Source organism: Theropithecus gelada, chromosome 17 (assembly GCF_003255815.1).
Source record: "Theropithecus gelada isolate Dixy chromosome 17, Tgel_1.0, whole genome shotgun sequence".
NCBI classification, from domain to species: Eukaryota; Metazoa; Chordata; class Mammalia; order Primates; family Cercopithecidae; genus Theropithecus; species Theropithecus gelada.
In genome coordinates, this window is record NC_037685.1 from 50,953,737 (window position 1) to 51,025,622 (window position 71,886).

The 71,886-nt window shown below is 48.5% G+C and overlaps 1 protein-coding gene across 1 annotated transcript; it reads left to right on the plus strand.

Moving 5' to 3' along the window:
- The first annotated feature begins 15,643 nt into the window (after positions 1-15,643).
- SPACA7 (sperm acrosome associated 7) lies at positions 15,644-44,323 on the plus strand. Its single transcript, XM_025364593.1, has 7 exons — positions 15,644-15,780; positions 23,986-24,042; positions 28,965-29,051; positions 29,981-30,088; positions 32,270-32,365; positions 42,519-42,599; positions 44,142-44,323. Exons 1-7 carry the CDS (start codon positions 15,687-15,689, stop codon positions 44,204-44,206), a joined length of 588 nt encoding a protein of 195 aa, XP_025220378.1. The 5' UTR covers positions 15,644-15,686; the 3' UTR covers positions 44,207-44,323.
- The last annotated feature ends 27,563 nt before the right edge of the window (positions 44,324-71,886 follow it).

Sequence of the window (71,886 nt, forward strand, 5' to 3'; positions counted from 1 at the left end):
TTCTGCATATAGATAGCCAGCTATCCTAGGAGCATTTATTGAATGGGGTGTCCTTTCCCTGTTGCTTATTTTTGTCAACTTTGTTGAAGATCAGGTGGCTGTAGGTGTGCAGCTTTATTTCTGGATTATCTGTTCATTCTTTTGGTCCATATGTCTGTTTTTGTAAGTACCATGCTGTTTTGGTTACCATAGCTTTGTAGCATAATTTGAAGTCAGGTAATGTGATGTTTCCAGCTTTGTTTTTTTTTGGTTTTTTTTTTTTGTTTTTTTTTTTTTCCTGCTTAGGATTGCTTTGATGTTTGGGCTCTTTTTTTGGTCCATGTGAATTCTAGAATAGTTTTTTTTTTTTTAATCTAATTCTGTGAAAAATGACATTGCTAGTTTGAAAGGAATAGCATTGAATCTGCACATTGCTTTGGGCATCATGGCCCTTGTAACCATATTGATTCTTCCAAGCCATGAGCATATTTTTCCATTTGTTTGTGTTATCTATAATTTCCTTCAGCAGCATTTTGTAGTTATCTTTGTAGAGATCGTTCACCTCCCTGGTCAGATGTATTCCTCGGTATTTTATTTTATTTTTTGTGGCTATTGTGAATGGGATTATGTTCTTGATTTGCTCTCAGTTCAAATGTTATTGGAAATACTTCTGAATTTTGTATGTTGACTTTGTATTCTGAAATTTTTTACTGAGGTCATGTATGAGTTCCAGAGCCTTTTGACAGAGTCTTTGGGGTTTTCCAGGTATCAAATCGCATTAGTGAGGAGAGATAATTTGACTTCCCCTTTCCCTGTTTGGATGCCTTTTATTTCTTTCTCTTGCCTGATTTCTCTGGTCAGGACTTCCGGGATTCCCAGTTTTAATTCTTAGTCACTCTTAGTTCCAACAATTGTAGCATGGACAACTATGAATTTATGACTGTACTCCACCAAGAATGTCTAGGCATTTAACCATGCTGTCTGCATTCAGTAGCTATCAGGAATAAGAGCTGTTAGACTTGAGCTAACGTATTGGTGGGAATGTGGCTGGGAAACATCTTTAAAGTTTCTTTAACCCTGCTTCCCTGTTTGTCCTGCCAGCTAATGATATTCTTTGAAAGAAAAACTGAATTTAAACTCTGCTAACAGAGGCCTAACTCCATAGCAATGTGTTTTACAAATAGTAGGTCTTGATAAACATTTGTAGCACAGTTTTATATCTAACTCATGATCAACAATTTTCTCCTAGTTTTCCAATTAATAATTCTATGTAAGCAAATATTTTTTTCTTTCACTGTGATGTGATTCCATCATCATACAATGTATTTTGTATTTGATTTTGCCAAAATTATTTCTTAAAGCAACATTGGATTTCATATTTGAATTCAATAAACTAATACAAAATGGAGCCTGAATATATGGAATTGGTCTCAGTGAACACACTTGCCCGGATTTTCCAGGCAAGTCTTGGCCATCTTGGGAAATTCTGCCATCTTGTGCTACTGGTTTCACAGCCAGTAGTGGCCAATATACTGGATTGTATCACATGCAGAAATCTACAATTAATCTGATTTCATGTAACCTGATCCTCTCAGCAAACATACTCCATAAGAAAACAAGGAAAAGGAAGGAAGGAAGGAAGGAAGGAAGGAAGGAAGGAAGGAAGGAAGGAAGGAAGGAAGGAAGGAGGGAAGAAGAGATGGATGGTAGGTATAGAACGCTTTTAGGTTTTCCTACTCAAGCAAATCTTTTGCTTTCCCAGAAGAGACAGCATTCCCCCTTGGCATTTCACTTTTGTCGCCAGCACTTAGAATTTCTAGTAGAGGGACCTCTGGAATGCAGAGCTATTATGGACCATTGAGGTCAAGGTTGATGCATCCAAGAAGGTGCCCTGCATTTTCTTGCTGGTCTTCACAGACTCCTCCTGTGGACCCTCCCTGGGCAGGAAGTGTCATTGGCCACGATCCTGCTGTGACCCTCCATTCAGCATCCAGGTTCTTTCTGCCTTTTAAAGCATCAGCATAATGTCTCTACAATTAATCTGTAAAGCAGCAGAACTTTGTGATTCTGACACAGTTAATCGCTCCCAGTATCTCTATTTAAAGCTTTCTAAAGACAAAAGTAAAGAAGACAATTATACAGATTGCAGAGACCAGAGTAAGATGAGCTTGGAGAGAAAGAGAAACTCAGAGAGCCAACAACAATATAACATAAACAGTTCAGCAAATAACAGTGCAATTTCCCAGCTAATAGAATGGTTTAACACCTGAATACATTCACATGCCTGATTAAGCACTAACAACATACACCCATAAAGGAAGATTATAAGTTGTAATATGCCTTCGCAAGAAGCAGCATATTAACCACTATTTGTATACTTCGCCAATTACATTCCTTTAATTCTTTCGTTTAGAAAACAGTTTACATTATAATAGCCAGCATCACTTCTGTTTTTAAAACAATTGGTTATATGTATATTGCCAAATTATGGGTCTACGGGACATTTTCATAAGAGAAAACAATTGCCAACGTGCCTGGAGAAGGATCTTTAACTGGAGAGTCTGGTGACATACGGATGCATGGCCATTCCTTCTTGCTATGCCAACGCTTCCCAGCGGATTGAACAGCCCATTTTTTCTTCTCAGGTTTTCTGCGAGCAGAGATTTGTCTTGCAGACATGAAACCCAGACAGCGTGGGCCTGTCCAGCTCCCTCCTTGCTCCCTGTGTGCACTGTCCAGGAGCCCAGCTCTCCCAGGCCACTGCACCCACCGGGGTCTACATGCTGGTTTGTCGCCAGCTATTCCATGGCAAAGGCCTCCAACACACCTTCCCTACCCAAATCCCAGCACACTGCTGGTCCCACACAGCTCAGCATCTGGCCTGCACAGGGTCTCCCCGGGACCCAAACGTGTCAGAAACCAAGATGCAATCAGCAACAGCAACAGAGCCTTGGAGACAAAAGCCAAACCAACAAAAAGCACCACCATTCGAACCAGAGCAAGCCAGGCACTCCCTCCTTGTGATGAGCAACAGGAAACTCCAGGTGGAGGCAGGAGGAGCCTGGGTGGTGTTGGGGCTTGGAAGGCCATACCCCAGAGCCTGGCTGGGACCTGCTGAGAGGCCCAAGGAGCTGTCTCCAAATCAGGGCCACCTGGCCTGGGCGCCAGCCCCTCCCAGGTGCTGGGAGGGGCTCTCTCTGGAATTCCTTGTCTGCCTACCAAGGCAGCTTCAATGCAATTGTCTTACATCTCCCTCCTTGGGAATCTCATCAATGGCCAGGGAAGCTCAACCACCTGGGAAGGGAAGGAACAGGGGTTCCCCACACCGTGACTTCTCATCTGTTCTTCCAAGGGCAACTTCAAGGGAGGTTTTGGGGGACTTGATCTGCATAGTGAGGCGACCTTTATTCCTGTGCAGCTCCATCCCCCACCTTCCTGCCTCCACCTCCCGGGGCCATTCGCTTTTCCATGATGATTTATTGCCCCTCAGAAGAACTTCCCACCCTCATCAACCCCCCGCTCCCCTGTGGGAAAGGACACATCAGCCTCTGCACCGTGCAACACATCCGGGAAATCCCTGCGATTTCCGCCCAGGCACAGTCATGAACTGCATGTCCTTTTCTCTGATCGATCCGCCCTTTATCCGCTGATTTTGGACCAAACCTTCAGAGGGCGGGTGAAGGGGAAGTGAGCCCGCAGAGAGGTGGGCACATCCAGGGAGCCACCCCAGGCAGGTGCAGCCTAAGCTTTGGTTCTAAGTGGAGAAGCTGAGCCTGAGAAGTGAGGTCTGGCAGGGCAGGTTGAGTTGGCATGGACTTAGGGAGGGTCCTGCCCCATGGCCACACACCAGCAATGCCGCTACCAGGGAAGCCACAGAGGAGGGGCTGGGCCCAAAGAGGGTTGAAGGGTTGTGCTTTGAAAGCCAAGTTCGAGGTCAGGGACCGTTGGCACTGAGGGATCCCAGGGCTTCACAGACCTGCTCAAAGGAACACAATTTCTCCCAATGTCCTAGGAAAGTACGACAGCAGAGGGAGGGGCTTAGCCCCAGTCTAACAGCTTAGAAAGGATGCCAAGACAATAAACAAGCAAGCCACCATTCCATGCATTAACTTACTGCTATCAACTGGATTCTGTGCCCCGAAATGCATGTGTTGGCGCTCTAACCTCCAATGAGATGGTATTTGGAGCTGGTACTTTAGGAGCTAATTAGGTTTAGATGAGGTCATGAGGGTGGGGTCCCCATAATGGGATTCCTGTCTCCATAAGAAGAACAGCCCAGGGTCCTCTCTCTGCCACGTGAGGACACAGCAAGGGGGCTGCTGTCTGCACATCACGGAGAGAGCCCTCACCAGGAACTGAATCTCCCAGCACCTCGATCTTGGACTTCCAGCCTCCAGAACTATAGGAAATCAATGTCTATTGATTAAGACACACAGTCTGCGGTATTTTGTCCCACAGCCTGTGATGACTGAGACACTCACTTAACACCATAAAGGGGTGTGGTAAGAACATAACACGAAGGGCCCAGCTCCACCCTCCCTGCACCCACACCTGTGTCCTCCCACTTGGGGCTTGTGCCCAGCTCCACCCCTTAGCCCTGGCTGAGCCCCGTGCATCGTGGTTTGTAAACAAACCATCAGAAGTTGGGAAGTATTCACACCCAAGTCCTGATGGCCCCTGCTCCTTTTCCACCATGGTCATGAGAATGTGCTCAAGCCAGCCTGCGGGGAGAGGCACACAGTCTGCATCTCCACAACCCCAGCCAAGAGCCAACTGCCATAAGTGAGTGAGAATAACTGAGTGAGCCCAGCCCAGACCTGAAGAACTGCCCAGCTCAGCCCAACCAACATTGCTGGCCACGGGCTTAAGCCACTGAGTTTTGGAGTGGTTTGCCATGCAGCATTATGGTGAAAACAAATGGCTTAGACTTGTGGGAGCTATCAGCTTAGAGGCTCAGAGGGGTATTTGACTTGTCAGAGGTCATCAGCTAGTAAACCACTGGCCAGGAATTAAATCGAGCTGGTGTGACCATGCTGAGCGCTTAGCCTGGTGCACACTGCCTCCCAGAGCCTAACCCACCATGGACACATGTCCTGCAAGCATGCGCTCATAGACATGCATGGATCGGACTAGAGGAAAATAGGAGCTGCCTCTGCTTCCCTGCTATTCCCACTAAGGACAACGGAAAGCCCCGGACACTGCCCAGAAGACAAATAGAAGTCTTAGAGAGCTGGAAGGAAGAAGGTAAACCCACTGGGGACCTTGGATCGAGGAATTGCCCAGCAGGGAGTTCCCTGGGTTTTCCTTTTGCCTCATGTCTCCCAAGTGGGTGCTGGAGAAGCTGGCAGCACAGAGATGGCCATGGATTCAGACCAAAAAAAGACTCCAGAAAAGCCTACCCTCTGCAGCCACAAGACCAAGGAAGCAGCAGCCCTGCAGGACACAGTAACTTCTCTCCTCCAGCCAAACACCACGGATCTGTGGCCCTGTCCCCACCCCTCCAGCAGAAGTCAAGTGGGGAGCCTGGACTTCTGCCCTCAGCACACTGTCACGAGATGCCCCAAACCCCTCTTTGGGTGGCATGGGAACAGGCTCACGGAGGGGGGCTTGGACTTCCACCCCCACCTGGTGGTAACAAGGCCCATTCCCCTCCCCACCAGGATGGTGACAAGAGAGGCAGCAGAAAGTGGGAACTCTCATCACCCCCCAGCTGTCATGAGGCCACCACCCCTGTAGTTTCATCTGGGGCCATGTGGGACCAGTAATGAGGCACTCCTGCTCCACCTGCTGCCAGCGGTGGTGCAGAGGTGCCCCACTGTGCCAGTATCAATGAGGGCAGAGAAGGAAGCTGGACTTCCACTCCCAGCATGACAGTGACACGATGGCACCTGCCCTCACCCAGGGTCAGAGAAACCTGCTAAATGGCAAGATGCAGGTAAGATGCAGAGTCTCACAATATGATGTACAAACTGCCCAGGTTTCCATCAAAAATCACTTGTCATATCAAGAACTAGGAAAATCTCAAATGGAACAAGAAAAGACAACTAACAGAGGCCAACACCAAAATAACACAGACATGAGAATTATCTGACAAGGCTGTTAAAGCAGTGATCATAAAAATGCTTCAACAAACATTTACAAACACTCTTGAAACAAATGAAGAAATAGAAATTCTCAACAAATTAAAGGTTTCGGCAAAGAGTAAAAAATTAAAAAAAGAACCAAATGGAGATTTTAAATCTAAAATTACAATATCTGAAATTCTAAAAATCACTAGATGGGATCAATAGCAGCATAAAAAGAAAAGAATCAGTGATGCAAAGATAAAATAATATAAATTTCTCAGTGTAATCCACTATATCAGCACACTAAAGAAAAAAGAATTACATGATCATACATATTCACGCAGGAAAGAAAATGACAATTCTTTCCAAAATGATACACAGATTTAACACAATTTTCATCAAATTCCAGCTCTTCTTTTGCAGGTATAGACAAGATTATCCTAATATGTAACATAGAAAGTCAAAGGAAGAGGAGTCGATAAAACAGTTTTGAAAAATAATACTAAAGTGGAAGCAATTGCCTTTCCCATTTCCCAGACTTTCGTGTCGCCTCAGCAGTCAGGACAATACGGCACTGGAGAGGCATAAACACGTAGATTAACCAAACAGCAGAGAGAGCCCAGAAATAGCCCCACACACGCATGGCCAGCTGGTTTTTAACAAAAAGCCGAAAGCAAGTCAATGGAAGAAGAACAGAGCACCAGTTTAAATGTAAGTCTTATCACGGAAACATCCAGCATAATTTTTTTTTTTTTTTTTTTTTTGAGACAGAGCTTTGCTCTTGTCACCCAGGCTGGAGTGCAATGGTGCATCGTGGCTCACTGCAACCTCCACCTCGCAGGTTCAAGTGATTCTCATGCCTCAGCCTCCACAGTAGCTGGGATTACAGGTGCGTGCCACCATGCCCAGTAAATTTTTGTACTTTTAGTAGAGACAAGGTTTCACCATGTTGGCCAAGCTGGTCTCGAACTCCTGACCTCGGGTGATCCACACGTCTCAGCCTCCCAAAGTGCTGGAATTACAGGTGTGAGCCACTGCACCGAGTCCAGAATAATTTTTGACCAAATGTCTGGGTACCAGCCAAGCTGACATACATTTAATCATCCCAGGACCCAGTGGAATCACAAGGTCTTTATAAATCAAGAGAAAGGCAGAAGGCAGAACTGGAGATGGGGAGACTTTGCTACTGGAGAAATGTGGGCAGCCTCCGGATGGTAGAGGAGATGAGGAGCCAGATTCCCCAGAGCCCCAGAGGAAATGCAGCCGACAGCACCCTGGCTTTAGTCTCGAGGCCCAATTTGGACTTCCGGCTTTCAGAACTGGTAAGAGAATGAATCATTGTTGTTGTAAGGCACTAAATCTGCAGGAATTTGTTAGAGAAGCAACAGGAAACTAGTTCAGGTGTGAACAGACATGTTGCCGAGAGGGTGCACAGGTGGCAAGCATGCAAGATGTGAGCGTCGCCAGCCGTTGGGGAAATGCAAATTAAGGTCACAAGAGATTGCCACCACACTCCTATTAAACAGCTGAAATGCAAATACAGCCAATAGCACATAGGGACAAGGACAGTGAGAAGCCGGATTTCACATATGTTGCCGGTGGCCATGTAAAATGAAAGAGGGACTCAGGAAATAGTTGGGCACTTTCCTGAACAACTGAACCTACACTTGCCACACGACCCAGCAATTGCACCGCTAGGCATGCACGCCGGGAGAGCGAAAACTTACGTCCACACAAAACCCATACACAGTTGTCTATATTAGCTTTATTTGAAACAGCCTCAAACTAGAAAGCACCAAAGAGTTCTTCAACATAAGAACAGGTAAGCAAAGCGTGGTACAGTTATGCCACGGAATGCCTGCCGCTCAGCCATGAAAAGGAACTGTCAATGCAGCCAGCAACTTGGATCAATGTCGAGGGCATTATGCAGAATGAAGGAAAAGCCCATCTCAGAGAAGCCACCCTTCTGTATGACATTCTCACACGACAAAATTACATACAAGGAAAACAGATGAGTATGTTGGGAGCACGCCCCCCAAAATCTGGCCATAAACTGGCCCCAAAACTGGCCATAAACAAAATCTCTGCAGCACTGTGACACGTTCATAATGGTCCTAACGCCCAGGCTGGAAGGCTGTGGGTTTACAGGAATGAGGGCAAGGAACACCAGGCCCGCCCGGGGTGGAAAACCGCTTAAAGGCATGCTTAAGCCACAGACGTTTACGCTTAAGCATGAGCGATCCGTGCCTTAAGGACATGCTCCTGCTGCAGTTAACTAGCCCAACCTATTCCTTTAATTCAGCCCATCCCTTCATTTCCCAGAAGAGATACTTTTAGTCAATTTAATATCTATAGAAACAATGCTAATGACTGGCTTGCTGTTCATAAATATGTGGGTAAACCTCTGTTTGGGGCTTTCAGCTCGGAAGGCTATGAGACCCCTGATTTCCCACTTTACACCTCTGTATTTCTGTGTGTCTTTAATTCCTCTAGTGCCGCTGGGTTAGGGTCTCCCCGACTGAGCTGGTCTTGGCATGAGTGCTGGCAGGGGGAGGACATATAGGGCAGTATGACGGAGATCTCATGGATGTGGAACAAATGCAGCTGTGGTTACACAAATCTACGCACGATAAAATGACAGAACCATACACGTGCATTTCCCCAATAGAAAAAGTCCCTGATGTATGAAGCTTCATCTCACAACTGTCTGACTTTATGACGAAACAAAAGCCATCCACATTCAGCAGAAACCGCACTGTGAGTTTTGACCCTTTCCTGGGCTACTGATACTCCCTTGCCCTGTGGGGCAGCCAGGTGCAGCCCCAGTCAGCCAGGGAATCACGAAAGTCAACAGCCCGCTCTGTGTATTGCTAGAGATTTTTGGATACTCTGTTTTGTGTTTTCACATCCCATCATGTCTACAAAATGCCCACCTGTGTACAGTATTCAACACTTTAGTATAAAATAGGCTTGATGTGAGATGATTCACCCAACCGTGGGCTAACATAAGTGTTCTGAGTAAGTCAGGCTAGGAATCTCTGGTTAATCTGGTAGGTTAATCACCTAAACTACCAACTATGATTAGGTGTATTGAATGCATTTTTGACTTGTGATATTTTCAACTTATGATGGGTTTTTCAGGAGGTAACCTCATCATAAGTTGAGGGACGTCTGTAATGTTATTTTGGTCTGTCTTTTGCCTGATAGTTCTTTATATGTATATATCAAGGAATTTCAAGAAATGTGTATATATATTTAAATATATACTTATTTATTTAAATATATGTAATTATTTAAACATAGGTACTTATTACTTATCTTATATATACTTATTAAATATATCATATATTTAAATATATACTTATAAATAATATATAAATATATATATTTTTAGCATGCAACAAAAAACAGAAGGAACTGCGACATACTAATCTATTTTGCCCATTTGCATTTACCTGGTTTTGCTACTGTACTAAGTTATGTAGAATGTAAACATGGGGTAAACTGAGCAAAGGGCATGCAGGACCTTCTTGTACATTTCTTTGCAACTTCCTGTGACTCTGTCATCATTTCATAATTAAAAGGCTTTTAAAGAGCATGAATAATTAGCCAGTGTGGTGGTGCGTGCCTGTGGTTCCAGCTACTCAGGAGGCCGAGGCAGGAGGATCTTTTTAATCCATCAAGGCTGCACTGAGCTGTAATCGCACCACCACACTCTAGCCTGGGTGACAGAGTGAGACCCTGTCTCAGAAAAAAACAAAAAGAGCATAAATAAAGTTACCCAAATCTTCTAAAACTGTAACTTGAAACTTGGGTCCTTTCTGAAAAAATAAAGGTTTAAAAAACTAGATAACATGAGCATTGGAATCTGGAACCACTTTGGGCCCTAAAGGGCTGATGCTAGTGAAGTTTGGCTCCAGGGTTGCACAGATTGAGGTACTGCCCCACCCCACCCCCCAGCAAACAAGGAAATGGAGTGTAGCCTCAGTCCGTGGCATGGACCTTGGTTCACTACATTTAACAAAATCCCAGCAGAGAGAAGACAGGCCCCACTATTCCTGCAGAGATTGTCCCGCTCCACACACAGACTTGTTTCTCCTTCGCACCACTCACCCCAGCACCAGCAGACTCAGCCCTCAGACGCTTGCTCAGAGCAGGGTGTACAGCAGAGTGGAGAGGAAACAAACTGAGCCTTAAAAAGTTAGAGGAGGGACAAGTAGTTGCTCAACACTTTTCCCAGCAACCAGAACATCTGGGAGAACTTTCCAAACACAAGCGAGATGAGAAGAAAAACATGGCAATTCTGCAAACATACTAAAACAGATCTCTATAAAATAAAGGAACACCAAGCAAAAGACACACCAAAATAACAACACAAAAGAAAACCAACTCTAAAGGCAGAAAGCTATGGAATAACCGGCAAGCTATAGAAAAGCTCAAAGGTGAGATTTTACACACACAAAATAGAATTGGATGAAAATGAAGTTATTGAAATACATTGAGGACCTACAATGTTATAAACAGCGATGATATAATGACAGAAGCAGCAAGAAACAAAATAAATACCTCTAGAAATTATTACCACAGATAAGAACATAGTGAATACAGATTTTTTTTTTTTTGAAGACAAGAGGGTTATAGCAATTAAGGAAAAGCTAATGGTTAAGGAAGACAGCTAATGGTTAAGGACCATCTGGAGAAGGTCCAGTGTAACAAAACAGGTACCGCAGAGTAGAGAACCAGAGAGATGGATTGATGACATATTCAAAGACAGGAGATTAAAAAGTACCTGAAGTGAATAAAGATTGGGTCTGCAGATCAAAAGGACATACCTTCTTCCTGGGAAGTTTAACGGAGAACAGAAACGCCAAGGTAAATCCTAATTCAGCTGCTTAAAACATCGGTCTTCACACAGCCAAAGCAGATCATCTGCAAGAGGGGGTCCATCTCAGGTGGCCCACAGAGCACTCCACACAGCACTCAGGATCTGCAACGGGGAAACTGTAACAACTCTTGGGGGAGGAGGACTGACCCGTGAATATTGTTTCCCTCCCAGTCACTGTTAGATTCTAAAGTCAACAACCTAGGTTCTCAGGTCTGAAGACGTCCTGGGAAAGAACATCCCTGAGCTCTTCTTAGGGGAAACAAGAAGTTCATGGCCAATGAGCACTGAGTCAAAAGAAAACACACACACAGTGAGTAGAAGGGAAGTGAGAGGAAGGGAGAGTGAAGCCGTCCTCCTATTTCAGATCAGGAAGTTCGCTGTTGCTGTGTAAAAGTGAAACGTGTACATGTTTTAAAAAAATGCATTGACTCCAAATACCTACGTTTTTCCCCAGAGTCTCCCCTCCTCTCCTTAGAAAGAGCTCTGAGCAACGAACGACTCATAGTGAGGAAATACTGGACGTTCACCGGTTCCTTCAGTTGTGCTTCAGGTTTTTCTCCCTCCATTAAATCTGAGTAAATTTGATGAATTATTTTTGTTGCAGGAGGGAGGTGGTGTGTTCCCACCTTTATGACCTTATGTCCATCCATCCCGCAGGTGTTTGCACCCACAGAAGAGCTCCTCACACCATGTCTATCTTCCAACACACTCAGCAGCCTGTGCACGTAAACATAAATGGAGAGGCGTCTGCCACGATGTTAACCTGATGTTCATGGTGGTCATGGCTGCGGGGCAACTGGGGTCATTTTTAAATTTTCACCTTTTTATAGTTTCATCGCTTAAGTTCTCTACAGTGAGTAGGCATGATTACAGTATTTATAAAAACAAAAACATGATTTTTCAAAAGCTAAAAACATCAAAGGCAAATATTCTAAGATACTAACAGTGTTAATTGTGGACAATGGAACTAAGTATGTTTGCATTTTTCTTGTTTTGGTTTAGTTTTTCTGTGTGTGTGTGTGTGTGTGTGTGTGTGTGTGTGAAATGGGGTCTCACTCTGTTGCCCAGGCTAGAGTGCAGTGATATAATCACAGCTCACTACAGCCTCTGCCTCCCCAAGGTCAGGCGATCCTCCTGCCTCAGCCTTCTAAGTAGCTGAGACTACAGGTGCATGCCACCACACCCAGCTAATTTTTGTATTTTTAGTAGACACAGGGTTTCACCATATTGGTCAGGCTGGTCTCGAACTCCTGACCTCAGGTGATCCACACCTCCTAAAGTGTTGGGATTACAGGCATGAGCCACCGCACCCAGCTTTTTAAAAATGTTTTTCTGAGATACAGTCTCACTCTGGTGCCAAGGCTAGAGTGCAGTGGCACAATCACAGCTCACTACAGCCTCTGCCTCCCCAAGGTCAGGTGATCCTCCTACCTTGGCCTTCTGAGTAGCTGGGACTGCAGATATTTACCACCATGCCTGGCTACTTTTTGTATTCGTTGTAGAGATGACGTTTTGTTCTGTTGCCCAGGCTGGTCTTAAACTCTCAGGCTCAAGAGATCCACCCACCTCGGCCTCCCAAAGTGCCGGGATAACAGGTGTGAGCCACTGGACCTGGCCTTGCATTTTTCTTTTAATTTTTAAAATGTTTACATTTCCAAAAATTAAAATGATAATAATAAGTGATAATAAATGATAAAAATAAGGAAAGCCTGTTTATTTAAAAAGAGCCATAAAGAGCTCTTTCCTCTTTCCCCTGGAAGATGCAGGAAACAAATCTCTACTGGTATATGACAGAGACAATCTCTCAACTGAAGTGCAACCATGGAGAAGAAAACTTCTAGGAGTCATATGCCGCTGCTATGACAGTTATGCAAATGAATTAAAGTCCCCATTCAAAGAAACTGGTATAAATAGATTAATTTATTAAATTCCCTTCTGGTTTTAATGTTGCATGCAAATACAAATGCAAAGGGAATTATGTGTAAAATTGTTGCTAAAAGACAGCAGAGAATAAGAAAAATAAATTTGCCATCAACCTCCCAAGGGTTGGTGAGAGATTCTCCAAACCCGAATCTCATAAAGCAACTGATTAAAAACACATACCAGACACTCCAGCCTCTTCTTTCCAATTAGCTAAGCAAATCTATGAAACAAGGCAGGCAGAGCTCTGTGAACTAAGCCAGTCTGACTACTATACATACATATATATATATAATTGTGTTGTTGTTTTTTTTTTTTTTTTTTTGAGATGGATTCTTGCTCTGTCGCCCGGGCTGGAGTGCAGTGGCACAATCTCAGCTCACTGTAAGCTCCGCCCCCCAAGGTTGCGCCACTATCCTGCCTCAGCCTCCCAAGTAGCTGGGACTACAGACGCCCACCACCACGCCTGGCTAACTTTTTTGTATTTTTAGTAGAGACGGGGTTTCACTGTGTTAGCCAGGATGGTCTTGATCTCCTGACCTCGTGATTCGCCCGCCTCGGCCTCCCAAAGTGCTGGGATTATAGGTGTGAGCCACCACGCCCGGCCTCTGATGACCGTATTTTAGTGCTCAAATCTGTTCCTCCACTCCTGCATCTGGGATTAGTTTGACTCATTTGGCCGATGAGACATTAGCAAATGTGGTGCAAGAAAAGGCTTGTTTGCATCGAGGCTTTCTCTCCTTTCTGCTGTGACCAAGCCCAGGCTGCCTGCTAGAGGCTGAGAGACCACATGGAGGGAAGCCTCAGCCATCCCAAGCCCCATCATCCTACCTGAGGCCCCAGACATGTCCATGAGGCCACACTAGGCCAGCAGCCACCAGAGCCAACCCACGAGGCTGTGAGCAATCACACATGGGCTGTATTAAGTCACCGAGCTTCGGGCAGCCTGGACAATGACTCCTTCCTCGACCAAACCAGCCAGGCTCCTCTGACTCCTCTTCTCAACAAGGTCTCGCCCCCAGCCCTGCTCAAATTCCTCGTCCTCTGCCCTGAGGTAGAAGTCCCTGGCCTGCCTTAGCCAGACATCCCTCCTTGGTGCAGTGGGTGTCATTTGACAGGCAGCGGTGCAGGCTTCTGCTGTCATGGGAGCTCTGGCTGCCGTCCGTTTGTACATTCAGCCTCTTAGGCCCATGCTACTGGCCCCAAAACGACACTTTGAGTAGCAAGAGCCTGGGTTATAGAAGCGAGCGTCTCACTTGGACCATTCATTAACTCAGAGTGGGACTTGGAACCCACTGGGTTTCTGCAAATGTCAACCATGCTTAGTGTGCCTTTATGGACACGCTGAAAATCTGAAATATCCTCCCCACGCCTTGAGGTAGATTGGCTACCACTGCATCTATCAAGAGGAAAACCTGAGCAAAAATGTGCTGTGGATTCCCATACCAGCAATAAAAATTAAAGAGCCAGAGATCCATGGTGGCTCAGCCATCCTTGGGGTCCTGCCAGGCCTTGGGGACATTGTCAGTCTTGTGCGTCCAGGACCCCAGCTGATATGGTTTGGCTCTGTGTCCTCACTCAAGCATCATCTTGAATTATAATCCTCACAATCCCACTTGTTGAGGGAAGGACTTGGTGGGAGGCGATGTGATCATGGGAGTGGATTCCCGCATGCTGTTCTCATGATAAGAAGTGAGTTCTCACTAGAGCTGATGGTTTTGTAAGTGTTTGACAGCTTCTTCTTCATGTACTCTCTCTCTCCTGCCGTCTTGTGAAGAAGGCGGCTGCTTCCCCTTCCATCATGACTGTAAGTTTCCTGAGGCCCCAGCCATGCAGAACTGTGAGTCAATTTAATCTCTTTTCTTTATAAATTACCCAGTCTCAGGGAAGTTCTTTATAGCAGTGTGGGAACAGACAAACGCCAGCCTTCTCCACCATGGAGCTGGGATCTGAGGGCTGTTCACCCGGGACCCCACCACCAGCGGAGTCTAGGCCAGCTGCCCCACTCTGAGCCCTGGATGTAGGAGTCAGTCCAGGGATGAGGTGGGATCCAGGGGAGCCAACCAGAGTGACTCCTTTGGGGTTTTGTCACTGCACTGATGGAGAAAGCTCTAGAAAGTCTAGGAGATCGAGCTGGGAGGATGATAACGTGGAAATGCAACCATGTTCTCCTCTCATGATTAAAGTCTCACTGCTAGGGAGAGATTGGGGCTGATGCTGAGAAAGAAGGTGTGGGGGAAAGGAGGCTGTAACCTGGGTCATCTGTCTCCTGTTCTTCACAATCCTGGAATTTTGAGGGCAGAGGAGGATGGGAGGGGACATGGAGCCATGAGCCTCTGTTCTTCAAGGCTGTGTTCTTCAAGGGGCCTTTAAGAGGTGATTAGATCCTCTGGATCTGTCGGTTCTGGCACTTGCTCTGTAATTCAATGACCTCTCCAGCATCCTTCAAATTTGCCTCTTTCCATGGGAGCAGATTTTGTTGGCTTTTGGCCACTGGCACTTAGAGTTCTAATTAGTATCTACCCCTTCAGTCCTCAGGGTGCTCAGGACAGAGGAAGTCACCAGAACAGGCAATAAGAAAGAGTGGAGAGGATCTCTGTTACCTTCAGACCAGTCACAGACTCTGGACAGAAACCCTGCCCACGCCAGGCAAGGTGCCAACTCCCTTCCTGGTCGTGATGTCACAGGTCCCTGGACATGACCTCCCCACCAGGGCAGGACCCTAGCTCCCTTCCTAGTCATGATGTCACAGGTCCTGACATTCCACAGTGTCCTGGAGACCAAGGGTGGGAAACTGCCAACCTTCAGGACGTCCTTCGCCTTCAGCTGGAGGGAGCATGGCAGTGAACCAGGGAGAAGGGACCCTCTGCTTTGTCCTCCTGCTGTGCTGCTGGCAAGAAACCGAGCTCCGGCCGAGAATTGCGACTCCAGGTAGGGCCCCGCAGGGATGGCTCAGCAGAAAGAGAACTGAACCAGGTGGGCGGCAGCCTCTTCTCCCATGGGTTCCACTTATTCCCAACCTACATGAATTTACCATTTATTCCTTGGGGAATGAATGTAGCTGAAAAGTCTTTCTATCTTTGAAGACCTTTTAAAATCTAGATGCCCATAGGAAAGTTGCATATGTTACTTATTTTAACTTTTTATTACGGAAAATTTCTAACTGGGAAGAATGTCATGAACCTTCATGTAATCACCCTCAGGTTCAATTATTGTGCATATTTTGTTTTTTTCTACACACACACACACACACACACACCCCACGCCACATGCACACACTTTTCTTGTTTGGGGAGTATTTTAGCAATGTCCCAGATGTCTTACCACCTCATGTAAAACATTTTCTTGTTAAGAGATGAAAGCATTATCCACCATGTCATAATCACACTAGCACAATTACTAAAAGCCTTTCTTGCAGCTCACACCAGTTAAAAAATATTTGTGATGCTTGTTAAAGATGGGCAGGCAGACTTTATTCAAAGGGGGCTACTACCGTGGTGTGAGCAGGGAGTGGGTTCAACTCCAAATACAGGGAAAGTGGAGAATTGTAGCCAAGGGTCAGGGTGGGTCAGTGGATGAACATTGCTAAGAGGTAGGAAAATTCTTTGCTAAACTGATTTAGCAAAGGCCAGGAGGACTTTTATAAACAAAAATGAAGCATTTATATTTTTTGTCCCACCTGATTACTCTAGAATTTGAATATGATGATTTTCAGGACCATCTAATTGTTTGCATAAGTTTAATAAAAATTAATTCTCCTTACAACAGGACACAAAGGTCTGCTATCTTTGAAGACCTTTTAAAATCTAGACGTCCATGAGAGAGTTGCATATGTTACTTATATTAACATTTTATCATGGAAAATTTCTAACTTGGAAGAATATCATGAACCTCCATATAGTCACCCTCAGCTTCAATTATTGTGCATATTTTGTTTGGCCAGGTAGCAGGTCAGTTTCTCCAACTCCATCAAATCAACCTCAGTTTTTAAAAACTGTCTGCTCACATTTGATTCTATGTATCAATCTCAAATATGACATTCCAGTCAAAGCCTTGGTAATATGACCAATGTTTCCAATCATGTCCTGTTTAAAGGAGAATCAATTTATATTAAACTTATGCAAACAATTATATGGTCCTGAAAATCATAATATCCGAATTCTAGAGTGGGACAAAAAATATAAATGCTTCGTTTTTGTTTATGAAAATGCAATGACCAAATTGCTGTCAGTTACACACAGCCTAAGAGAAACCACAAGCAGAGAGTTCTTTAAATCTGAAAAACAAAACATTAAAAAACCAGAAACATTTCAAAGGAAATTCAGAAAAATATAATTGTCCCCACATTAAGTCCCACATAATTAATTCTTGTTCTACTTGATCTTGGGTTAGCAGGTTTCCAAATCCGTCCATTTCTCCCTCAGTTCTGGAAAAGTCCGGTCTAATGGCGCAATCTTAGAGGCATCAGAAACCTTACTTCAGAGTACTTGGCAGAGTCTTACCTAAAAATCTCCTTGAAGACAAAGAATTTTTGGATTGTAGCTGATTGCAAAAGCTTTCAAAAAAGCATCAGCGTAAAACAATAATTGTCTTGAAGGACAAAAGACATAAAATGCATAAAATGGCCATGGTTAAAAATCTGATGAGAGTTCATTATGCTGCAATTGACAAGGAAATTTGGTTGTTTCTGTGACATACAACATTACAAGACAATAATGGAAATTGTGACTCATAACTTTATACCAGGACATATCATGGACAGTAAGGACAGCGAAAATTTCTAGGAATTTTATACAATTTCTGAAACACTTATATACACATACAAACATAGTATAAAGAAGGTTAAACAACCCTTCTTATTTGACAATGCTTTTTATGAATTTACGTATCAAATAAAGCTAATTAGTTTAACATCTCTCTTTTCGCCAGTGAAAGAACAAATCCTGTGAGATTTTCTCGTGGTCCTCTGGGAAATCTCAAAATTAGTTTGAGGCCAAAATTCTTCATGTAGAATTTGGCTTGGATGAAGTTGTCAAAAATTACAAAAGGTTTGAATATTTGGTTAAATAGGATCATAAGTTACTATGAAATGGTAGTTATCCATTTAAGTTAAATGACAATAAAGAATTTTTAAAGAAAATATAGGAAGTGGCATGGTTTTTAAAACAATTTAACTCTTTTAATATTGAGGAGACTCAGTTTTCTTAAGTAATCAAAAACATGATAAAGATAACATGAAACATCGGAAATATTTGATAAGACACAGAATCTTTGTTTCCTTTTAAGACTACTCAACAGGTAAGAAAAAAGTGCCTCTTACAATCTCTTACGAAGAACAGAACAGGCCTGGCGCCGTGGCTCACGCCTGTAACCCCAGCACTTTGGGAGGCCAACATTGGCGGATAATCTGAGGTCAATATTTCGAGACCAGTCTGACCAACGTGGTGAAACCTCATCTCTACAGAATTAGCCAGACGTGGTGGTGCCTGCCTCTAATCCCAGCGACTTGGGAGGCTGAGGCAGGAGAATCACTCGGACCCAGGAAGTGGAGGTTGCAGTGAGCCAAGATTGCGCCATTGCACTCCAGCTGAGGCAACAAGAGCAAACTATCAAAGAAAAAAAAAAAAAAAAACAGAACAGACCAATAATTCAAGAAAACTTTGGCCTTTTAGCAGAGAAAGAAAATCAAACTCCAGTACTGCATCCCTCCGCTATTGATGCTAAAGCTCATCTATAACATCTTATCATAAAATTCATTTACTCTTAGTGTATCTTGACCACATAAGATGTTTCTCTCTCTCTTTTTTCTCAGAGACTCGTCACATCTTTCCATACTCATTTACGCATTTTGTCCGTTCTTTTCTCTTCCTGAAAAAACTACCTTTAAACCACTTTAGGACAAAATTACTCACCTTTTTCTTCAACAGAAACACATTCTTCATATCACATACGCTTTCTTATCAAAAACAGATCCTACTTTCCTTTGTACTTTGCACAGGAAGTTGTTTTTCTTCACCCTCATTATTTCTAGTAGTTTTAATTACACATGTTGATTATGTTGATTTCAATGTTCAACAGAGAAAACTAGGAGTAGACAGTTGGGAATTGTCTGTCACATGTAGCATTCTGTAACAAAGTAGCAAATTGTATGACTGTACCATCTTCCAATTTTTGAGATATATTTATCTACAGCATAATTTTTCAAGGCAGCAAAAACAACTTTTGTTAACAGACTCAAATACATTTAGTCTCTCTGTACCATATAAAATAAAAAGTCAAAAGTATATAAACTTGTGCTTGGTACTGAGTGTTTCAATAGGTTATCTTATTTAAAAATTATTCATGAAACTCTTGTTTTACTTAACTGATCATAACGCCAGGGTTATGAGTCACCAAAAAGATGTTCAGAAACTGTTTTCAAAAGGCAAACACAGGCTGGGTGCAGTGGCTCACACCTCTAATCCCAGCACTTTGAGAGGTTAAGGCTGGTGGATCACTTGAGCCCAGGAATTTAAAACCAGCCTGGGAAACATGGTGAAACCCCATCTCTACAAAAAAAAATTGCAGAAATTAGCAGGGCGTGCTGGCACGTGCCTTTAGTTCTGGCTACTTGGGAGGCTCAGATGGGAAGATCACCTGAGCCCAGGAGGTCGAGGCTGCAGTGAGCCATGATCACGCCCCTACACTCCAGCCTGGCTGACAGAATGAGACCCTGTCCCCTCTCCAAAAAAAGCAGACACACTATTGTGTAACTTCCCAAGGGGTTTACCTGGCCCCTGCCCAGGCAGAGCCAATTCATTAAGACAGGGGAATTGCAATAGAGAAAGAGTAATCTACACAGAGCCGGCTGTGCGGGAGACCAGAGTTTCATTATCACTCAAATCAGTCTCCCCGAGCATTCGGGAAACAGAGTTTTTAAGAATAACTTGGTGGGTGGGGGGAAGCCAGTGAGCCAGGAGTGCTGACTGGTCAGGGATGAAATCATAGGGAGTCAAAGCTGTCTTCTTGGACTGAGTCAGTTCCTGGGCGGGGGCCACAAGATCAGATGAGCCACTTTATCCATCTGTGTGGAGCCATCAAGTGCAGGGTCTGCAAAATCTCTCAAGCGCTGATCTTAGGAGCAGTTTAGGGAGGGTCAGAATCTCGTAGCCTCCAGCTGCGTGACTCCTAAACCGTAATTTCTAATCTCATGGCTAACGTTAGTCTTACAAAGGCAATCTAGTCCCCAAGCAAGAAGGAGGTTTGCTTTGGGAAAGGGCTGTTACCGTCTTTATTTATACTATAAACTATAAACCTTCTCCCATAGTTAGTTCAGCCTATGCCCAGGAATAAACAAGGACAGCTTGGAGGTTAAAAGCAAGATGGAGCCTGTTAAATCTCTTTCACTGTCTCAGTCATAATTTTACAAAGGTGGTTTCACTACGACACCAAATAAAGCTACCATCATTTCCAGTTATTTCCCTGTTAACTATTTTTAAGTTTATTTGGCTAGTAACCCAAGCAGAATAAAATTATGTCCTCATTACATCTATAGCTGAAAACTCCAAAGACATACTGTCTTTATTTAACAAACAATCTCAAACTAGTTTTATATATCAACCATCCTAGTAAACTTGAAAAACATTTGGGTTAGTTCTTCTGTTTCTGGGAGTCCTAGGAATATTTAATCAAGCACATCTTTTTTCTCTAAGCCAATTTGAATAGAACTCCTTCAAGGAATTTTATAATTACTTTGGCAGTACCATTCAGAGGTAGAAAAATATCACATATATGTAACATAGGTACGTACACATACAGACAGACACAGGAAAACAGTGATTGCACGGCTTCATTCTTAAATTTTAGCCATGAGTCCGGAAACACAGTAACACAAAACTCACTGGTTTATTTCCATTCTATATTTTTATCTGAATTATGTTTCTGACAAAACGGGATATGTTGAGGTTACCCACTCAATAAGGGCTAAAGATTTTTCTTTCTTAACCACCATTTGTGAAGGGGAGTCTTAAGCCTTTCTTTTCCCCTGATATTATTTAATCTTACAGAGGCTGTGACTGGGGCAGCCATCTGGAGTTGTCAGAGCCTTCACTGAGTAGGTAAAATGTCCCATCTGCTTCCAGTTGGTCTTTTCCTTCTCAGCCTCAGATCAGGTAGTTGATCTGGAGATGTCTGGGTCCATAAAGCTCCAGGGACTGTTGGGAGTCAAGCGGCTGAGTGGGAAGAGAAGGGTGTAATGGGGGTGGGGGGAGGAGTGGAGGCCCAGGGGGACACATGCAAGGTGCAAGGGGGCTAAGAGAGATGGGATGGTGTGAGGAGAACTCGGGGGCAGAGACTACGGAGAGGGGAGAACTCCAGGAGCCAGTTTGGGGAGATCTGGGCCATGGCCACTCTGTATGGTCCTTGCAAAGTATGGCAAAAAGGAGAGGAGCAGAGCCAGCACCACAGTGGGGAGGGTCAGGAGGGTTTTAGAAGGGGTTTCAATAAACGGAAGAGCCATGCCCATGTGCAATTGAGCTCCATGCCTTTTCATGGGTTGCATGTTCAAAACATGGCAGTGGTCGCATGGTAGTGTTAGCATGACCCGAGAGCAGCGTTTTTGGCCCTCTCTGTTAGTCAGTTCTCGCACTGCTATAAAGACATACCTGAGACTGGGTAATTTATGAAGAAAAGAAGTTTAATTAGTTCACTGTTCTGTGAACAGTACAGGCTTCCGCTTCTGGGGAGGCCTCTGGAAACTTACAATCATGGCAGAAGGCAAAGGGGAAGCAGGTGCATCTTACATGGCCAGCAGGAAGAAGAGATACAGTGGGGAGATGCTACACACTTGTAAACAACCAGATCTCAGGAGAACTCACTCACTATCATGAGAACAGCAAGGGGGACGTCAGCCCCCATGATTCAGTCAGCTCCCACCAGGCTCCTCCTCCAACACTGGGAATTACAGTTCAACCTCAGATTTGAGTGGGGACATAAATCCAAACCATATCAGCCTCTGACATCCGAAGGTGAAGCAGAGGACAGGAAACCCTCATTGCGTGTCCTACATGGACTAGCCAGAGCCACTCCGTGGTCAGTGGTCTCTCATCAGGAAGGAGTGCTGGGGGCACTGCACTGTTTAAACCACAAAAGGGAGAAGAGTCCAGTCACAGACTTGGATGACTGGCTCAAGGAGACAAAGGAATGGGTCCTTTGTTTCTTGTTTTCCAGAGCTGGCTTCTTCTTACTCCTTACGAAAGCATTCTGGTCACAGTTGTGTCAGGAATGGGTAAGAGAGAAAAAAGGTCAGAGTTTAGTCCTCACCTCCTAAGATCGGATTTCCTCATCCAGACAGTTGAAACAGGTGACCAAGGTCCTCCCCAGCTTGAAGACCAATTAAGGGATCATTTCTAAATCACCGGCTCATGGGGAACACTGGGCTTCCTTAGTCTCCGTGGGCCTTAATGACTCAGTGGGCAGTTTAGGCGTTTGCCTCAGAAATTGAGTTGACCATGTTATGTGGCTTTCTTGAGACGTTGGACCTTGAGGGAGAGAGGAGAGCGGTCAATGTGGTCCTAGTGATGGAGAAGGGTGCAGTGCTGTTTTCCCCAAATTAACCAGAGTGAAATCTCAGAACTCCACAGGGAACCCTTTCATGGAGGCCAGCGTGTGCATGATGTAAATATCGAGAACGAGCAGGAGATTCTCACGATTACATGGCATGCAGCACCTTAAAACCGTGAGGCTGAAGTCCGAGGTGACACAGGAAGAATATGGCAAAGCCACTCCACTTGACAATGCACTTTAAAAACCGCACGGATGTTATAAAACACAAATATTTTACTGCACATGCTTACTGGCTGACTTGCACAATACTTCCATTATAATTATGGGACAGACACAAAATGAAAAGAATATTTTTAACAAAGCACTTGCACGATGCAGCTGTACCCATTCTTAATGATCATTAATGTCTCATCCAAAGAGAACTGTACTTTGTTTGTTTCGTTTACCGAAGGTCAGCATACTGGGAAGCAATTGTCATCACATCTCAGACCTTTTTGCATATTTTCCCGCATTGTTCTGAGCCTGCATGTGCGCAGACGAGTCGATTGGTATGCAGATTGTCTGTCATTAAAGCCATTTGGAAATCAGCTTTGTCATTGGTTTAGTGTTGGAACTTCACATCCTAGAAGACACCACTGGAAAGCTCTGTGCACTCGGAAAGGGAAGGTGTGTGACCCTGCTGAGCCCAACCTCAGGGCTGGAGGAAGAGGCTGACCTTGACCTTGAGCCAAAGCAACGTCCCAGGATGCTGAGACACCACACCTCCAATAAAGAAAAACCATGAATGGCAGAAGCTGGGAACTATTGGGTGGGAGCTGCCAAGGAGAAAGCAGTGCTCAGAACCACCACCCACTGTCAAGGTCACTCAGCTCCCGTCAGTCAGGCAGCCGAGGCCACAGGTCAGGAGGCCATGGGGCCTGTGGACAACCCATATTCCAGACCTCACAATTTCACCCACATGACTCCACCTCTTATCTGCAAATGGGACCACCCTGAAATTACTTTGTTTTTGAAGGAAGAGAAAGAGCAGTGGCCCGTCTCTCTGAGTCCTGCCCTCCTAAAACAGAGCCACGAAGCCAGGGCTTCATGACAGAGCCACAGCATTACATACTGTTTTCCCATTTCCCCAGAACATGTTTCCAAGCCTCCAGGTGCATGCATTGCAGGAGCCTTTCACGAAGGAGGTCAAAGTGGTGCTTTCACAAAAGGAGATGCGCCCTCTTACTCTGCTCACCTCAAAGCCGCTGGGTGAGCCCAGTCATCCTTGGGACCGAGACGTTGTCTTGACCTCTCAAGGGGTTATTCCAGGGACCAGGAGGGCAGGCTCAGCTCAGAGCTCCTGGGCAATTGTCCTCCATCCTCACAGCCACCCCAGAGGTGGCTGTTTCTCCACATTTTCCAGACATGAAACCCAAGTCCCAGAGAACTTTCCTGGGGCCATCTCTCATCGCCCGCAGAAGAGACTGGAACTTGGGCAGGACTCCTTCCTCTAGCGGGGGCTGGTGGGCACCCACAAAACCATATCCATTTAAAGAGAAAAAAATGCAAATTCAATGAATATTGTTAAACTATAGGGCTTTTATTTCCTCCTAGGTTCAACTACTGAAATACCATTCAGTTCAAAACATGAGGATGTGCCTGAATTATTAGGTAAGGAAGCCCCTCCTATCAACCTCTGGCCTGTATGTGAAGGGGGCTGGATGGTTGTCTGTGGCTGTTTCCCAGATAACCTGGTACAATTTGCAGACAGTGGAAGGAACGGATTGGTTTGGGGCTAGAATCACATTCCCATGGCCCATAGATTTAGTGCTCACATCTAAGAGTCAAACTCTCAAGAAAGTAAGGCAGACAGAATTTTAGACCATTACACCTAAAAAGTGCCTGGGAGTCTTGCTTCTCAAAGTGAGGTCCAAGGACCCGCAGCATCTGCATCACCTGGGAGCTTGTTAGAAATGCCCAGCAGCAAGCCGGGTCCAGCCCTCCGGCACCAGCGCCACATTCAACCTGATGCCGCTGATTCCTTGCAACTGAGAGGCCCCGTGGCTGAGCCGTCCCCTCCTCCAGCCCCCTGGGAAGATGGTGGAAACCACAGACCGCCTGGCCTCACCCCGGGGATGCAGACCGTGCTGGTTTGGCTGGACCTGGTGCCTCTGTGCTTCTCTAGAGCTCTGCAGGTGATGCTAAAATACAGCTGGCTGAGAACCGCTGGCCTGGGCCAGGGCCATCCAATAGAAACACAGCACAAGCCGCAGTTATTGTTTTCATTGTCTAGTGGCCACATTAAAAAGACATAGATGAGGCCAAAGTGGGCAGATCACGAGGTTAAGAAATGGAGACCGTCCTGGCCAACATGGTGAAACCCCTGTCTCTACTAAAAATACAAAAATTAGCTGGGCGTGGTGATGTGTGCCTGTAATCTCAGCTACTTGAGAGGCTGAGGCAGGAGAATCTCTTGAACCCGGGAGGCAGAGGTTGCGGTGGTCCGAGATTGCGGCATTGCACTCCCACCTGGCAACAGAGCGAGACTCTGTCTCAAAAAAAAAAAAAAAAAAAAAAAGAGACACAGATGAAACTCACTGTAATAACATTTTATTTCGTGTGATGATTTCAACATGTGATCAGTGTAAAATCATTACTGAGATGCTTCAGTCTTTCCATCACGCTGGATCTCCACAGTTTGATGTGTCCTTTGCACTTCACGGCCATTTCCGCGTGGACAGCCACACTCCAGTGTGTGAACGTGTGGCCAGTGCCCGCAGCTCTGCTCTGACCTCTCATTTTACATGTGGGGAAACTGAGGCCTAGGGCGCTGGGACTCAGAGCACGCGGTCCTGACCCCCGTTCACATCGATGCCCTTGGGAAGCAGTCAGCTTCCAGGACCTCTGCCAGCGTCGCCTGTGCAGTGGGGTCAGGAGTAGGGGCTGGGGGCCACCTTCCACCCGGCAGGGCCTGGGACTGCGGCTGCGGAGGCTGCACGGCCTCGAACAGGGGCTCCCGTGGGAACGCAGGGGCCCCCAGGTGCTGGGCCGCTTTCCAGGAGCTGCTGCTGTCAGAAGTCAGGCTTTGCTCCATTTCCACGTCTGGGTGGGAGAGTCTGGGAAAAGCTCTGCCTGCGGCGTTCTGATGGGTTACGTGGATGGATGAGTGAGTGCCCCAGTGAATGAATAGATGTTCCCATTCTCGCTTCTGCCGCCCCATCCGCTTTCCGGGTACTCAGTGGAACTGCCCCAGGTGGGAGTTAGGCTCCCCAAGGTCAAGGAATGGCTGTGACTGGACTCACTTTCCTGGTGAATCTGGCGGTTGCCAGATTCTGAGAGTTTTCGTCCTGAGACCAGCACCTGCTCCAGCCAGTGGCTCAGTCACCACCGACGAAACAGTGGCCTCAGGAAAGGACTCAGGAAGAGGAGAGACTGGCTGGAGTTTCTGATCGTTTTCCTGGGTCCTGACCAACTAAACCTAGAAGGAGGCGGCAGCTCCTACCCCCATCTGCACCCCCAAATTTCCTCTAGGTAGAAAGCTGAAAGCGTGACAGTGAGAATTCAAATCCCCGTGGACATCAGCAAAGCCCACCCAGGCAGGCCAGGCCCAGACTGTCTGTCCAGAGCTTGCCCCGGCAGGGGAGTCGCCACCATCACCTGCAATTTCAGAGCCTCCCAGTCAGGCAGGGGATGGGGCCTCACTAGGGCAAGAGAAGCCCAGGTCCCAGGCAGGCTTTGGCCAGGGGCGCTCGGGGCGGCTCATCAGACAGGCGGCGGGTGTTGGCGAGGGAGCGTGTGTGGATGTCTCTGGGCGGCTCTGAGTTAGAAGCGAGGACAAAAGCCAGAGGAGCCGTCGGTGATGAACGCACTCCTGGCCCTCTGGAGCTGGCTGGCACAAGGGATGCTGTTTGGCTGCCTGAGTTATTGCTAGAGGAGCTCTGACTTCCTTCAAGTTTGACTGTGGAGCAGGCCAGCCCCCTGGACTGGCTGCTGCAGATGTGGTTGGCTCTGTTTTTGTTATTGTTTTTTGTTTTTTTTTATTTTTTGAGATGGAGTCTCACACTTTCGTCGCCCAGGCTGAAGTGCAGTGGCGAGATCTCGGCTCACTGCAACCTCCACCTTCTGGGTTCAAGCGATTCTCCTGCCTCAGCCTCCAGAGTAGCTGCGATTACAGGTGTGCGCCACCTCACCCAGCTGATTTTTGCATTTTTAGTAGAGACGGGGTTTCACCATATTGACCAGGCTGGTCTCGAACTCCTAACCTCAGGTGATCCACCCACCTTGGCCTCCCAGAGAACTGGGATTACGGGAGTGAGCCACTGCGCCCTGCCTGGTCAGTTCTGTTTTGATGGAAGGTCTGGTCATTGTATTTCAGCTTCTCCTTTCTCAAAAAATTCAATCATCAGCAGTTAGACGTGGTTTTGAAACAAAGAGCTTTCTAACCTTGTTCCACCTGCTGGCTTAATCTACCTAAAGCATTTTTCTATCCCTGACCAATCTCCCCGTGGGTGGGGAGGCCCGTGGAAGGGTCCAGGCAGCCTTTGGCCACGGGCAGCTCACCGTGGGGCCGCTCGGCCCCCCACCTCTCTTTGGCCCCCAAAGCTATGACTGCTCTCCCTGCAGAAGCACACCTCCCCATAGCTGGGCCTCCATCCACCCACCTCAGGGAATCCCAGGGTGTCTGCAGCTTGAGGAGTTTGAGTCCCCAAAAGGAGGCCACTCCCGGCTTCGGGCATGGAATGGACTGGGTCACACTGGGCCAGGTCAGGGACTGTGGGTGCCGTTGTTAGAGATGGAGAGTTGCAGAGACAGCCCATCCTCATGGACATGAGTGACTCCCAGTAACGATGGGGTAACTGAAGCCAAGGTCAGCCCAGAAGTTCAGACAGTGCCCCAGGAGGGCCCACTTCTTGGGCTGGTCAGCTGAATCCCATCCTCTGCCTGCCCCCATTTGCCCTGGGAACCCATCTGCCCTGGGGGCCCATCTGCCCTTGGTGGATGCTGCTGACCTGCTGTGCCTGGTCACGGCTGTAGAATGCTGCCTCCTGGACATGGCTGGCTGGAGTGGGACAGAGACCAGGGACCGAGGCTGGGCCATCCTTGGCCCCCCAGCACCTGGGCAGTGTCTGGTTCAGATGAGTGCCCAGTAAATGCTTGCCATTCAAATGCATATCCACTCTTCTCCAAGACCCCTATCTCACTGGACACCATGACTGTTTAGGAACTTGGAGTTCCTAAGATCAGTGCTTCTGTCCAATCACTGGCCCCAGCGGACAGAGCCTGAGTGGTAGCACCCAGTCCCTTGGCTGGGATCTTGGGGCACCCGAAACTAAGAGGGAGGTGGCGCCTGCCTCTGGTCTGGCAGTTCCACAACACGAGGGTATGTCCCTGAGGTTGTCCTAGCCTCTCCTCAAGCCCATGCCTCATGATCAAGGATGGTATCCACAGTGCCAGACACCTCGTCCACTCCCAGGGAAGGAGGTGGGGGTGCAGGCCTGGACACTGGTTCCCCTTTTATCAGGAGGAGCAAATTCCTCACAGAGCTGGTAGACTCTTGCCTACCTTACAGGGCTGTAGCCCACCCGGCTGCAGGGGTCCTCACTGGGGGCACGCATTGCCAAAACCCAGCGCTGTGAGTGAGGCAGAGGGAGAGTGCGGCTGCTGGGCGAGACACCGAGAGCCCAGGATGAAGCATTTTTCTCTGGCATGTTGGTGGCATCTTCATTTCCAGTGGCATTTTCAGCCTCTTCCCCTTTACCCTCGCATTCCGCACGAGCTGGTCCTGGGGTGACCAGACACCCGCTTTGCCTGGGGCTGAGGAGCTCCTCGTTAAGGGACTTTCTGTGCTAAACCCAGAGGGCCCGGCAAACCAGGACCCACTGCCCAGGCCAGCACTGCAGCCTGGCCTGGCGACTGTGCTGCAGAGACAGCGGTGACTGTCAGGTGCTGCAACACCTGGCCATGGCCCAGGCTTCATGCTGAGCGCCTTCTGCATACACTGCTTTACTGGACCCTCAGAAAAGCCCACGGGCAAATACAAACCCCTGTTTTACAGACAGAAAACCGAAGGTCAGAGCCATGAGGACGCTTGTCCAAGATCACATTCTCGTGGGAGCAGAGCCCGTGTGATTTTTCTGGGTCTGTCAGACACAAAGCTCAGGGCTCTCATGGTAAAAGCTCCCTAGGAGGACTCATAGGGACGTAAAAGAAGAAAATGAGGCCGCGTTGACACAGAGATCAGGAGCGACACGTGGAGGGCAGCTTCGGGAGAGCCTCAGGGATGGGACAGAGGGACCCAGGGCAGGAAGGAGACTTAGGACCACATGTGGGCCAAGCGTCCAGCCTTGTACCTTTGGGGGGCAATGTTCAGTGTCCAAAACGTCCTAACAGTCTCAGTTTTTCTGAAATGATTGAGGGAGGCAGCGGCCTGCCCACCCAGAGAAGGTTCTTTCCAAAGTCAAGTCCCACATCCCCTGGGGTCCCGGAGTTCCTGTTTCCCACTCACTGTGTGCACAGATGGCCTTAGGGGACAGAATCACAAGGGCCAGCCCTGCAGGGCCAGCTCTAACGTGCTCTTGTGTGCTTCTCCCAAGATGAAATTCTAGTCCAGGAGATTTTGGACATGAATAAAACAACATGGACCGAAATGCCAAGCACAGCATCGACATTGTCAACAATACGTAAGGAAAACCGCGAGCACACCCCTTTCTAACCCGCTAATCGCACTGATTCCTGGAGCTCTGTGCTATTGAGTACATGACCTACTATTTGAGCATTAAGACCAGCTATTTCCGGGGCAAGGGCACATGGAGATGTGAGCAATATGGTGTCTAAAACCATTTCTACAGCTTCCCGAGACAGAGGAAGTCAACCCTAGACTGGCAGAGATAATTCCCTTTACTCTGGGATCTCTGGAGTGCAGGTTCAGGCACGTTCTCGCCGTTGGGAGCCACTGCAGAAACGCAGGGCACAGGAACGTGAGAACCCGGCACTAACCAGCAGTTTCCAGTTCCTCCCACACATGCCCACGCTCTCACTTCATGCTCACCTAAGGCTTCTGAGAGAGCAGGGCAGTTATCATTACCCCATTTGACAGAAGGTAAAACCAAGGTCTAGCAAATGACTTGCCCAAGGCCACACAGTGAGTCATGAACAAACACAAAGAATGTGCCTTCCCCAAGCGCAGCTTCACATGGGCAAAGACATATGCAAGTAAATAGAACACCACGTTTAGAACCAAGACAGAGTACTGAATCCACAGTTGCCAAGGAGAGAACTGGGAATCGGAAATCCCCACGCAGTGCATGAAAATGTATTCCGCAGCAGGAAAGTTCAGCCCTCTCTTGAAATCTTGCGTCCAGATGTAAATTCCAGTTCCTAGGATTGGTTCACCTGCCATCTGCCAAGGTCCACACTGCTGGTTCAAGGGAGTCAGAGGACACCTGACTCTGTTTACACATTCACTTGCCAACGCACATGTCCCAATAGAGCTTGCAAATCATATTAGCATCCCATCCCTACATTTTAAAATAAAGCATGGGCCAAAAATGTTTATACCTGTGTAATCAAGAAAACTTTTCCCCATTTTTTTCCATGTTCTTCATTGAAGATGCTGGTATTGATGAGAATTATCAAGCTGGTGGTTCTGAGAATTATCATGAATTATTAGAGAATTTACAATTCTCTTCTGGCACTGAGGACAAAGTTTCCAGTGATGGTAAATGCAACCCAGCAATTACCCCTTCCCAAGTCCAGCTGTAACGGGAGAGGCATGAGGCAGGCAGACGCAGGCGGAAACATCTCCTTTGTGGAGGATAAGCCCTTGGTGGGAGAACGTGCCTGCTGCCCCCGGTTGGGCAGATCTCCCGGTCTCTGTCGGGACTGAGAGACCCCCACTTTCCCCACTTGCTGCTGTGGGGCCGACCCTGGAAAAACCACAGCCCAGGGAAGCACAGCAGAAATGTCTCATGGGCAGGCAGATGCCAAGACAGGGAGGTAGGTGCTGCCACAATGCCTGGCCCCCTCTCCCAAAGCTTCAGCTAAGTTACTTCTCCTTCCCAGGGCAGGTGCAGGGAGAGCCAGAGTGTCCCCAGGGGGTTCCCCCAGAAGTAGGGAAAAGCCTCCCTCCAACAGATGAGTCTGCTGGGAAAAAATCAGTGTGCAAAAGCTAAGAGGATAAGACCCTTGGACACCACGGAGGGACAAAATACCTCCTCTTTACCCTGGAGATTCAAAACCAGAAAGGGTATATGTATATACCCAGGTGTATGAGTCCATTCTCACACTGCTATAACAAACTACCCGAGGCTGAGTAATTTATAAAGAAAAGAGGTTTAATTGGTTCATGGTTCTACAGGCTGTGCATGAGGCATGGCTGGGAGCCCTCAGGAAACTTACAATCATGGCAGAAGAGCATAGGGGAAGCAAGCACATCTTCACATGGAGACAGGAGAGCGTGAAGGGGGAGGTGCTACACACTTATAAACAACCAGACCTCGTGAGGACTCACTATCATGAGAACAGCAAGGAAGAACTCTGCCCCCATGATCCAATCATCTCCCACCAGGTCCCTCTCCCAACACTGGGGATTACATTTAGACATGAGATTTGGTTGGGGACACAGAGCCAAACCATACCACCAAGACACACACATAGGACATCTGTGCTGCTCCCCACATACAGGACCAGGTCACAGCTCCAGTATCTGATGGTGTGCCAGGAGCCAAGCATTTCTGTAGGGGCTCAGGAATCTGCATCCCAATCCATTACCCCAAACAGTCCTCCCAATAAGACAGACTCTGGAGTTGGGAAGGATTGAACTAGATTTTTTCAGGCCTTAAACAAGATTTTATTTAAAATTTACATGAATCCTTCCGAATTTGTCTGCCTGATGGTCAGTCTGGCAAGTTTCTCTTTCTGCCATTGCTTCTCCATTTATTAATTGGGATTCTACCTTAAGAAAGAGCTGCCCCTCCTCCCCTGTTTGTTTATGTATTCAGTTGCTTATTACTGTCTACATGGGCTCCTAGGGATTTACTATAGTCTGTGGGTTATAAAACACTAACACCGTTACTGATTGTGAGCCAAGAACTGTGTGCTTGTTAAGTTCAATGGCACAGAGTTGCTTCCGGGCCCTCTCCACAGACAGAGCTAGGAAACACATTTGTGCAAATCATGGATCCGTGCAAATCCTCCTTTCTTGCCCACCCTCCTTTCTTCCTACCCCAGTTCTGCAGCCATTATCTTTTGTATGGTCTTTTCCATTGTTTGCAATATTTTGCCATTTCAAACACAGCTGCAAGCTTGCAGCACAGGTATTTTCATATTCTCGGGAATTATCTCCAGGGTCAGTTCTTAGCATTGATCCTGCTAAGATGTTGGGTCAAAGGACGTGTGGAGGAGTGAATATGGAGTTTTAAAAGTCAGATGAGGCCGGGTGCGGTGGCTGAAGCCTGTAATACCAGCACTTTGAGAGGCCGAGACGGGCGGATCACGAGGTCAGGATATCGAGACCATCCTGGCTGACACGGTGAAACCCCGTCTCTACTAAAAAAATACAAAAAACTAGCCAGGCGAGGTGGCAGGCGCCTGTAGTCTCAGCTACTCGGGAGGCTGAGGCAGGAGAATGGCGTGAACCCAGGAGGCAGAGCTTGCAGTGAGCTGAGATCCGGCCGCTGCACTCCAGCCTGGGTGACAGAACAAGACTCCGTCTCAAAAAAAAAAGGTCAGATGAGGCCTGGCTCTGTATTCACATATTGAGTTTCCAAAACATATTTTCAAATAAAACTTGAAAATGATATTAGCATTTCAACTTAGCATTTTTAAATAAATGACCAAAATGCTTGTAAGTGTGTAATCAAGAACATTTTTCCCGTTTTTTCCATATTTGTCATTAAAGAAGCCAGTGCTAATGCGAATCTCCATGGCGATCCTTCTGAGAATTACAGTGGGCCACAGGTATCTCCTGGCAGTGAGAAGACAGTTTCCAGTAAAGGTAAATGTGCCTTGCCCACACTGAGAGCTCTATGGGAGAGATGGAGGCACGAGTGTGTGAGGTGACTCTCTCCCTCCTGCCTCACCATGATGCCTGTCACACCATTAGGTTTCCACCAGCATCATGGTGAGAAGGGGTATTTCAGTATTGCTTTTGTTTGCAATTGTCACATTATGAGTGAGTTTAAACATCTCATATGTTTAAGGGCCATTTCTATATCACTTTTGTAAATGTTGCTTTCATTACAATTTCCCATTTTCCTTTAGGTTTTTGGTTTTTAGCCCCATTTTCTCAAAACTGTTTATATTTTAAAAACAAACTTTGAGATATAGATAGGTAGATGATAGAGATAGATGACTGATAGATAGATAGATAGATAGATAGATAGATAGATAGATAGATAGATAGATGATATATAGATAGAAAATTGTTGGGGTTTGTTAAATGACTTTTGACTGAGTTTATAATTTTTCATGTAAAAAGATGTCAATTTTTGTGTAGCCAAAATTATCAATCTCTGGCTGCCTTTAGCTTTGACTTTCTGAGTTAGAAAGTCTTTCTCCACACTGAGTCTAAAGAGGAATTTGCTTTCCTCCAGTATTTATAGGACTTCATCTGCTACGTTAGCTCTTGGATCCATTTGGAGTTTACCTCTGAGCATGGTGTGAGGTGTTCTTAATTTTATCTTTTTACGAATGGCTACCCAGTTATCCCTGATCCATTTTTTAAAAGTCCATCTTTGTCCCATGATTTGCAAAGCCACACGTATTATACACTGAGTTTTTCTGTGTGTGACTGTCCTATCTGGGCCATGCAGCACAGTCCTCTACTAACGGGCCAGCACCAAAGTGTGTTATTCAGAGTGTATTTTAACCTCCGGGACACATGTCCCTCTTTTAGTTCTTTTAAGCTTTTCTTTTTCCATGTTTCCCTGATTCTATTTTTGGTAATATGTCTAATTTCCTTTCCCTGCGTTTGTTTATGTTTTTATTGGGATTGCATTACCTTTGTAAAGGAATTTAGAAAATAACTGAAACTTCTACAATGTTGAGTGGATCTATCTAAGAATAAGTAATGTCTTTCCATTTGTTCAATGTCATTTCCTATCTTTCAAGAATATTTTTAAGTCTTCCTTGCATAGGTGTTATACTCTTATGAGAAGCTTATTCCTAAGTATTCAGTTTACCGTCTTGCTATTAGAAGCAAGATTTTATCTATCATTGTGTACTTTAACTGGTCTTTTATATGAATGCTTTGATTTCTATAGGTTAATTTTGTCCTGCTATCTTACTGAATTATTTTCTTGTTTGAGTTAGCTTTATCACTGATTATTTAGGGTTTTCCAGATATGCCATATTATCATCTGATAAATAGAAATGGTTTTCTTCTTCTCTACCAATTTTTATGCATCTCTTTGATGTCTCTTGGCTAATTGCATTGACTGATATATCCAGGATAATGTTTAATAGTAGTGGAGTGAGTGGGCATTCTTACCTTGTTCACGGCCTTGATAGAAATGCCTATAGTGTTTATCCAGTAAGTTTCATACCTTCGGATAATTTCTTGTTGCACATTAGCACCCTTTTCTTTCAGATTGAAGACTTTTTTCAGTCTTTCTTGTAAGACAGTTCTGGTGGGTATGAATTTTCTCTGCTTTTGTTTGTCTGGGAAAGTATTTCTTTTTCAGGTTTGAAGGATAGCTTTGCTGAGTAGAGCATTCTTGGTTGGAAGAGTTTTTTGGTGTTTTTTTTTTTCCTTTAGCACTTTAAATATGTCATCTAACTCCCTCCCGGCCTATAAAGTTTCCACTGAGAAGTCTGCTGCCAGATGTATCAGAGCCTTTTTAGATGTTATTTGATTATTTTATCTTGCTTCTTTTATAATCCCTTCTTTGTCATTTATACTTGAGAGCTTGATTATTTGATAAATTGGGGTAGTTTTATTTGGGTTGGATATTCCTGGTGATCTTTGATCTTCTTGTACCTTAGTATTCTTATCTTTCTCTAGGTTTGGAAAGGTTTCTGTAATTACTTCTTTGAATAAACTTTCTACTCCTATCTTTGTCTCTACTCCTTCTTTAAGGCCATGACTCCTTAATTTGCCCTTTCTTGATTTCATAAGTGTTCTGCATTCTTTTTTATTTTCCCCTCTGACTGTATATTTTTAAATGGCCTAAGTATTAGTCCCTTTTGTGTTGCCATAAAGGGACACCTGAGGCTGGTATCCTGAGGCAGTTCTCCTGCCTCAGCCTCCCAAGTATATGGGATTACAGGCACATGCCACCATGCCCAGATAATTTTTGTATTTTTAGTGGAAATGGGGTTTCAACATGTTGGCCAGGCTGGTCTCAAACTCCTGACATCAAGTGATCTGCCCATCTTGGCTTCCCAAATTTATAAATAAAAGAGGTTTATTTGGCTCACAGTTATGCAGGCTGTACAGGAAGCATGGTGCCAGCATCTGCCTCTGGTGGACTTTTCCTCAAGGCAGAAGGCAAGGGGAGCCAGTGTGTTGTGTGATCAGAGATGGAGCAAGAAGGACTGATGGGAGGAGTTCTATGCTCTTGAACAACCAGCTCCGGTGTGAACTAAAAGAGCAAGAACTCATTACTGAGGGGAAGGCACCAAGCTGTTTATGAGGGATCCACCCTCATGACCCAAACACCTCCCAGTAGGCCCCACATCCAACACTGGGGATCACATTTCAATATGAGATTGGGAGGGGACAAACATTCAAACTACATCAGCCTGTCTTCAAGCCCAATTCTTCTGCCGGATCAATTCTGCTATTGAGACACTCTGACGAATTTTTCAGTTTTTAATTATGTTTTTCAGCCCCAGGATTTCTGTGTGTTTATTATTATGTTGTTATTGTTATTATTTCAATCTTTTGTTAAATTAATCTGATAAATTTCTGAATGGCTTTTCTGTGTCTTTTTTTTTTTTTTTTTTTTTTTGAGATGTGGTCTCATTCTGTCACTCAGGCTGTAGTGCAATGGCATGATCTCGGCTCACTGCAACCTCTGCCTCCCAGATTCAAGCAGTTCTCCTGCCTCAGCCTCCCAAGTATATGGGATTACAGGCACATGCCACCATGCCCAGATAATTTTTGTATTTTTAGTGGAAATGGGGTTTCATCATGTTGGCCAGGCTGGTCTCGAACTCCTGACGTCAAGTGATCTGCCCATCTTGGCTTCCCAAAGTGCTGGGATTACAGGTGTGAGCCACCACGCCCAACCTTTTCTGTCTCTTATTGAAGTTTTCCTCAAAATAGCTATATTTTTGTAGAATTCTCGGTCTTAAAGTCACACATCTTCTTATCTCTGGGATTGGCTAATGGTGCCTTGTTTCATCTATTTGACAGAGTCATATTTTTCTGAATGTTCTTAATGCTTCTGAATGTTCATTGGTGCCTGGGCATTGAAAAGTTAGATATTTATTCCAGTCATCACATGGGCTTTGTTTGTACCCATCCTTCAGGGGACCTTTCATGGATTCAAAGGAGACTGACTGACTGTTGAGTTCCTTAAGCCTCTGGTTACTGCAGCCATTTTTGCACCACAGAGCATCCTAAGTCCAGTTACACTGCAAGTCTCTTGCAACCTCCTAGACACCCAGCTCTGATGCAGTTGGGGAAAATCAGGGAGAATTCTCTGGGCTCTCAAAGTCCCTCACTCACTTCCCTCCATTTCCCCATAGAGACGGAGTCTCTCTCCACACTGAGCTGGCTGGAGTTGAAAGAGGAGTGATACAGGCACTCTCATGGCCGCCACAGCTGGCATTATGCTGGGTCTCACCCAAAGTCACACAGCTGCCCAGACAAGCACAGCACCAGAGCTCATCCAAGGCCTGCAGCTGCTACTGCCTTACTGCCATTGATGTTTATTCGAGGCTCCAGGTCACTTTAGTCAGCCAGTGGTGAAGCCAGTCAGGACTCAGGACCATCATACCAGAGTGGTATTACGGTCTTCCAGCCTTGGGTCGGCCTAGAAATGTTGTCTGGCAGAATAGCCTGGAATCAGGATCTTTTGGGTTCTTCCCAGCGTGGTTTTTCTGTGGCAGGGTTTGTGCTAGGTTCCGGTGCAAAGGCCCCTGTACTCTTTTCTCTCCTTCTCCCGAGAAGGAGTCTCTCTCTAAGGTACGGTGCCTGGAGTTGAGAGAGGTGTGATGTGGGCACTCCTATGGCCCCTGCATCTGGTGTTAAATTGGGTTGCATCCCAAGCCTTCTGCCTCCCAGACCAGTGCAGCACCACAGGGTTCACCGAAGGACTGTGGTTACTATAGCCCTGCTGGCACTGAAATTTATTTGGGACCTATGGCCACTTTAGCTAGCCAGTGGTGAAGCAGGGCAGGACTCAGGTTCATCCTGCAGGGCAGCGATTCTCCTCTGGCCTGGGGTGGGTCTAAATAGTCCCTCTGTGGGCACTGGCCTGGAATCAAGGACCACAGAATTCTGCCAGGTGCTGTGTTCCACTGTGGTGAGGCCAGCATTGAGCTACAATGCAAGGTCCCACACTCACTTCCCTCCCTCCCTGAAGCACACATTCTCTCTCTGCACTGTGCTGCTTGGTATTGGGGCAGGGTGGTGTAGGCAATACTACACTGTCCTTCCTACCTTCTTCAATGTGTCTTTTCTTGTTATTATGCTAAAACTAGGTACTATGATCACTCATCTGATTTTTCAGTTCTTGTAAAGGTGCTTTCTTACATGCATGCATAGTTGTTCAATTTTATGTTCCTACAGGGGTCAGTCGCTGGAGGGTAATATTTAGCTATCTTGCTCCACTTTCTGGATTGTCTGTTGTTGTTGTTGTTGTTGTTGTTGTTACAGACTGTCACTGTCACCTGGGCTGCAGTGCAGTGGCATGATCTCGGCTCACCGCAACCTATACCTCCTGGGTTCAGGAGATTCCCCTGCCTCAGCCTCCCAAGTAGCTGGGATTATAGGCACCTGCCACCACGCCTGGCTAATTTTTGTGTTTTTAGTAGAGACTGGGTTTCACCATGTTGGCCAGGCTGGTCTTGAACTCTTGACATCAAGGGATCCACCTGCCTTGGCCTCTCAGAGTGCTGGGATTACAGGCATGAGCCACCATGCCCAGCCCCTGGTTTATCAGTTTTTAATGGTGTACTTGAACTATTAATCATTGCCTAACTGATTCAATTAGGCATCAACATCAATGAGTTTCTATTTTCCTCTTCATCTCCCTTATCACCTCCCATAGTTTAGTTTTATCACTTCTATTTTGTCAATACATATAGCATTTGCATATTAGTTTTCCAGTCTCACCTATGTTTCAATCATTTACATATATGATTATAAGTTGTGTGTGTGTTTGTGTGTGTATCCACCTTCACCATCACTGTTCTCATTGAGGTTGTTCAGGTAACTTTTGGTTTGATGAAGTTCATCCTGTAGCAGATTACTGAAGAATGTGCTACGGACAAATCTTTAGACTCTTGTATGTTTAAATTGATGTTTGACAGACACTTAGATGGATATAAAATCCTTGGTTTACACTTTGTTTTTTCATTGAGTTGATAGAGAATGCTGCTTCATTGTTGCCTTGCTTTTTTGGTTGTTTTATCTTCGAAATCTAATGTTTTTACTAGGATACATCTTGGTATTAATTTTCCCAGACACAAAATGGATCCTTTCAAAATTAGACTCACCTATTATTTTTCTATAAAGTTATCTTAATTATAACTTTAAATATTAGTTCTATACCATAGTTAATGCTGCTATTTTCTTCAATTACACCAATTATACAGATGTTATTTCTTCTTTGCCTCTATTATACTTTTGCTATTATTTCCTCATTCATGTTTTACTTATCTCTTTATTTCATTACATTTTCTTGTTTTTCTGCCTTACTTTTCTACCTTTTATTCAGTTTTCATTTAAGTTATATCAGTATAGAAAAATACTGATTCTTAGTGAATATTTTGATTGCTTTGGTACAAGAAAAATAAGTGTATCCTCTGAATTTTTTGGTTTTTTATAGTCTCACAGGACCATACATGTTCCCCTTTTGCTACTTTTGTCTTTTGTCCTTCAATTTCTAAAGGCAGCCTACTCCTTTTTTTTTCTTTTTCTTTTTTTTTTGGGGGGGGGGTCTTTTTCTCTTTCTCAGGTGTTATGTATTTTGAAGACTGATACATAAAATTCACAGGTGCTTTTTAAGTTCCTTCTCTGTAGACCTTTCTCTGATTTACCAGGACCCATATTTAGTATTTTCAGTCTTACAGTGGACTTGCTTATTCTGATAGAATTTTCAGATCAATGTTAGGCTTTTTCTAACTCACTTTTCTCACTGTTTTATCTCAACCTGCCATTGGTCATCAATAAATGTTGCATGGAGTGGATGTAGGGCAGGAGCAAAGATTCTTCACTATAACTTTGAAATTTTTATTTTTTATTTTTTACTTACTGTTATTTTGATACTTGAGTATCTTATAGTTAGGTTATGCCTGAATGTCTAGTTTTGTGTAATCTTATTTTTCTTTCCTGTTTTCTGTGTCATTTTTTGAGGAAATATTGGGAGACACAGGCCTAGGCAGCTGCCATAGTCTTTAGTCACATGGAAATCAAATCAAAGGACTTAGAAGATTCAATTTACTTATTTGTGTTTGCCAATGTTGAAAACTATATAAGTTGAAAATCTTTACAAATTCTAGATAAAACATAATAAACATTTTTAAATGTCTATTATGATCTGACAGCAAAGTAAAGGAAATCTTCAGGGCTAGAAAACCAAGAGAGAATTAAAATCCAGAGCAGTAAGTTACAGATCTAATTGCAGAACAATCCTCAACTGTGATTTTCCTTTATGAAATATAGAAATTTGGCTGTTAGAGTTTATTTGCAGAAGATGAGGCCTAGGGAAGAAAAGTGTTGCAAATTAAATCCCTGAATAATGCTATGACTGCTAACAAGACTACACCCTCAGTAAAAGGATAGTGTAGATAAAAAACCATCTACCAGCACAGAGAAATGGAAATCCGTCTGTGTCAGCCTGCACCACATGGGGACTTCAAGTTCTGTGTATTCTGGAATAGCTCATCTGTGAAACCAGCATGACAGGAAGTCTCATGTGGTTACACCCCGGGTCAGAGGGCACTTGGTGGAAGCAAATACACACTTGATGCAAAGAACGATTCCCTTAACTTGGGCTTCACAGGATTTTCACAGACAACAGCTCTGCCAAAGGTGAGCTTATAATTCAAAACACTAACTGATGGGAAGCAATACGCCATGGATAATAAGCAGCAGGCAAGATAACAGCATTGCTAGACTTCAAGAACTTCTGATAATTGAACACTCTGATACAGCATTCGACATAAGTATGTTTCAGGTTCTCTATCTCCACTTAGAATGCTGTAAAAAAAAAAAAAAAAAAAAAAAACTGTTACTGTCTAGCCAGATGCAGTGGTGGGTGCCTGTAATTCCAGCTGCTTGGGAGGCTGAGGCAGGAGAATTACTTGAACCCAGGAGGTGGAGGTTGCAGTAAGCTGAGATCATGCCACTGCACTCCAGCCTGGGTGACAAGAGCAAGACTCTGTTTCAAAAAAAAAACAAAAATGCTACTCTCACCCTAATAATAAAAAGTGGGATCATCAACCAAGGCTTTCCTTGAGCCCATAAGAACATTCTAGTAGCAGGGTAGTTAACTAGGCAGAATTCAAAAGAGAGGCAAGGCTACCCAAACAGAGCTGGAACACATGAGCTTTCTCGTTTTCGGTCAAGCAGGAGAAAAACAGGTCACCACCACACAAGTGGGTAAGAAGTAACCACTGAATTTTTTCATAGCCAAGTGTGGGATATCACATGCATTTGAAAAATCCAAAGGCCCCAGGCACCAGGGAGCTTGCACTCACAAGCTCTTCTCCATAGGTCTCTGCAAGATGTTCTCTTTCTCTCTGTGTGTGTGTTTGTGTGTGTGTATCTCTCACTCTGTCCTTTGAACTCTAGCTACTTTGACCTCTCCAAACCCCTCAGCCTATTGAGATCCCTGGGCTCTGCCTAAGTTCTCACTCCTAATGCTGCCCTGGAAATTCCCCAGACAATGCCTGAAGCAATCCTAGGGCTGCACTCAGCTGCTTTCCATCTCTCAGTGGATCACTGGCCTTTGCTGCTTATTCTCTGATATATGGGAAATCACTGTTTCATATATTTTTTCTTGTTTTTTAATTAAATTGGGAGGATAAGTCTCATCCTTGTTACTCCATCCTTTCCAGACATTAAAAATTCAAATACTAGATTTTTACCCATGTGGTTCCACTGAGAATCCTGGAACTGTGAAAAGCTCTGCATTTCAACTCTGGAAGGAAAAGCGAGGACTGGGGTGATGGCCTCTGGGTTCTCCCAGCTCGGCTGCATACAACCTCAGTGATCTTAGGAAGGTGCTTTGCCTCACTGAGGCCTCGTCTACACATGAAGACTAAGTATTACCCACGGGCTTCACCAGGTGCCCTACGGTCGAATGAAACCACACATACATGGAGAACGGGGAAATGTTAGCATCATATATGCTTCCCTGGGACTCCCAAGGGCTAGAGAGTACACTCTACAAATAAGCAAATTTAAGATAAAATGTTTTGTATTAAATGATGAATTACATACATTTCCACAAATAGCTAACCTAAATTATCTGCCAAAATTTTCTAAGGACTCTTCTCTTAAAAAGCACTGTGCGAATTCATTTTGAGTACGAAATTGGCAGCAATCTCTCCGGTGTAGGTTACCCCTGGAAAGATACACAGGAAAGTGGGTCACAGTGGTAGCCTCCAGGAGGAAACTGGTAGTGAGGGCCAACCACCGGAAACAGCCTGATGTTTCACTGAACGTCTTTTCTAAACCTTAAAAATTGTTCCATGGGCTTGTATCCTTATTAAATATATAAACTGAGCACCTAATATTAATTTAGATAAATGTTTTTAAAGCCTGAAGCAGCCTTTAGGGATGCCCACAGCCTTTAATGAATGTTTGCAGATCCACGTTCCTCTTAATGTAAAATGAATTAAGAGGAAAATAGATCTGTAACTACCCTCCCTTGTTGCCAGAAAACCCAACTTCCCCATGTAATCCGTGACTTCTGGGAGTAGGAAAAGCTTTGTGGTTCATAATATCATTCCTGACATACTGACTGTGCCTAAACTTCAGTTTAAGACTTTAGGACCTGGTAAATCTAAGTATCCCATGGGACATATATAAATTCACATAATAATCATTCATTTCCTGTAACATTAATGTTAACAAGAGACATTTACTCTGCAATCCCTGCTGAGCCTGCTAGGTGCTCAGCAGGTATACATAAAGGGTTCTTGTTTCCAAGAAATGAGACTGAGGGGCCAGGCCCGTCAACAGTAGTCATTATTCATGCGTTCACAAAATGCAGATGACCAAACAGTATTTTTAAGGGTTCCAGGTTGCACCTGCACAGAGTTTTGGGAGAACTAAAGAGAGGTGGGGCCTCCTGGCGTACTTTGAGAGTAAGAAGAGTAAATAAAGGAAGAGGATTAGGGTTCTCTGTAGGGTGCCCCCCTACAGAGGAAAGGGCACCTCCCAGGCTGGGGGCTGCTTCAAAGGGAGCCCCCCAGCCACCAGCTGCAGCGACCAGGGCCGGTTTGGGGGGACTTGGAGCCGCTGCTGGACCGATGCCACCCCACACTGCCTGCACCTCTCCCTGAGCAGCGGGGACCACACAGCACAGTTATTGGTAGAAAGGGCTGGACAGGAAGAGACGTGGGGAAAATTCAGCGTCTGTAAAACCTGTGTCCGGGTCCAAGGACTGTGGCTCAAGTGACCATGAGTGTCAGATCCACAGAAGGGAGCCCTTAGGACACAGTGGACAGAATACTTCTATGCTAGCGTCTCCTAAGAGTGTAAAGAGAAAACACAGAGAAAGCACAAAGATGTAGGACTCCACTCATCGCTTGGGCACCAAGCCACACTTTCTGGGGCTTGTTGGAGGAAAGGTTTTGATGGCCTCGCCTGAGGCTGTGTCTCGAGAAGCCGTGGCACCTCACCTCGCCTGCTCTGTGCGTGGGTGCTTTGCTCAGCGCGTACGGCTCCCTGAAGTTAAACGAAAACGTGGAATCATGCCTTAATTATTTACAAAGCGTGATCATTGTACTTATTGTTTTCCCCACAGAAAAGACGAATTCAAAGAACACTCACTATGAAAATCTATCCTTTCTGGACAAAATCCTTCAAAATATTGGAAGATCTTCAGGTAGATTGGAAATAACAGATAAATGTCTTCTCATTTGGGGATTTTTTTTCCTGCTCAAGGGACAGGTGTGTCACCAGGCAGCTCCAGGGAGAGCAGGTGAGCCCAGCCCCCAGGTGGACCCACCTGAGCTCCACAGGAGCCCCTGTCCAGCCGTTGATGTGTGGACACCTGACCGGACAAGTCCAATTCAAGGAGTCAAGGCCCTTGTCAATGAGGGAGTGCTCTCCCTTTTCAGCTGAATGGAGCAGGGGATCAGTTCCCCTTTTCCCAAGAATAATCAGGACTCACAAGACTGCCGCCACCCACCCACACAAGGGTCCCAACCACGTGGTGGCAGGAGCCTGCTCCTTTGTGACAGGCCCAGGAAGGGCCCCCACACCCCGGTCAGGAAGCCCCCCACCCTCTCATGGGGTGAGGACCCCCAGTCCAGCCCTTCTCCACTCCCTATTCACAGAGCTCCACCACTGCCCGCCTGCTAAGAGTTGGCCATGCAGATCCTGTGGCTTCTGCCCCTGGCCCCAGGCTTCTCCTCGGAGCTTTCCAGAACACCTGGGAGCCAGTCCTGGGTGAGGCTGACAGCCCTCCTGTCCTCCTGGCACCCCCGATTCACATGGCGGCCCAGTGTGCCCAGACCCTCCCCCCATACCCTGCAGCACATGCCCGTCCACGCAGCCTGAGACCTTCCATCTGGAGCACCTTCCAACTTTGCCAAGCCAGTGTCAGTCCCCAGTCAGACCATGAAACCCCAGGCCACAAGGTCGGCACATGCCCCCAGCAGCAGGGATCAGGCCAGCACACACGGTGTGGAAAGGGCAGTGAGCGGTTGTTCAAGCTACGGCCAATTTCCCAGACCGTGCCACTGTCCAGGACAACCTCTGCTGCTTCCGATACAATTTCATGATTGACCTTGTCAAGGCTCCAGTTCCCTGGGACCTGACTGTTCTGCAGGGAGAACCACAAATTCTCCTATAACTCAGACAGCAAAAGATGGGGCCTCTCCACTGATGAAGCTCCTGTCCGTCACCAGCACCTCTAGGTGCGGCCGTCGGCAACAGAAGCCTCTCCACTGATGAAGCTCCTGTCCGTCACCAGCACCTCTAGGTGCGGCCGTCAGCAACAGAAGCCCCAGAGGTGACTGTGGGGACTTCCAGAGCCCTGGCAATGCTGGACAGTGAAGAACCGGGAGTCCCCCACCTCCTGGTACTGACATCCCAGGAATGAGATCCACAGCCGGCCACTGTGAGGGGAGGAGGAGGAGGACCGGCCCAGCCCTGCCAAGCTTGGAGTTGTCGATGGGTTTTGAGGGAGAATGCAGAGGAAATTACTCTGGACATGGTGGCCCTGTGGGGAGAGCCAAAGGCAGCCCGACGCAGCCAGCACCCCCTCCGTCCTCCTGCCTCGGATACATCCGCAGGGCTCTCCCCTCCCTCCATAACTGAGGGCTCGGTTCCTCCTGTCCCCTGGTGTCCCTTGATCCTGCCGGTGTCCCCATCTCCCTCATACCACACACTGCCAGGCTCAAAATCTCCTCTTTCTACACAGGAAACATTTTCCGTAATGAGCAGCAGAGGACCAGCTCTCAGAGGAGGAGCCGAGACAGTCAGTGAGGCCACAGCCCCAGAGCCCCTGCACAGGAGACGAGCCAGCCTCTGGACAGGGCACTTGTGTGCACATGCCCATGTTCTCTGAACCATTCCGCATAAAGGAAAATTGTTTATTCACACAATCCCAATTGGAGTTGGTTTATTTAAGTGTTAAACCACAGGGTGCGTGGGATTTGGGTTTAAAAAAAAAAAAGAAAAAGAAAACAAGAAACAAAAAAACATATTGAGTCTGGAAATAAGAGCATCAGAATATTCTGTCTACAAATAACATAATCTCACAGCACATAAAGAATTCGTCCATGAGGAACACAGACTACGAAGGCCTGAGTCTCTTCCCTGCTGCCATGCCTTGCAAAACACACAAGCACCCATGTAACACACGCATACACAACACACATGCACATGTAACACGTGCACACATACAACATGCACACATGGACATACATGTGTACGCATACAACACAACATGCACACATGCAACATGCACACACATGCAATGCACATGCACATCCAACACGTACACATGCAACATGTGCACGCATGCAATGCACATGCATACAATATGCACACATGCAACACACACACACACACAACACATGCGCACACACAAAGCCTCATTGCTTCTGAACGTTTGCCAAGCTTGGGAATGCTGGCTGGGACTGTGTGTTGTGGAAGGTGAAGGTTTGCTCCAGGTGGTGTGTGTGACCTATAGCATTAGCTGGGGGTAGGGGCTGGGGGTGACCAGGACACATCTTGGGCAACTTTTCTTATCCAAACTGATTCTGATGGTGGATGGGCTGCAAGCTCTGTTGGACTCATTGAGGTGACCATCTGGAAAGATTCAGGATAAAATATGATTTTCCCACTTCTCTAGAAAGGCAGCCAGGCTTGGAGAAGCTCATGGATCGCGTTTGAGAATGATCCTGGACTAGAAAGGCAGCCAGGCTTAGAGAAGCTCATGGATCGCGTTTGAGAACGATCCTGGACAGAGGACTTCCGTGCCTTTTGCGCAGTTTAGCAGTGGATTGGTGTCCTTTCTATTAATAACACCATTTTCAAAGGCAGCTGGAAACAGAATCAGATGCTGCCATTGTACTTGTGGCTGCTGGCTGTGCTCTCTTCCTAAGAGATGCAAACATCCTATGCCCTCTTTCTACGGTGCCTTCGAGGCAGCTGCAGAGGACTGAGGGGTTGGAATCAGAGAACGCTTGTGTCGGAATGGCCCTTTGAGGCCTTTCATGCAATCCCTCAATTCCAGATGAGGAAACCGAGGCAGCGAGGACACATGACTTGCTAGTCAGTAAGTCGGTGGCAGGGCAGGATGGTTATTTCTGATGCCCAATGCTATCCTGTGTCTACTAAACCACGTTGCAGCCTCTCTAATAATACAGGGACAGCTCTGCGTAGTTCTTCTCCTTCCTTTGTGTGCTTGCAGTTTTTAGTTTTCTGTCTTGTGCGTGGATCTCACAAAGCATTTTTAGCGGACCCTGTGGTTTATAAGTTGTTTCCATGCACAGTGGGCCACCAAGTCCTCACAGCAAGGCCGGGAGGCAAGTGTCGCCTCCACTCCACATGAGTGGGCCTGGGGCTCAGCGGTATTCAGTGGCTCACTCACTGCCAGACCGTCACGTGGCCTGCTGCGGACCTGACACCGTGCCCCAGGCCAGGCCCTTGCTGCTGGATGTTTTAATCGTCAACGGCATCGTCGTTTTCCAAGCAGGGCCTTGCAGGGTTTGTCCCCCTTGGCAGAGCAGTGCTGACCCAGAGAAGACAAAACATAAAAAGTGTCATTGATTTGATCACTCTCTGTCCTCTGTCCTGACCACATGAGATCCCTGATTACACAGTCTTCAAAAGCTGGATGTTTCATTTAATAGTCTGATCACATCAAAATATTCCCTGTCTCAGGGCTGGCACTGAAAACAGCCAAGGGAACACGTTGGGTCTCCAGATTGACGACTGCTGTGCAGGGCTCAAGCACGCCCCTCTTGCTGTACAGGACACACCGTCGCTGTTAGGGAACACACTGGGTCTCCAGGTCAATGATTGCTGTGCAGGGCTCAAGCACGCCCCTCTTGCTGTATGGGACCCACCGTCGCTGTTCCCAGGAGGCTTAAGACAGAGTCGGGAACTAAGCTGATGAGGAAAAACATCAATGTTAATAATAGCTACCCCCTGGCAAGTGATGAACTGGCTTAGAGGGGTGTTAAAGACGTGCCTGTGAGGGGGAAGTGATCGCCCACATGTACTAGGATGGGCATTCCAGGAAAAAAGTGTCCCAAAGGTGCCAGGGCAGGGGTGGGTGAGCGTCAGGGGGGCTCTGCCACCCAGGTGGGAACTGTGGCCAGAGTGGTCCCCTATTATATGTTATGGGTGGGAGGAAATGGTGAAACATATTAATGTACACTGTATGATTTCAGTTTTTTGAAATTTTTTGAGAGTTGATTTATGGCCAAACATACAGCCAATTTTAGTAAAAATTCCATTTGGAACTTGGGAGGATGGTGTATTCTGCAGTTTTGGGGGGTGGGATCCCATAGAGTCAGTCGAGTCAAGTTTGTTAATTGTGTGGTTAAAATATCTCCTTACTCATTGCTCTTCAGTCATCAAATGTCAAAAGAGGTGAGGAAAAAACCCCACTCTGAATGCAAGTGATTTGTTTCTTTAGTTCTATTTTCCTTTGTATGTTTCAAAGCTTTGTTGCTAGGGTCCTACAGACTAAATTGTCTTTCTGGTGGATTTCAGCCTCTATTGTTATAAAATATTCCTCTTTATCTGTAGTATTTCTTCTTGCCTTATATTCATTTTGTCTGGTATTAACATAGCCACACTAACTTTCTCTTGGTAAAGGTTGCATGGTATATCATTTTCCATCCTATTACTTTAAACTTCACTGTAGTGTTATATTTAATATATATATGTGTGTGTGTATATATATATATATTTTTTAGGTAATATATAGGAGCACATTTTTAGAAATCCAGTCCTTTTGTCTTTTAATTGGCATATTTCATCTTTTCTGTGAAATATAAGTAGTCCTATAGCTGGGTTTGTATCTATGATGTCACTATTTATTTTCTATTTGTCTCACATGCCTCATTTTTTTCTTCTTTCACTTTATTTGGATTAAGCAAGTATTTTTTCATTCCATTTTCCCCTCTATTAGATCATTATGTATTTTAATATTGTTTTAAAGGTTATATTAGAGACTACAATATATATCCTTGACTTACCATCACCTAAAATTAATACTTTTAACCACTTCCTAACTTTTCTTTTCTTTCACTTTATTTGGATTGAGCAAGTTTTTTTTCATTCAATTTCCCCCTCTATTAGATCATGGATTATGTATTTTTAATATTATTTTAAAGGTTATATTAGAGACTACTACAGTATGCATCTTGGACTTCCTATAACCTAAAATTAGTACTTTTACCATTTCCTGAATAACGCAAGGGGAATACTTAACTCCACTTACCATTTTTTGCATTATTTTTGTCACAAATTTTAATTCTACATATATTTTAAATGCTTCAAAATATTATACTTAGGTCTATGCACTTAATATTTGTTTCGGATTTATTCACATATTTACTCTTTTATTTGTTCTTCATTCCATTGTGCATTTTTAATGCTTCTGGCTATCAGTATATTCCTGCCAACTAACTCCTTTTAGTATTTTAGTGTAGGCCTACTGGGAAAATTCTTAGGTTTTTATTTTTCTGAAAATATCTTTACCTTCATGTTTTGAAGAATGTTTTCACTAGACGTACACTCTAGATTAGCCAACTTTCTTTTCCATTGTCTTTTGACCTCCATCATTTCTCCTGGGGAATCTGCTGTCGCTCTTTGTGTTATTACTGCTCCTTGGACAGTAACGTGTCTTTCTACCTCTGGCTAATGTTAATCATTTCTCTTTGCCTTTTCATTTCAGCATTTTCACAGTGATGTTCCTAGCTGTGTTTTCACTGCATTTATCCCGTCTGGGGTTTATGGTGATATTTGAACCCATGGCTTATTTATTAAGTTCTGAAAAATTCTGTCTTTTCAAATATTCTGTGCCTTTTCTCTCTCTCTCTTCTTCTCTCCTCCAATTAAGCATGTTCGATGTTTGTGCCGTGTCCCACGTTTTTCTTATACTCTTTTTATTTTTCATTCTTTGTTCTCTTTTATTTTAATCTGAATATTTTCTCCTGACCTACATCCATATCACTAAATCTCTCTTCAGCTTTGGCTAATCATTTAATCATCATAATTGTTTTAATTACTATATATTTTAATCCTGGAATTTCCATTTGGTTCTATTTCATGGATTCCACTTATCTGTGACGTTCACCACTGTGTCATCTGTTTTATGAATATATTAATCACAGTTATGTCTAATCTGTATTTGATAACTCCAATATCTGTATTACCCGGAAGTCTGTTTCTATTGCCTGGATTATTAATATGATTGGTACTTTTTGATGGAATGCTGGACATCACGTGATGAAAAACTAGACACTCTGAAAGACATCTAGTTCTGGTAGCCAGTTAGAGTGAGGACAGATCATCTTAATTAAGTTGTTTTAATACTAGATTTGTCTTTGTAACCCCTGGTCTATTTCTACTTTTCCTTGTTCCTATGGGAGTTCCAATTTAGAGCTCTGAGAATTTACCAGGGCCCTTCAAATGCAACTTTTATTTTTCACACTGGGAGACTGCTTGAAAGTTCTTTAGCTCCTCAGCCTCTCTGCTACCACTTTCTACTGACCTTCTCCCCAGTGGCACAGCTGAGGACTTAGGGAATGCTTTAGGGGGACAAGCAGATTGGCTAGTTAGACTCACTACACTGAACATGCCTCTTCTTTCTGGGATCTCAGCACCAGAAGCCCTGGCTGTGTAAGAAGCCCTCAACTCACATTTGTTCTTCGCAGCCCTGGGAGATTGCTGAAAGCCTCCTAGCAACTGCTTTCTGCCGTGCTGCTCAACCTGTCTGTGATGCATAAGAATTAGCAAATGCCTCAAGGGGGTGATGAGCTCAGAATATAAAACTCACATCCACAAATGTCCTTCTCTCTTAATCTTGACCACTCAAGTTCTGCCCATCTTGGAAGTTTTTCAATATCCATATCTGCATTTTATCCAGGTTTTCCCATTGTTTTCAGTGAGGATGGGGCTGCTACTTATCCCAGAACCACATTTTGAGAAACTTTAATCTAGAAACAGAGTTAACCAGCTACATCCTGACATCTACAAGGAAGACAGGATTTTGCCACAAATAGGAAAAAACAGAGCTTCTGTACTTGGGGTCAGGGAGGGAGCAGACTAGAACCACCTCAGGGGAAGGGGTGTGTGTGAGCAGTGGGGAGCACTGCAACATTAGGGAGCTCAGAGGTGGCTCCAGAAACTAGAAGTGGCAGCTGTGCCACCTCCTGTGGGTCTGGGCAGGACCAACCAAGAGCCGAACACCCAGGGCAACAGCCAGCCACTTCCCAAACTCTGTACAGTTTTAGGATTGAATGTTAATTTGTCGCAGACAGACCAAGAGGGCTCTGAGCATTGCATTCTATCACCAGTATCATCAATGACTAAGAGTATATGTACCAGGAACAGAACAAGACGAGGGTAATGGAAGAACACAGGTAGCAGGGTCAGGACCAGGGCAAGGCTGGTCCCCAAACCACCTTGACAAAGTGCTTTGCAGAAGGACACTGCTTGATACATCCACAGTGAGTGAGTGTGTGTGTGTGTGTGTGAGAGAGAGAGAGAGAGAGAGACAAAGAGAGAATTGCTGGCCAAGGGCTCTATCAATGAGTAGGAATTGGAACTTCGCACTAGAATCAAGTTACACCTGTATGCTATCTGGAACGTCTCTTCCATGTTCATAGAGTAAGTCACCTATTAGTGAACTATGTATAGTTCCTCATGCAATTTGAGTTTCTCAACCAGCTGGTCTGTTGTTAAATGCACAAACCCTCTCCCCCACATCTTGCAGCAGGCCCTGGTCACCTCTGGTGCTCTGGGGGAAACCGGTACCTAAACAAGATTGAGAGCCACACCCCAGACTCTTAGATTTCCAAAACATAAACCATGATGAAGTGCTGACACACAGGGGTACAGCTGGCCTTCTGCCCAAGATCCTCCCAGTTCCTCACTCTGATTCCAGAGGAGGTTCCCTCTGTCCCTATGAGACAACTGTGTCCAGATGAACAGGTTCCAACCCTGGGTCCTCTGAGAACCACAGTTCAGAGGCCAAGGGACCCAAAGCATCCCCAGCCCTGCAGTGACCACAGATAAGCAGCAGGAGAACTTGGAAAAGTGCATAGTTGAGACAGTCACTTACAGGGAGGGTCGAGATGCCATGCTCAGAGACACATGACTGCAGACAGGGCATCTGCTTGCCCTCCCTGAGATTTTAACTGAATACATGTCAGGACACCACTCCCCCATTCTGGTTTTGGATTTTTGTTTGTTTGTTTTGTTTTGTTTTTTGAGATGGAGTCTCGCTCTGTCACCCAGGCTGGAGTACAGGGGTACCATCTCGGCTCACTGTAAACTTCGCCTCCCAGGTTAGAGCGATTCTTCTGCCTCAGCCTCCTGAGTAGCTGGGATTACAGGCACATGTCACCACACCCAGCTTATTTTTGTATTTTTAGTAGAGACCGGGTTTCCCCATGTTGGCCAGGCTGGTCTCGAACTCCTGACCTCAGGTGATCCGCCCACCTCTGCCTCCCAAAGTGCTGGGATTACAGGCGTAAGCCACCGCGCCTGGCCACCATTCGTATATTCACAAAAGCACACAGTCTGCCGTTAAACCATCTCCAGGAATTTCACCACCTTTCAGAAGATGCTACTTTTGAGTAGTGTCTACACAGCAAGAGCCGCAGAGGACCCGGCCATCGTCCTCCCACAGAGAAGAGGGCTGGACTGCCACAACCCACCCCACCCCTAACTTGCCTGTGTCTTCACTGCTCAATCAGCTGAGCCCAGTCCTCGGCGGCTGGAACAGACCCTTCCAGAACCGTGCAGGCCCAAGCCCCACACCCCAGTGCCAGCCTCCTTGCGTGGCTTTGGCTCCAAGGACTTCTGCTATTGATGCTCAGCGCCCTCCTCACCTTTATTCCAAGCGTGAGCTTCCCTTTTCTGGAGTTTATGCTGTTTGGTGAACTGCACTTTCTAGACACAGCTCTCCAGAGATGAACCTGATTTCCATTGGAAATCATGGCCTGTTTCCCCTGGGGACCGTGGGCCCGGAGGCCTGCTATTCCTGGTCTGTCTGGAAATAGTCTGTGGTCCTTTTCCTTGGGCACAGGGGTGGTTTCTGCTCCGACGTGGTCCTCCGTCTCCTTGTGCCCCAGCCAAAGGAAATGGTCCCAGGTAGTCCCATGGCCTGACGCACCTCTGCCCAAGGAGACACTGCTCACACGCTGGCTGGACACACCCCACGGGTTCGCACGTTCAGGCACACTTGAGGACATCTGTGCTGAGGCCGCTCCCTGCCTGCCTCCCCACCCCCCATGCTCTCCACGACTGGCGCCTTTGCTGCTACACACAGAAACCCTGCCGTGTCCACTGCCTTAGCACAGCCCAGACCTACCACTCACAACATGGCAAGGCCAGCACCCCAACACCCCACATGACCACCTACAGTGGGCCTCAGGTGTGATGCAGCCACACTGCCTTGCAGGCGACCCAGCTGGATTTCACAGCTGTGCTTTAGGGCAGGGGTCGGCAAAGGCTCTCCATCAAGGGCCAGATGAAAAGCATCTGGGGCTTCGCAGGCTCTCTGGTCCCTGTGGCAACTCAACCTCCAGACTGTAGCACAAAAACACTGGAGGCCGGGTGTGGTGGTTCACTTGAGGCCAGGAGTTCAAGACCAGCCTGGCCAACATGGTGAAATCCTGTCTCTACTAAAAATATATATTTTTAAAAATTAGCCAGGCATGGTGGCGGGAACCTGTAATCCCAACTACTCAGGAGGCTGAGGCAGGAGAACTGTTGGAGCCTGAGAGACTGAGGCTGCAATGAGCTGAGATCACACCACTGCACTCCAGCCTGGGTGACAGAGGAAGACTCTATCAAAAAAAAAAAAGAGCAGCAGAGGGGATCCACAAACCACGGGCATGGCTGTATCCCGGGAAGCTTTATTTACAAACCTTAGTGGGAGCTGCGCCCACGGGAGCTTTCTCAGCGGGAGGAGATGCCCGCCCTGCAGTCCCTCCCTGCACAGGGACCACGGTGGGCTCCTGAGCGCTTCCAGTGGGTGCGACTGGAGAACTGAACTCGGAGAACTGAACTCTTCATTTTATCTGGATGAGTTTAAATGTAAATGATCTGTGTGACTGGTGGCTCCCATGCTGCCCTGCGCGGCTCTGGGAGCGCAAACCTCAGGACGGGTCTCTGCAGGCCCCACCTCTCCCACGAGCCCCACCTCCACGTGTGCCTGGGGCCGGTCTCCCAGCAGCACCACCTCTTCCAGCCATGCTTCTTCTTAGACCAAAGGCTTGTTCCTTACAAAAGACTAAACAACTGCATCATTTCCTAGGTAAGAGGCTGCAAATGAAGCTTTAGAAGGCTAAACGTGGCAGGCCCGGGAAACACCGTGTTAAAACGAGGGGACTTTTTAAGAGGCCACATAGACTTAAAAAAAAAAAAAATTGTAATAAAATGTTTTCCAGCTAAAGACCCCACATGATGTTTTTCAACCCAGAAAGCACTTCTACTCCTTGATCCTGAATCACTGATAGAAGAGGTTTATAAAAGGTGATTCCGACGTCCCCACCAGGCAGATGGCCGGCAGATAGCCCCGAAACACCAGGAATCCGTCCCCGGGACTGGGTGGGGCAGGCAGGGCTGGCCGGGAGCAAGCAACCAGGTGCTCCCAATTCCACCCTGGCCACCCCTGTCCCAGGCAACACAGGCTCCGGGAAGGGAGTTCCAGGGTTCGCGTCTCAAAGTCAGGGGCAAGAGCTGTCAGCTTGTGAGGTGGTGGTGAGGAGTGATTTAGACATCGAAAACAGTAGGACTCAGGAAGTGAAGGAGATGATTAATAATAAGAACAGCGGACAGCGGACCCCACCCCACCCCCGCCCCTGCTGGGGGCTGACTCGGAGCCACATGTCTCATCCACCGGAAGGCGACCGCACCGGGCAGTGAGGACACACGACCGCCACCCTGTGGTCATCACGCGGCCTCCAGCCCCAAGGGCAGCCCCACACCTGGAGTGGTGAGGGGCTCCCGGAGCAGAAGCTGTAGGACCACCCACCCACACACACACACACACACACATCACAGTGGGGGAGGTTTTCGGGAACTGGTCGGGAACCTGAGAGGGTCGATGCTGCCGTTCAAGTGCAGAGCAGGATTCCCTCTTCCGTGGGGACCACAGTCTTTTTCTTAAGACGTTCCGCAGGGTGGATGAGCCCCACCCACACCACAGCCAGACGACTTTACTCAAAGTCCACTGAGTTAACATTAATTTCATAGAAAAAGTAGTTCACAGCCGCATCCCACGGGTGTCTGTCCAGATATCTGGGTGCCATGGCCCAGCCAGGCTGACATGAGGATTGACCGTCACCTCACCCTCCCATCCTCACCCCGCTGAACACAGGAGGCTTGGCAGAGAAGCCAGGATCTGTCAGTGGACAGAGCGGAGGCTGAGCCCAGAAGCTGCAGCACCTGGGCTGGGACCTCAAGCCCTGTCCTGCACTGCCTCTCTATGGCGGGTCTGGGAATGACAGCCTCCTGCAGCCAGGAAGTTCAGGCCTAGCTGTGCACACCCGACGGGAGGCCGCAGGGTGGCCGAGAGCCCATCCCGGACCTGTGTCCCCACAGCAAAGCCCTTCAGGCTGCCTCGCCCCACATGGGCCCCCGTGACCTTTCCTCCCCGGCAGATGGGACCACAGAGGAGACCCCGAAAAGATAGTCCCCTCAACTGTCCCCCATTACCAAGGCCCTGTGGCTGCACCAGAGGCCATGAGAGTGGGGGTGGTGGGCAGAGCAGACTATGAAAGGGCTTGGGAGACATGGGGCTTGGGCGTTTTAGGTGGCGGTAAAGACAGGTTTGGGGTCGAGCAGGGGTCTGGGACTGCACCTCACCATGGGATCTGTGTACACAGTGATGCATTCAGCATACGCAGGCCCTTCCCTCTGAGCCCTCGGCCCCTCATCTGCAGGATGGGTGAGCCCCAGAGAAGCGGGCAGAAGCAGAGGAGGCAGCGAATGCAGAGCACGTGGCCTGTAACTGAGCCTAGAAAGCCCGCTCAGCAACAGAGGCTGCCACCCAGAAAGCCTGCTCGGGACAGAGGCTACAATCTAGAAAGACCGCTCAGCGACAGAGGCCACGATCTAGAAAGCCCATTCGGCGACAGTGGCTACAACTCAGAAAGCCTGCTCAGCAACAATATCTATGATCTAGAAAGCCCAGTCAGCAACAGCAGCTGTAATCTAGAAAGCCCGCTCAGCGACAGAGTCTATGATCTAGAAAGCCCGCTCAGTCACAGCGGCTACAACCCAGAAAGCCCTCTCAGTGACAGTGGCTATGATCGCTCATGACTCTAGCCCCTGGCTCTGTTGGTCAAGCCTTCCACAGCCCGGAAGCCTCTGCAGCCTCCCCGTTGCTGCTGAAAAGGACGCTGGTTGGAGAAGGACCCAAGGAAGCACTGACAGATCGAGACCGGTCCGGGAACAACTGGCCGAGAGCCTGAGAGGCTGGCGCCCAGGCTGCCCCTTGACCCTGCTGCACCAGCGGCCGCCTCTGTGTCTGGTCCTGTCTCAGAGACCGAGGTGAACAACAGAGCAGAGTGGGGGTGAGGAGACTGAGGTGAACGGGTGAGGACTAAGGTAAACAGGTGAGGACTGAAGTAAATGGATGAGGACTGAGGTGAACAGGTGAGGAGGAGTGAGGTGAATGGGTGAGACAGCCGAGGTGAACAGGTGAGGAGAACCGGGGTGAATGAGTGAGGAGGACAGAGGTGAACAGATGAGGAGGACTGAGATGAACGGGTGAGGACTGAGGTGACTGGATGAGGAGGAGTGAGGTGAACAGGTGAGAAGTGAGGTGAACGGGTGAGAGGGACTGAGGTGAACAAGTGAGGACTGAGGTGAACAGATGAGGAGGACTGAGGTGAACAGGTGAGGACTAAAGTGAATGGATGAGGAGGACTGAGGTGACTGGATGAGGAGGACTGAGGTGAACGGGTGAGGGGGACTGAGATGAACGGGTGAGGACTGAGGTGACTGGATGAGGAGGACTGAGGTGAACAGGTGAAAAGGACCAAGGTGAAGAGGTGAGGAGAACCGGGGTGAATAAGTGAGGAGGACTGAGGTGAACAGGTGAGGACTAAGGTGAACGGTTGAGGACTGAGGTGAATGGATGAGGAGGACTGAGTTGAATGGATGAGGAGGACTGAGGTGAGCAGGTGAGGAGGAGTGAGGTGAATGGGTGAGACAGCCGAGGTGAACAGGTGAGGAGAACCGGGGTGAATGAGTGAGGAGGACAGAGGTGAACAGATGAGGAGGACTGAGATGAACGGGTGAGGACTGAGGTGACTGGATGAGGAGGAGTGAGGTGAACAGGTGAGAAGTGAGGTGAACGGGTGAGAGGGACTGAGGTGAACAAGTGAGGACTGAGGTGAATGGATGAGGAGGACTGAGGTGAACAGGTGAGGAGGAGTGAGGTGAGCAGGTGAGGAGACCAAGGTGAACAGAGCAAGGTGGGGGTGAGGAGACTGAGGTGAATGGGAGGATTGAGGTGAACGGGTGAGGAGGACTGAGGTGAACGGGTGAGGAGGACTGAGGTGAACGGGTGAGGAGACCAAGGTGAACAGAGCAGGGTGGGGGTGAGGAGACTGAGGAGAACGGGAGGACTGAGGTGAACGGGTGAGGAGGACGGGCCTACCCACTCTTGTTGGCCATTTCCATTTCCCCACGAGGCAACATTACTTTTCAAGACTGGGTAAGGGCTGTGTGGCCACAGAACCACAGACGTCAGACCCTCCCACTCTGACCAGAAAGCCTCTGTCGAGGAGCCGGAGGCTGCCCTGCCTGGGTCTGCTTCACTCACGTCACACTCACAGCTTCCACCCCTTGCACCCCCCCCAGAGGGGGACGGCAGGCGGCCGCTGAAGGTCCGCTCCCCATGCTCTGCCTGCCACGCCCACCCTCACTGGGCTCTCACCACCCCCGGTCCTGCACAAGCTGAGCCCCTCTGCCTTCGCCCTCAGGGAAGCGGGCTTCCTGTTAAGGACCTGGAGCAAGGTCAGCCCCTATTTTCCCACTGCCCCTCAAGATTCCACAGTGAGAAGCTGGGCTGGGGACCCGCAGGGGTTCACGGAGGCTCACTGTCACTGTCTCAGACCTGGGGTCTGTTTTGTTTGGACTCACCTCGATCCTGTACCTGGACACAGTAGGGTTCACGGTCTTTTGCTGAACTAAGCTGAGCTGGATTCCAGTCCTCCAAGGAGCATGCGATGGGAGGGGCTGGTCTCTCCCTTGGTGAGGAGTAGGGAGGAGCCGATGGGCACAGAATAGACGCACCCCACTCAGGTCCAGTGGTCAGAGGTGGGGCAGGGGGCCCAGTGGTCAGAGTGACGAAGGTGCTGTGTCCTGGAGAGGCTTAGCCCCTGCCAGCGTCCCACCCCCTCCAGGCAGCAGCTTCCTGGCCTTCCTGGATCCCCTCTTGCCTTTAACTCCCAGCCACACGCTCCAGTTCTCCCACGCTCCTGTGTGTTCCTACTGAACGCCGACGGGGACAACTGCAGAATGCCCAGGAGCCTTCAGGTTGGGTTTGCCTGCTCTTTTCTGACACCCAAGGGCTACAGTAACATTGGCTTCCGATAGCAGGGAAGCTATCAGAAAAACAGGGAAGCTGCTGTTTTTAATCAGCTGAACAGTGACCCAGAACAACAGGCTGAGTACTGCAAAGAAAAGTTTAAAGTAATAAATCTGGGGTCAGGCACGGAGTCCGAGAAGAGTGGCCACCATGCGGGAGGTCTGGGGCAGACGCAGGAGGCTCCGTGGCGAGCCCAGGAAGCCCAGTCCTCAGCAGTGGATGGAGCTCCCGTGGCCAATCCAACCCGCACGGCTGAATTACAAAGAAGGGTGTCTAGAAGCTGCGCTGCCTCTCCCAGGCACCTCTGAGCTGCTCCCAGGAGGGGTTGCTGAGTTAAGGAGAACAGCAGTCAGCCAGGACACTGAGGTGAGGGACTGAGAGTTACATCCAACGAGAAACGGGGGAGTCCAGGGTGTTTCTCCTGTACTGAGACAGCAAAGGAACCACAGGGTGTGTGTACACAAGTGACCACAGCCGCCACGACGGCCAGGCTTGTTCTGCTGGTCCAAGGAGTCCAGTGACCACAGGAAGACATTTCAGCCCCATGCAGTGCCCAGCACAGGGAACACCGCCTCTGCAGGGGCCGGGCTCAAGGCCACACCCAAGGCCCATGACCAGCACTCCCCAACCACCCTGCCTTCCCTCCCCACAGACACACCCGAGGCCCATGACCAGCACTCCCCGGCCACCCTGACTTCCCTCCCTGCAGACACACAGCCCCAAGGCCCCCACTCCAGCCAGTAGCTCCACCACAGCCACCAGGGGCAGGTCAGTCCCGTCTGCCACCTCCAGCCATCCAAACCACCCTGGTGACCACGCAGCAGTCTCCATGCTGCAAACCTAGACACAGGCTACGTTGTTTCCCAAAGTCCAGGGTGGTCGGCAGCCCTAAATGAGCCCAGCCATCCCTCCCCCTGGGACCTACTCCCCCTCAGTAATCCCCTCCTCTTGAGCACAGACTGAACTTGGGAATACGGAAACATGATGGAATATTGCTTCCAATCTCAGGCCACAAAACAACTGTGGCTTCCATTTCAGGGCCTCTCATGCTCTTTCTCTCTTATGTACTTCAAGGCAGGTAGCTGCCAGGCCATGGCTTCCCTCCAGAAAGCCCACGTGACAAGGAACGGAGAGATGCCCTGGCCACAGTCAGTGCGAGCCCAGTGTGAAAGCGGATCATTCTCCTGCTGAGCCTTCTGATGAGACCTCGACCTGGCCACAGCATGCTGTCCTCAGGAGAAGCCTTGGGCGGGAAGTCCCTGGCTACAGACCCTGGACTCCCGACCCCACAAAACCCTGGATTCCCGACCCCGCAAACTGTGCCATAATGTGTGATTTAAGTCATTGCATTTGGGATAACTTCTTACATGAAAGTAGACAAAGGGCCACAGATCCTCCTGAGCCCACGAGGAAAGCTCACTAATGAGGACTGGCTGCATCTGGAGCAGCTTGTGTCCCTGCCGTTCCAGCAGCAGCAGTGTGCCCAGGAGGAGGGTGGGACCCCAAGGGGCTCTCCTGATCCCGCACTGGGCGTGGCTATCCATGGACACCAGGTGAAAATCAACACCACAGCAGCCTCGAAGGAGACATGCAGCTCCAGAGAGCTGAGAAGCAGGAGCAGGGACAATTGAATCAGATTTGGGAGCATCTCATTGCCCCTGGTGGGACCGCCCTCTCTCCAGCCCAGACCCTGCCTGACCACACCGTAGGAGCAGAGTGCTCAGCCCCACCCCCGCTGCACTGCGGTCAGGAGTTTGCAGGTGATTTGTAACCAGTAGTAAGGTATGAACTGCGAACGTGAACCAGTCAGGTTTGAGGCAGAGAAGGAAAGCCACTCCAGGTGTCTTCCGCAGAAAGGAGGTCATGCCGGTGTTGCTGAAAGCGAATGGAAATTGAAGCAGGTTCTCACTTGGCTGTAGCTCCCAGAAACTACTTGCAGGACAAAGTAGAGCCCACCCAACAGGGGGGCCGCCATTCTTGGGGCTGCCATTGACTCATGGGTTCACCTGAGCCAGCTGGGGACCAGGAGCAGGAGCCAGGAACCCGCGGGGTCACGGCTGCCATCCGACTGCAGCTGGGGTTTGAAGAATGGACATCACACAGAAATACTCACATCTCAACAACGGTGCTTTCCAGCAAACACAGCACAATGGCGAAAAGACGTGCTCCTCTTCCATCTGCCTTTCGGAATGCCTTGGGGTGCCTCTTGTTGGTGGACTCTGCCTGGCTTCCGGAACCCGGCTGCCAAGCATCTCAGAAATGAGGTGTTTTATTCTCCATCTTCTCCAACCACAGGGATAATGGAAGGAAGGCTGAATAAGCCAACCCCATGCATGCCCCACAGAATGTAGAACTTAAACCGCTGGATGGCTACACGCAGTTCTGCCCACAGCCTGGATGTGCTTCTTCATGATGAAGACGAGCTTGGAGCTCCAGCCCAGAGACTCCAGGCACATGGTGGCAACATATGGGCACCATGCTTCCAGGGGCGAGGCCTCTCCCACCACCGGCTTGGCCACAGCACAGCTCAGCTGGGCCTGCCAGCTGCCACCGACTCGCCACCGGGAGGCAATTCTCTGCAGGCGGCACATTTTCCATACACCCCATGAAGTGAGACACTGGCCTCCCCTTTGTTCAGGGCTACCTGTTCAAGGATACCCAAAAGCAAATACAGCCTTGGAAGGCAAAGGCAGTGACTTCCTCTGTGGCGGAAGACTCGGGGGTGCTCTCCTATAACCCTGACTCACGGTGTGTGCGGGCAGCACTGGTCCCTTCACGTGGCCGAGCAGACACAGGGCCCTGCAGGTTCCCAGCCACTGTCACTGCCGTAACAAGCTGTCCTCCCTCCCTGACCTCAGAGCCCCATGTCTCCTCCCAGCACCCACGCAGCTGGGCAGGTTGTGTTAGGTTACAGGTAGGGTGACATTCCAGAGCTGCCTCAGTCCTCAACACCCCGAAAGGGCCATCTCGAACGAGAGGCAGTGGTTGCAGACCGGGACGGAGACCAGGAGAAGGGCTCTCACTCTTGATCCAAGTCAGGGGCATCCGGCTGCCCACAGAGAGGGAGACTGGGCTCCCTCCAGGCTCCAGGAGCCCATCCTGCTCCTGAAGCTCATGGTTAAACATGGCACAAGTATACATATGTAACGAACCTGCATGTTGTGCACATGTACCCTAGAACTTAAAGTATAAAAAAAAAAAAAAAACCTCATTTCCTGCTTTGTAAACACTTAGGAGTCATTGATTTAAAAGTGTCCAGACCCCAAAATGCCACACGTCTTTTGGTTAACTCATGAAAAAATACTGACTATAAATGAGTCCAGATTAATGTCTCGATGTTCAAAGCCTCCTACGTTCTGTCCCAACCTGCCATTGCCACCTCCAGAATTGGGGGCACGTCTCGTCCTCCCACCTCCACACGTGACTGTTCCTGAGACTGCCCTTCTCACTCCTTCCCCCGAGCCAGCCCCAACCAGGGTAGACCCAGCCTCCGGCCCAGGAAGCCCTGCTCGGAGCCTCCCTCATACTTTGCGGTGCCGCTACTGTGCACGTTTCGTCATAGCAAACACGAACACTTCCCAGCTCTCCCCGCGGCCTCGGGTCCGCACACTTCCCAGCTCTCCCAGCACCGTGCACAAGTCATCATGATGGCACACACTTCCCAGCTCTCCCAGGGCTGTGCACACTTCACAACCACACACACTTCCCAGCTCTCCCAGGGCTGTGCACACTTCACAACCACACACACTTCCCAGCTCTCCCAGCACCATGTACACTTCATCACAACCGTATACACTTCCCAGCTCTCCCAGCACCATGCACACTTCACAACCGCACATACTTTCCAGCTGTCCCAGCACCGTGCACACCTCATCACAATCGCACACACTTCCCAGCTGTCCCAGCACCGTGCACACTTCATCACAACCACGCACACTTCCCAGCTCTCCCAGCGCCATGCACACTTCACAACCGCACACACTTCACAACCATGCACACACTTCCCAGTTGTCCCAGCACCTTGCACACTTCATCACAACCGTACACACTTCCCAGCTCTCCCAGCGCCGTGCACACTTCATCACAACCGCACACACTTCCTAGCTCTCCCAGCAGCCTCGGGTCCCTCACAGCGGGGCTGGGGTTTCTTCATCCTGCACCCCTGCAAGTCCAGGACAGGGCCTGGATTTGAAGCGTGGATAGTCCTGTGACCTTTGGATAAGTTACTAAATGTTTACAAACCTCAGGGTGTTCAAATATGTACAAGTAAAATTATGAAAATGAAAATTCACAAATTAAACTCGGTATTTGTTGATTTGTTGATTAGGAGGGTTGGCTTCCACAAATGCAGCCCCAGGCAGTTTTTCAGGACAGGTGGCATCTGGAAGGCACATTCTCCTTTCCGCTGTCTCCAGGCTCTGCCTCTAGCCGGGCGTCTGGCCTGCCTAGCCTTCCCCAGCCTTCACTGACCACATCGTCTCCAAAAGTGCAAATCCAAGGAGCTTGAGCTAACCACAGTGCTTTAGGGAAGGGACCTGTTTTCTTCCAGCTCCTCAATTGACTTAGATTCTGCTAACAGGCGCCTTGTTTTTACAAGACAGGTCCAGTCTCGAGCCTTTCTGCTCCACAGGGCTCAGTCCTGAACGCCGCCCGGAGCCTCCCCACACGGGGATTTCTCTTTCCTTTCACCAACACCAGAAAGATCGACGACAGCAGATTTCTTCGTCTGAAAGGATTTTTTTTAAGTAACTATTTTAAAATGGTGCTTCCTTTGCCCATCTGTATTCTAAATGTCGGCTCCTCCCACCAGAGGCCTCTGTGAAAACCAAACTGTAGACGCAGAGGGGCAGGGAGGAGGTCGAACGCAGTTTCCAGCGCCCAGGGCCGCCTAACTCTGCCTGGCTGCATTAACACTTGACGAGCATATTGACATACTAGGCTTTGCGATCCTCTTTCTATTTTTAAACCCTTGATTTATGCCTTTCAGTTGGATCTTATTCAACTAAAAATGTACTGTGTGTTCAGCTGAAAAAGAGTAAACATTTTCCATGGCTATGGCAATGTTTGCATAGACCTCAATTACAAAATTAACAGGGCAGATTTGGTTGTCTTTGTTGAGCCGAAGAGATTACAATGAAAACCTCTAATGAAAGGAGACATGAGAAATAAGACCTAAAGACAATACTAAACAAGAACGGCTCGTTTATTCACTAAATTTGATTTACGAGACAGCTGTGTTGCTTCCGTTTTAGAATTCAACAAGTAAGAACGTCATTTCTAAATGGCAGCAAACCCCGAAATCCCGGGTCAGAGCCACGGGCGTGTGGGTCAGAGGGTGGACGGGGATGGGTGGAGGATACGGGGAGAGATGGTGACCGGGTGGAGCCTCCCCGGGCCGATCGGCACGACCTGCGCTCCAGAGTCACCTGCGCACCAGCCGATGACACAGTAAGAATCTCGTCCAAGCCATGACTCCATGTCCGGGCCTGGCAGAGGTGGAAGGTGGGAGGTGGGGACTGGCTGCGCCCGGCCTGGAGGGAAGAGGTGCTCGGGCCTGGGCTGGTGGGGCTGCCTCAGGGGCCAAGTGACCCAGCAGAGCCCTCAGACCTGTGTCACACCGCTCTGGGATGGGGACAGGTGTCCTGAGGCCAGGTACAGAAGGGCAGATGTCAGTTTCTTCCCCTGGCCTGAAAGGCCCCTGCCCACCTAGACAGCATCAGGAGGCTGGCAGGGGACTGGTGCCACAGGAGGGCCCTGGCTGACGATGGAGGTGGTCACATCGGCCCGCAGAGGCTCTCCTTGGCCCACACTTGGTTGGCTCCTGAGCCATTTTTTTTTTTTTTTTCCTGAGACGAAGTCTTGCTCTGTTGCCCAGGCTGGAGTTCAGTGGCACAATCTCGGCTCACTGCAAGCTCCGCCTCCCGGGTTCACGCCTTTCTCCTGCCTCAGCTTCCCAAGTAACTGGGACTACAGGCGCCCGCCACTACACTCGGCTAATTTTTTGTATTTTTAGTAGAGACGGGGTTTCACTGTGTTAGCCAGGATGGTCTTGATCTCCTGACCTCATGATTCGCCCACCTCGGCCTCCCAAAGTGCTGGGAGTACAGGCGTGAGCCACCGCGCCCGGCCCTGAGCCCTTTCTAATGAGGCCTGGCCTGGGGCTTCCCGCTGTGTCCTTGTGAGGGGAGCCACTCCACTGGGTGAAAACCCTGGCACGTCAGTGTCACGGGAGCCCTGCCGGCCGTCAGCCGTGGTCCTATCAAATCTGTAGGAGTCCCTCACCCTGACGCTTCGTCTTCACAGTGTTCCATCCCCGGCCCTTCCTCGTCCAGAGTTACACGTCCTGTCCCCTCCCTCCCCGTCCTCACAGGGGGAGCAGCTGAGTCCACTCTCCCACTCCCAAGGCCCTGCTGCTGTCGTCCTGAAACCTGTCGCCAGGGCGCCCGGAGTGGAGCCAGCCCGGCCGCCTCCAACGCGTGTTTGGTGAGTTTGTTTGTTTGTTCTTGAGCGTGATGTACAGAGAAGAGGGTGGGAGGACGTGGCCATGGGGTGGGAAGTGCAGGGCGACACCCGAGGCCTGACAGCCGCCCCCGAGCCCACAGCCCCACACCTGGCCATCCCAGACCACCCCCAGACCCCCATGCTGGCCACTGAGAAGCCATGCCTGTCAGGCCAGCAGCCCCCCAGAAACACTACACAGCTACACACCTGGCCAGTGAGGGGCCCACACACACAGCTGGGAGAGCAAGCGGGCAGGCGCACACTGTGTGCTAGGAAACTAGTGCCTCTCACTGCTCTCCAATGCTGGGCACGCACACTCCTGGCAACAGACAGAAGGGTGACTTCCGGGCCCTCAGACCCAGGATGGGCACCACACTGGAGCTCAGCCATCCCGGCGGTGGCATCACAGAGAGCAGCCCTGCTCTCCCACAGAGGCCTTGCCTGGGTGAGGGCTGCCAAGACAGGGCCATCGGGGAAGCCGCTGCCAGCTCACTTGCAGCTTCCTTCTGGAGGCCCGGATGCGGTTGTGCAGGAAGAGGGTGGAGAGAGGGCTTCGGGGGCTCTGGAGCCCACCACACAGCCCCAGCCACCTTGGAGCCACACCGGCCGCTCTGCTTCAGGTCTCTGGAACACCAAAGGAAGCTGGAGACCAGCCCCCATCAGTACTAGGAAGCGGGGTGCTTCCCACAGCCTCCACCAGGCTCGAGGCCAGGCAGGCTTCACCACACCCCACCGCAGCCCACCACACACCCCTGACCCCCAGCAGCGTCCTGACCCCAGGCTGTCAGCCCACATGCGGGTGTTGAGTGCACATCAGTGAGGGAAAGAAGGAAGACAAGGCCAACGCCAATCACAAAACTGCCCCGAGAAAACGGAGAGAAGCCCCTCCATTCAGGTAGTTCCACGCCCAGGATGTGGCATCAGAGAAGGACCGCCCAGACGCCGGGACCCCCAAACGTCTCCCCAGCACTGACAGCTGTAAGCCTGGGCCACGCACGCAGCATGGAGCCCCGCCCAACGCCACGGTCGCTTGACTTTTCACAGTCACAGGAGCGTGATGCCCACAGCCTGATGCTGCCTTGTAGGCCACTGACTTCTTAAAAAGGATCTTCAGGGGACATTGCCAGGTAATGGCGGGAATCCTCAGTGAGAGGGTGAGGCCGCCAGGGCTGCTGTGTCCACAGATGTGGTGCTGCCTCCGAGGGCCTCCAAGGGTGCACGTGAGCCACAGTCACCACCACAGTGCGCCGACGACCACCACAGAAACAGCCACGGCACCGCGAGGGCCACCCTGCACCACAACTAGGACAAGGCGATAAAGATGTTGCATCCATCTACCGCTTAATTCCGTACCAGCTTTTATTCACCACCTGAATCATGGTTCACACTTTCAAAGGCTGGGGGAGAAGACACAGCTTGTCCCGGAAGTCGTGCTCGGGTGTCCAGAGGCCTGAGTGCCGCTCTGATCGTAAGTGATCAGAATACTATGCCGGGAGGGATAATAGCAGGAAGCAGCAGATGCAAGCGGGGCCGCCAGAGGGACAGGGACGGTCTGTAAAGGTGGGGACAAAGGAGCCGGTGGGGACAAAGGAGTTGGGTCACGAATGCAGGAACTGGGGGCTCTGGGCAGGGCAGGGAGGGGACTAGGCCTGGCTGCTGGGGCCCTTGTGCCGCGGGCGGGAGGGACCATGTGGAGCCAGACATCCCTGGGGCGCCTGATTCCCGACCCACTCTGGTTCCCAAGGGCAACCACGCAGCTGAGCTGGACACATCTACCTGGAGCTCGGGCCCCCGGGGTGAGGGTTCGGGCCACCACCCCCAGCAGAGGCCATGACGAGGGACAACAGGAGCCCCATTAGGGCCAGACCCCCTTCCACCACCCGCCCCCACGAACTTCCTTCAGGAAGACAGTCCTGGAGCCCCTGGGGGCTTCCTCCTCTCCCACAGCACGAGCTGGGTCCTCAGCCAATGTGGAGGGTGTGACTCAGACCCTCCCTGGAGGACACCAGTCACTGCCAGAAACCTGCGGGCTGCAGCCTCCAGCGGCCAAGGGGAGGCCTCGCCACACTGTCCCTGCTGGATGCACCTGGAGAGCAGGGGAGGGTCTCGCCACACTGTCCCTGCTGGACGCACCTGGAGGGGAGGGGAGGGGAGGCCTCGCCACACTGTCCCTGCTGGACGCACCTGGAGGGGAGGGTCTCGCCACACTGTCCCTGCTGGACGTACCTGGAGGGGAGGGGAGGGCCTCGCCACACTGTCCCTGCTGGACGCACCTGGAGAGCAGCCCTTGCCGTCTGACCACCTCTGGTCATGACCTACTAAGGAAGGGCTCACTCTCCATCCACAACGAATCCACATTTCCGAGCCCCCGAGATCCTGACACCAAAGTGAAGCCTTGCGTGAGGATGCGGGCGATACGGTATCAGTGCGGCCAGGCGCAGCCCCAGCCTCTCGGAAGCGAGACAAGCCTCCATCCCCCCTCCAGAGGAAATTAATAAAGCTACCTGCAGATTATTATGGAAAACAGATTATCTCCTGCAGTGACGATTTAAAATAAATCCTGTGTGAGGACCCCACCGACACAGGACAGATGGAGCTGGCCCTGACATCGGTGGGTTGTGGGGGGCCTGGGGTCCATAGGTCCAGCCCAGACCGGATCCTAGGGGGACTAAAGGAGACACATCTGGAACGGCACAGCTCAGAGGCAAGGAAGAGGAATTTAACTTTGGGGACTAACCTCATCTCATCTTGATTCCTAATATCTCTGTTTTTAAACTAAACAAAAGCAAACAAAAGACACTGTCCCAGAGATCCCTGTTGGAACTCACCGTTGTACTAAGGGGACAGCCAGGCCCACCGAGCGGGGAACGCAGGGCCGCCTGAGGGCTCCAGGAAGCCTCCTCGCCAGGCCCATTGAGCGGGCGACGCAGGGCCACCTGCAGCCCAGACCCCCCTCTGGAGGTCAGCAGCTCAACCCCCACTGGCTCAACAGTACTCCCCTCCACCCAGCTTCTCTCCGTCTAAACCACTCCCCCACCCAGCTTCTCTCCCTGTCTAAACCACTCCCCGTCTAAACCACTCACAGACGCTTCCCAGAGGTCAGCCTGATCTGCCCAGGTGGGTTTCATACCCCAAAGCTGAGGCGATGCTCGGACCTCCCAACCTCTGCCATGTGGCCCCCACCTGGAACTTCCCAACGCACCCACCAAGGTCCTGGCTGGGCTGCGCGGGACTCACCAGGCATGTCACTGACCCAGCTCCTTCCTCAGGTCCTGAATCCAGGAACAAAATTATACAAAAAGCAGACAGAGGCACAAACAGGACCTCTGAATCTCCTCGTGTCTGTGAGGAGAAATCAATACCATGAGTGGCTCACCTCCTGTCCCCATCCCAACCCCACCACCTCCTGTCCCCATCCCAACCCCACCACCTCCTGTCCTCATCACAACCCTACCACTGATCAAAAGGGTCCCGCTGGAGTCCATGGATGCCATGTGACGCTGGTCTGTGTCATGCATTAGGAAAAGGAGGCCACGGTGAGGTGAGGCAGAGAGGAGCCGACCTGGGGGAGCAGGGTGAGCTCCTGGAGATGGGCACTCGGCTCCCAGCACCCCAGGCAGGCAGCCCAGATAGTAAAGTCACCTCAGCAAGCTCAGCCCGGAGTGTGGCTTACAGTGCAACTAAAACGCCCAATGGGTTCAGCCCATCTCCACTCCAAATGCTTGAGCCAGAAGGATTAACTATCTGAAGTCAGATTGTCACAGATGAGCAGGGAGCAGGGGTTTTGGGGGGTACACTCAGGGCTATGCCCTTACCCAAGGCAGGCCTTCCCGACTTCTGTGTGAAGAGGGGGTCTTCCTATAAAGCCCACCGTGGGGAGAACTAGCAGAGTGGCCCCTCCAGGGAACGCCGAAGCTTTAAAACTGACCAGTTATGGCCGGGCGCGGTGGCTCAAGCCTGTAATCCCAGCAATTTGGGAGGCCGAGGCGGGTGGATCACAAGGTCAGGAGATCGAGACTATCCTGGCTAACATGGTGAAACCCCGTCTCTACTAAAAATACAAAAAACTAGCCGGGCGCGGTAGCGGGCGCCTGTAGTCCCAGCTACTTGGGAGGCTGAGGCAGGAGAATGGCGTGAACCCGGGGGGCGGAGCTTGCAGTGAGCCGAGATCGCACCACTGCACTCCAGCCTGGGCGACACAGTGAGACTCCGTCTCAAAAAAAAAAAAAAAAAAAACTGACCAGTTAGATTCTGCGTGAAGGAGAAAGTCTCCAGTGTCTGATTCTGTAAACGCCTCCGGCTGTCCCCTCACAGGAGATCCTCAAGCCTGAATGATCATAGCGGGAACCCTGGAGCCTGTAGGTACGTGGGACTGGGCTCAGTAAACATCTGCTGAGCGCCCATTTTATGCCAGCCTCTGGTTTAGCAACAGGAAACACAGAAGTAGCCCCAAGTTCTCGTCCTCAAGGAGCCGACAGTCCCATGTAAGGACAGGTGTGTAAGCCGACAAATGACAGGATGGGACAGTGCAGGCATCTCAGAGATGTGGGTGGAGCCTCGGCTGCCACTGCTGCAGGCAAGTCACTGCACGGGGTGACTGTGGACACCTTCCCTGCAAGAGCCCAGACCAAGAGGGGCAAAAAAGCCAAGGCTGAGTTGGCCGCATAGAAGAGGGCTACCCAAGAAAGCAGTCCATTTCTTTTTTTTTTTTTTTTTTGTGAGACGGAGTCTTGCTCTGTCGCCCAGGCTGGAGTGCAGTGGCGCAATCTCGGCTCACTGCAAGCTCTGCCTCCCGGGTTCACGCCATTCTCCTGCCTCAGCCTCCCAAGTAGCTGGGACTACAGGCGCCCACCACTGCGCCCGGCTAATTTTTTCTATTTTTTTAGTAGAGACGGGGTTTCACCATGGTCTCGATCTCCTGACCTTGTGATCTGCCCGCCTCGGCCTCCCAAAGTGCTGGGATTACAGGCGTGAGCCACCGCACCCGGCCTCCATTTCTCAATTGTGTGAAAGAAACCAGGGGGCAGGCAGGCCACGCGCGGGTGAGGGATCCTCCCATTACAGTGCCTCCCCGCTCTGGGAGTGGCCTCCTGTGGTCAAGAAGGCTGCCTAAGCTCCAGCCTCACGACCACATTCCCAGCTGCTGGAAGGATGAAGGTGGAGAGAAGAGCATGAGACTAGAGACCCACTAGAGAAATTCCTTCACACAGTGTCTAGTGACCGCTCATTGTGAGTCATGTGGCAATACCTAGATGTGAAACAGATTAGAAAAGCAGGCTTTCATCAGGGCTCGTTGCTGCCCCAGATCAACGCAGGGTTCTGCTACAAAAAGAGGAAGGAGGACAGCGAATGGGGTGGGAGACAGCCCCCTTGACTGCAGATCCACCAGGGCCGGGGGTCCCAGGCTTCTCCCTGACACCCTGAACTTCATCAACAAGGAAGGCAAGGGAAAGACAAAGAGGGAGGGGCCTGGGTGGGCACGGGGATGGGACAGGGAGCAGGAGAGGAGGGGACGCTCCCCAAAGTCCACGCGTCTTGTCTGCTTCAGAGGGAATGAGTGCTGTGCAAGGAACTGTGCAAGCCACAGACATAAGCCACGTAGAACTGTAAATGCTCTAGTAGCTGCATTTTTAGAAAGCGAAATAAACAGGAGAAATGTGTTTTACTATGTAACCCAATATATCTAAAACATTGCCATTTCAATAAGTAATCAGTAGAAAACACGGATTAATAAGATATTTATTTTTATACCCACAGTACATCTCTATCTGGAGCGGCCATGGCCATGTGGCGAGCGCCGGCTTCACTGGGCCACGCAGCTTGAAGCCACTGGAAAACCCCCGTCTGGGGCACCCAGGAGCAGGCACCGAGAGTCAGGAGGGCGTTTTTAAGACAGAATTCCCCAAACCACACCCATAAATACACAACTGTTTGCCACCTACACATTGACACCTCTCTGGTTATGGGGACTTTGTATGCAGAAAATAAATTTGGGAAGGAGAACACATTCCTGCCCAGGTGGCCTTGGTCGGACAGGGCCGGCCAGCAGCTGGTCCTCAGCAGCCTGTGCCTGCCCCAGGTGAGGGCCACAGCAGCGCCCCGAGGCTGTGCAGAGAGCGCTCCCTTTCCAGTCACACACCTGACACTGAAGGCCTGGCCTGTCCCTTATGGTCAACACGGGCTCGACACCTGGCCGACAGGTGCGGGTTTGAACCGTCCACGCGACGGCAGGTGCGGGCTTGAACGGTCCATGCGACCTTGCTGAAGTCCGGCTGCCCGGCTTCAAAGCTCCAGAGGGATGGTGGCGCTACATCCCTTTCAGAGGCACCTTTCGGAAATGCAGACTCTCCAACTCTACCCAGACCTGCTGGGCCGGAAGCTCTGGGTGGGGCCACAAGCCCCCCAGGTCCTGGGGCTGACTCAGGCTTGAAAGGATGGTCGTCTTCGGCTTTGGTGTTTACTTTTTGTTTTTCCAGCAGTGACACCTGATGGATGCTGCTCTTCTCGACTTCCTGCTGTCTCCCTGCCGACCCTTGACTCTCTCCATTCGAGGAGCTTCCAGGATGGATGCAAAGGAAAGAGAGGTTCCCCAAGGACACCTCCAAGCCAGCTCTAATGTATATTAGAAAATGCATTATTAGAAATGCTGCCTTTGAGACTTTTTAATAAATTATCTGCAGCCTCCCCCAAAAGCATCTCTACAACAGTGCTTTTGACAGCACACCCAAGAATGGATCTTCCAAAAGAGTAACCTCTGAACTTCCTAAAACGAGAACTACGTTTTGAAATTCTGAACGTGAATCCCAATGGGCACGCACATTTAAGTTGTGTACAAGAACTGTTACTAGATTATACACATCACATAACAAAAAGACATTTTTGAAGGATGAGATAAAAATTATATAAAAGAAAATTTTCTGTCAATTTTGGAATCAATCATTTCCGGCTCTTACTAAAATATGGTATAAATAGTAATGATTTTAGAGAGTGCCATGCTTTGATTTGCTTAATTATTTCGGAAACATTTGATTTGCTTTTTTGTACTATTTTAAGTATTAAAAGTTAATATTCAGGGGTACATGGGTAGGTTAATGCTCAAGGGTACATGTCAGGGTTGATATATAGGTAAATTCGTGACTCAGGGGTTTGGCGTACAGATTATTTTGTAACCCACATACTAAGCAAACGACCCAATAGCTGTTTTTTGTTTGTTTTCATTCTGCTCCTCTCCTTCCTCCCACCCTCCACCGTCAAGTAGGCCCCAAAGCCTTTTGTTTCTCTCTTTCTGTTCGTGCGTTCTCATCATTTAGCTCCCACTTATAAGTGAGAACATGCAGTATTTGGTTTTCTGTTCCTGTGTTAGTGTGCTAAGGATAATGCCCTCCAGTTCCATCCATGTTCCTGCAAAGGACATGATCTCATTCCTTTTTATGGCTGCATAGTATTTCGTGGTTTCTATGTACCACATTTTCTTTATCCAGTCTCTCACTGATGGGTATTTAAGTTGATTGCATGTCTTTGCTATTGTGAGTAGTGCTGCAATGAACATACATGTGTATGTGTCTTTATGTTAGAGTGATTTACATTCCTTTGGGTATACACCCAGTAGTGGGACTGCTCGGCCGAATGCTAGTTCTTTTTTTAGTCCTTTGAGGAATCGCCACACTGCATTCCACAATGGCCAAACTAATTTACACTCTCACCAACAATGTATAAGTGTCCCCTTTTCTCCACACCCACGCCAGCATGCTATTTTTTTGCCTTTTTAATAATAGCCATTCTGACTGGTGTGAGATGGCATCTCATTGTGGTTTTGATTTGCATTTCTCTGATGATCAGTGATATTGAGAATTTTTTCATATGCTTGTTGACCAAGTATATGTCTTCTCTTGAAAAGTGTCTGTTCATGTCCTTTGCCCACTTTTTAACGGAGTTGTTTGGGTTTTGCTTGTACTTTAGTTTAAGTTCTTTGTAGATTCTAGATATTAGATGTTTATCAGATGTATAGTTTGCAAATATGTTCTCCCATTCCATAGGCTTTCTGTTTACTCTCTTGGTAGCTTCTCTTCACTGTGCAGAAGCTCTTTAGTTTAATTCGGTCCCATTTGTTTATTTTGCTTTTGTGCAGTTGCTTTTGGCTTTTTTGTTATGAAATCCTTGCCAGTTTCTATGTCCAAAATGGTATACTCTAGGTTATCTTCAGGGTTTTTACAGTTTTAGGTTTTACATTTAGGTCTTTAATCCATTTTGAGTTGATTTTTGTATACGGTGTAAAGAAGGGGTCTAACTTCGATCTGCATATGGTTAGCCAGTTCTCCCAACACCATATATTGAAGAGGAATTCCTTTTCTCCTTGTTTTTGTTGACT

Coding starts and splice junctions, on each gene's coding strand:
- SPACA7 (XM_025364593.1), top strand. CDS start 15,687: ATGGCAGTGAACCAGGGAGAAGGGACCCTCTGCTTTGTCCTCCTGCTG. Junction 24,043..28,964: donor GGATGTGCCTGAATTATTAG/GTAAGGAAGCCC, acceptor GCTTCTCCCAAG/ATGAAATTCTAGTCCAGGAG. Junction 30,089..32,269: donor GGACAAAGTTTCCAGTGATG/GTAAATGCAACC, acceptor TTGTCATTAAAG/AAGCCAGTGCTAATGCGAAT.